The sequence below is a fragment of the Adiantum capillus-veneris genome, chromosome 16 (genome assembly GCF_014529385.1).
Source record: "Adiantum capillus-veneris isolate H3 chromosome 16, ASM1452938v2, whole genome shotgun sequence".
In the NCBI taxonomy this organism is placed as follows: domain Eukaryota; kingdom Viridiplantae; phylum Streptophyta; class Polypodiopsida; order Polypodiales; family Pteridaceae; genus Adiantum; species Adiantum capillus-veneris.
In genome coordinates this window covers 152,020,841-152,092,929 of record NC_140946.1, presented here as the reverse complement: position 1 = coordinate 152,092,929, position 72,089 = coordinate 152,020,841, and the positions used below count along the sequence as shown (strand labels likewise).

General features: G+C 40.5%; 2 protein-coding genes across 2 annotated transcripts; one reads left to right on the top strand and one right to left on the bottom strand.

Annotated features, from left to right (window-relative positions):
- Positions 1–15,669: 15,669 nt before the first annotated feature.
- LOC147440079 (uncharacterized) lies at positions 15,670–17,956 on the top strand. Its single transcript, XM_086484473.1, has 6 exons — positions 15,670–16,045; positions 16,444–16,708; positions 16,812–16,914; positions 17,142–17,385; positions 17,467–17,524; positions 17,614–17,956. The coding sequence occupies exons 1-6, from the start codon at positions 15,685–15,687 to the stop codon at positions 17,636–17,638; spliced, it is 1,056 nt and encodes a 351-aa protein (XP_086340599.1). The 5' UTR covers positions 15,670–15,684; the 3' UTR covers positions 17,639–17,956.
- A 1,306-nt stretch (positions 17,957–19,262) lies between these two features.
- On the bottom strand, positions 19,263–41,582 carry LOC147440078 (uncharacterized). Its single transcript, XM_086484472.1, has 3 exons — positions 41,332–41,582; positions 19,564–19,707; positions 19,263–19,472 (listed from the first exon to the last, which is right to left on the bottom strand). Exons 1-3 carry the CDS (start codon positions 41,470–41,472, stop codon positions 19,431–19,433), a joined length of 327 nt encoding a protein of 108 aa, XP_086340598.1. The 5' UTR covers positions 41,473–41,582; the 3' UTR covers positions 19,263–19,430.
- Positions 41,583–72,089: the final 30,507 nt, after the last annotated feature.

The window sequence follows — 72,089 nt, the reverse complement described above, 5'->3', positions numbered from 1 at the left end:
TTTTGTCAAAGAGTCTCTAAAAGATACTAATGTTTCATCAAATGTAAATGGTAGGAATCAAGAAGAGTTAGACTTGTCTAATTTTCTAAAAGGATTTCAAGATGTGTTCATCGATGATATCCCTATGGACTTACCTCCAAAATGAGGGGATGATGACCATCGCATTGAGCTCCTTCCTGGAAGCTCACCACCTAACAAGCCTCCTTATCGAGTCTCACAAGCTCAACAAGAGGAGATCATGAGGCAAGTACAAGAGCTGGTAGACAAAGGGATGGTGAGGCCTAGTTCCTCTCCCTTTTGTTCTCCAGTCTTTTTAGTGCAAAAGAAAGATGGTACATACCGTATGTGTGTGGACTATCGAGCACTAAACCATATCACTATCAAAAACAGATTTCCCGTGCCTCGGGTAGAAGATCTGTTTGATAAGCTACAAGGCTCTACCTACTTCAGTAGGATTGACCTTAAGAGTGACTATCATCAAATAAGGATAGTGGATGAAGATATCCTAAAGACCGCGTTTCGCACAACATTTGGTCTTTATGAATATCTAGTCATGCCTTTTGGCTTGACTAATGCACCAGCTACTTTCAATCGTCTCATGGAGAAAATTTTTAGACCATATCGTAAATTCACTGGAGTGTTCTTTGATGATATCATCATCTACTCCAAATCTTTGGAGGAACATAAGCAACATCTCCAAGTGATTTTTCAAGCCTTGAGGGAAAACAAACTTTTTCTCAACCAAAAGAAAAGTGAATTCTTCCTTCAAGAGATTCAATATCTAGGTCATATTATCTCTCACGATGGTATTCGTATGGATCCATCAAAGTTAGAGGTAATAAAATCATGGCCTAACCCAAGGAATCTACATGAGCTAAGAAGCTTTATTGGTATGTGTGCAAACTATAGACACTTCATAGAAAAATTCTCTCAAGTAGCAGGACCAAAACACGACTTAACAAAGAAGAACGTTAAGTTTGTATGGACTGCTAAGGAGCAAAATTCTTTTGAAAAACTCAAAGAGAATCTTACTTCCCAACCAGTCCTCGTGCTTCCGGATCTCTCAAAACCATTTGAGGTCCAATGTGATGCTTGTGGTGATTGCCTTGGAGCGGTTTTGCTTCAAGAAGGGCATGCCATAGCATATGAGAGCCGAAGGCTCAATAGTGATGAACGAGTCTTGGGCATTTATGAGAAAGAGCTTTTAGTTGTTCTACATGCCCTAGATACATGGAAGCACTACCTATTGGGGACTCCATTTATCCTACGAACCGACCACCAAAGTCTCAAGTATTTCATGACACAAACCAAACTTTCCGACATACAAATGAGGTGGGCAAATTTTCTTTCGCAATTTAAATTCCATATTGCTCACATAGCTGGTAAGCACAATCAAGTTGCCGATGCACTTTCACGACGACCAAAAGTTAATGCGGTGTCTATAGCTACTCACAATGATCTATCCTCTATGATAGATGAGTATGCTACTGACCCTGACTTTAGAGACATAATGTCAACCCTTGCTTTGGGGAAGAAAGAGGAACCATTCACCTTGCAGGATGGTTATCTTCTCCACGGCAATAGGCTATGTGTTACCCATTCCCTTCGTGAGAAGGTTATGTATGAATCCCATGCTCCTCCATATGCAGGGCATAGAGGTATTCAACCTACTCTCCGAGGAGTAGAGACGTATTTCTATTGGCCTACCATGAAAGTGGACATACAAGAGTATGTTTCAAAATGTGTAGTATGCCAAAAGACCAAGTATGATAGAGGGAAGCAACCTGGATTACTCCAGCCATTGCCTATTCCAAATTCACCATGGGAGAGTATATCCATGGATTTCATCTTTGGATTACCCAAGTCTATCCATGGGAATACAGGAATATGGACAATAGTTGACAGGTTTAGCAAGCAAGCACATTTTATTCCTGTCAAAAAGACTATTAAGGCACATCAAATGGCAACTCTCTTCATATCTCAGATTTTCAAGCACCATGGATTACCCACATCCATCGTGTCAGATAGAGATCCTAGAATGACCAGTAATTTCTGGAAAGGTCTCTTTGAAAATCTAGGAACAAGATTGAATTTCTCTTCGGCCTATCACCCACAAACGGATGGCCAAAGTGAGATAGCCAATCTTACGATACTCGATCTACTCAAGACTTATGTTACCGAAGTAGATCAACGCTCACAATGGGAAAAGTATTTACCTCTAGTAGAGTATGCCTACAATAATACTATACATACTTTTACGAGGAAATCACCTTTCGAGATCATAGAGGGAAGACCTAAAAGTCCCTTGCTACTCAAAGTACATGGGAAGATCTTCGCCGCCGATGAGTATAGCCGTGACCTACAAGAATCTTTTCAAAAGATTAGGGAGGCTATAGCCATCTCTCAACAAAGGCAAAAAGCTGCTGCTGATAAGCACAGAAGAGCCTTAATGTTCAAAGAAAATGATTGGGTCTTACTCAAGTTTCCTAAGGCTCGATTAAGGCAAACGACGGGCAAAAATCCTACGGGCCATCAAAAGTATTATGCTAAACTAGCAAAAAGATACTATGGTCCTTTCCAAATCTTGAAGCCCATCAATGAGACGGCTTATCAACTCAAGTTGCCCAACCATTGGCTTATACACAATGCCTTTCATGTAAGCCTACTTAAGCCCTACAAAGGAGAGCCACCAGCTGAACCAATTATTGAAGACCTTCCCGAAGTTGAAGACCAAGAAGAGGTGCTACAACCCGAAGCTGTCCTTCGGCATGAAGACAAGGTACTACGACATGGTAAGATAATCCGACGGTATCTTATTAAGTTCAAAAATTATCCTTTTGAAGATGCTAAATGGATGCAAGGAGTACAACTTAAGGATAGTATGAACCTTGTCAATGCTTACAATGCTACATTAGAGTAAGCAAATGTACATTTCTCTTTTAAATGACTCATGTTTTTGTCTTATAAGACTAATCCTCTTTTTAATTGTGCACAAATTTAACTAGTATGCATGCTTAGAATCATGTTTGTGATGAGACGTCTCTCAAACACCAAGTAGAATTTGTCACTCTACTTTGGGAGAATGAAATGGACTAAAGAGCAGACATGCTTACGGCAGCTATGTCTCCCAAGCACCAAATGGATTAGTCATCCATCTTGGAAAGATGTCGTAGGGTAAAAAAGGGATCCTCTACCCGCTAAGTACGATTGACTAATGACTAAGGCTTTATCTCTTCTACCTCATAGTCGAGGACGACTATGATTTCAAGAGAGAGGAAATGTCATAAAATCTAATATCTAACCAACCCAAATGATTTTCTCATATAAAATTGATCACTTAATGTGGGAGAATAAATGGGAACAAGTGTTAAGATATAGATATGTGCTTATAGATCTATCTCAACACGGGGCCAATAGTAAAGGGTCCCAAATGGGAGATGGTCTATCAAGAGCAAGGCTAACCAATGGAGCATAAGACCTTAGGGTTAGCTTCATTGAAGAACTCCAATAATGTGTGTAAAAGTCCTTTGACCTTAGGTAATCTAGGGTTGAGCTTGAGGTGGGAACCCGACCCAAGCTCGAGGTGCTTGTTGTGCTTGAGGTGCTTGTCCTGCTTGAGGTGCTTGTCATGATTGAGGTGCTTGATTAAGATTCTTGAGGTGCTTGACTGGCTCCATGCTTGAGGTGCTTGACTTGGTGCATGATTAAGGTGCTTGAGGTGCCTTGAGAAGCTTGTGGGAACACCCCCTACTTCAAGTGCTTAGTCATGCTTGATGACTAAGGGGCTTGCTCATCCAAAGTCAAAAATATCCCTACAAGAAGTGGGACGAGCCTACAAGGGGGGGGGATGAGAGAGAACACACACACACACACACACACACACACACACACACACACACACACACACACACACACACACACACACACACAAGGGAAGCCCCAGCTTGAAGAGGCAGCAAGGACACTTGTCAAGTTCCTCCCCATGTTGCCCTCATGGTGTACCTGAAGCCTATTGGTTGGCCACCCAAGGGGTCCAATGATATTTTAGGATATTTAATTAATTTATTTTGCATTTATCAAGTCCTCTCTCTCAAAGGGGAAAGGGGGTCACTTGTCCCAAGGCTACCCATGTTGCTTGTAATGGCTCTTTCTTGTGATTGGCTAGGCCTGGAGGGGTCCAATGAGCTTCAAGCATGAGCTACAAGGGGGGGTCGACCCAAGCAAGCTAGGGGGGTGCTTAGGGGGTATACTCACCCACACACACTCACAAACACTCTCATTGTGTACTATGCAAAGTGCAAGATCTCCCTCTCCTTCTCCAAGCAAGTAGAGGTTGAGAGCCTACACCAACACTCTTGGCTATGGAGTGCAAATCCATCCAAGAGCCATGCTTCAATGCTTGAGCTTGCCATCTATTTCTTCTTTATTACTATGCTATTATGTATGCTAGCACAAGAGTTATGATAAGTGAGGAACTAGCTCTTTCTCATATGAAATGTTTCTTCTTCCTCTTCCCTACCCTCATTCCCTGCTAGCTCTCTCCACCTTCGAAGGTGTTTGAGGTCTTGGGACTAAGGCTTGGTATAGTTTAAGCTTTCTTCAAGTTTAGGTTATGCTATGATGGTGATGCATGAAGCTTTCCATCTTCATTGCTTCACCTAGGTCACAAGGAACACAAAGAATGTATTGTAACAAGTCTCTCTTTATGGGAGAAATCATAATACAAATGCCTATTGGAGGGGGGACCGGCTCCACATAAATCCGGTCCTCAACTGTTGTCATGTTCTCTAAATTCTCTCTCTTGCAAAAGTATTGTCCATGCCAAGTTAACTAATTGCTATAATTATGTTGCTATCTTCAATTATGTCTACCCGCTATGCTCACAAAATCATTTCTTGAAAGTACTCTCATTAAATTCCGCTACTCTCAAATTGAATAGGCAAATTCCATTACACGATGTACTTTAAGTAGCAATGGACTTTTTGATCTTCCCTCAATTACCTTGAAAGGTGATTTTCCCGTGGAAGTATGTACAGTGTTATTGTAAGCATACTCCACTAAGGGTAAGTACCTCTCCCATTGGGATCTTTGATCTACTTCCATTACATAGGCTTTTAGTAGATCAAGAATGGTTAGGTTAGCTATTTCACTTTGGCCATCCGTTTGTGGATGATAGGCCGAAGAGAAGTTTAGCCTTGTCCCTAAATTCTCAAAGAGACCCTTCTAGAAATTACTGGTCATTCTAGGATCTCTATCCGACACTATGGACATTGGCAAGCCGTGGTACTTGAAGATTTGTGAAATGAAGAGGGTTGCCATTTGATGGGCTTTGATAGTCTTTTTGACAGGTATAACATGAGCTTGTTTACTCAACTTGTCTACTATCGTCCATATTCCCGTATTCCCATGGATAGACTTAGGCAACCCAAAGATAAATTCCATGGATATGCTCTCCCATGGTGAATTAGGGATTGGCAAAGGTTGAAGCAATCCAAGCTGCTTCCCTCTATCAAATTTTGTCTTTTGGCATACCACACATTTAGAAACATACTCTTGTATGTTCACTTTCATGGTAGGCCAATGGAAATATGTTTCAATTCCCTTTAAGGTAGACCGAATCACTCTATGCCCCGCATAAGGTGGAGCATGAGATTCATACATTACTTTCTCACGTAGTGAGTTAGTAACGCATAGTCTATTGCCATAGAGAAGATAATCATCTTGTAAGGTAAATGGTTCTTCTTTCTTCCCTAATTCAAGGGTTGAAATCACATCTCTAAAATCGGGATCAATAGCGTACTCATCTATCATTGAAGATAGATCATTGTGAGTTTCTATGGAAACCACATTCACTCTCGGCCGTCTTGAGAGTGCATCAGCTACTTGATTATGCTTGCCAGCAATGTGAGCAATATGAAAATGAAATTGCGAAAGGAAATTTGCCCTCCTCATTTGTTTGTCGGAGAGCTTGGTCTGCGTCATGAAGTACTTAAGACTTTGGTGATCCGTTCGCAGAATGAAAGGAGTCCCCAATAAATAGTGCTTCCATGAGTCTAAGGCATGTAGAACTGCAAGGAGTTCCTTTCCCTATATGCATAGAGCTTGCTCAACAGGGTCGTGTCTTCGACTCTCATAGCCTATGGCGTGCCCTTCTTGGAGCAAAACAGCTCCAAGGCAATCACCACAAGCATCACATTGGACCTCAAATGGTTTTGAGGGATCCGGTAGTGTAAGCACAGGTTGAGAAATAAGCTTTTCTTTAAGCTTTTCAAAAGCATTGTTCTCTTTAGCAGACCATGTATACCTAACGCTTTTCTTTGTTAGGTCATGTAATGGTCCCGCAATTTGTGAGAACTTTTCTATGAAGTGTCTATAGTATGCACACATACCTATAAAGCTTCTTAGTTCATGAAGATTCCTTGGTTTAGGCCATCCTTTTATTACCTCTAACTTAGATGGATCCATTTGGATTCCATCTTGAGAAATAATATGACCTAAATACTGAATCTCTTGCAAGAAAAATTCACTTTTCTTTCAATTAACATAAAGTTTATTCTCTCTTAAAACTTGAAATATTACCTGGAGATGTTGCTTGTGTTCCTCCAATGAATTAGAGTAGATGATAATATCATCAAAGAACACTCCAGTGAAGGTTCGATGAGACCTGAACAGCTTCTCCATCAAGCGGTTGAATGTGGCTGGTGCATTGGTCAAGCCAAAAGGCATGACAATGTATTCGTAAAGACCAAATGTAGTACGAAATGCGGTCTTTACAATGTCTTGATCAACTATCCTTATTTGATGATAGCCACTTTTTAGGTCAATCCTACTGAAGTAGGTCGATCCTTGTAGCTTATCAAATAGGTCTTCTACCCGTGGAACGAGAAACCTATTTTTGATAGTGATCCTATTTAGTGCTCTATAGTCGACACACATACGATATGTGCCGTCTTTCTTTTGCACTAGTAGCATAGGTGAGCAAAATGGAGATGAGCTTGGCCTAGCCATACCCTTCTCAACTAACTCATGCACTTGCCGCATAATCTCCTCTTGTTGAGCTTGAGAAACTCTATAAGGAGGTTTGTTAGGCGGTGAACTTCCTGGAAGAAGTTCAATTGCATGGTCATCATTACCTCGTTTAGGAGGTAGCTCACAAGGGATGTCGTCAATAAAAACATCTTGAAACCCCTTGAGAAAATTGGATAACTCTAATTCCTTTTGGTTGCTTTTATTTTCTTTTGCTAAAGCATTAGGTTCATGTTGAGAATCTTTAACAAAAATCATGTACACGGAAATAGAGCTCTTTATTGACTTCTTGAAAGCTGGTGTATGTACAATGGGAATAGTGTTACCCATTTCCTTAGCATCTATATACATGTCTTTTTCCCTGAACTTAAAGGAGATTCTCCTTTCAAGAAATTTAACATCAGCAGCCAGGCGGTCAAACCATGGTGCCCCTAGGATTACATCCTCATGCTTGAGATGAGAGATAAAGAAGTCCTCTTTGTCCACATAGCCTTGGACATGAAGCCTCAATTTCCCGATTAAGGGAGTGACTGAAGATTCTTGCCCCTTGAAGGCACAGTCTGTGGGTAGGACATCTCCCATCTCGTAGGATTGTATGCCTAGCTTGGTGGATAAGTCCATAGATATAAAATTGTGAGTAGAACCACGGTCAAAGAGAATAAAAGCATCATGTTCTCTTACCTTTCCCCAAGCATGGCATAGAGGAGATCCTTTGTGGTGAGTTTGGTGAGTCTCCTCCTCTTGGATTTCAACCAAGGAAGCTCTAGGAGGATCTTGGCGGTTGTTCTTTCGGGGACAAGCGCGGTACGCATGCCCATGTTCGCCGCACTTGAAACACCGGTTATCCTTACGATAACCCTCAAGCTCTTCAGGAGAGAGTTTATTCTTACCTTTGTAAACTCCCTTCTCTTTAGCTTTGTTGGAGTTGCCCTTAGGAGAATTTTGGACATTGTCCTTCCCCTTAGGCTCATTGGAACCCTTGTTTTCCGGGGGCTTATTATTTCTTTTAGCCCCCGTTTGGAAATTGATTCGAGAGGCCACCATAGTATGGTGTATTACCGCTGATATGGTACGTGGCCTTTGGGAGTTGACATACTCCGCCATTTCTTCGGTTAAGCCCGCACAAAATTGTTTCTTTTGCTCTCCAAAATCCAACTTTTTGAAGATAGTGGCTTTGAGTTGTAGGTCCCAAAACTTGTCTACATATTTATGGATGGATTCATTGGGAGAGAGCTTTAAGCTTCGCCATTCGGTGAGTACCTTGTCTTTGGCATCGGTGGCCAAAAACTGCTTCATAATGGAAGCTCTTAAAGCTTTCCATGTTCGTGGAGCTTCACCGTTGGCTCGTAGACTAGACCACCATTGTCTGGCGGACTTTTGAAAGTGCATAGCTACATTGCGTAGCTTAGAGGACTCCGTGAAGCCCTCATCTCCAAACGCCGCATTGAATTGCTGGATAAAGGCCAAGACTTTGTCCGTAGCACCAAAGGTGCCATCATAGGTAAGGAAAGAGATGCTCTTCCCTCCCTCTTTGAATTTCTTCAGCTTGGACGACCTCTTCCATGCGGCATAGGATTTCCTATGGCCTCTTCTTTTTGATGGTTCAAAAGTTGCACCATCACTTTCTTCAAAAGGTGAAGAATTTGAAGAAGGTGGAGAAGAGGGTGACCTCTTTCTTGCCTTTTTCTTGTCTTGATCTTTGTCATCTTCACCATAGCTTTCATAAGAGGAAGAGGATGAAGAAGATGGAGAAGAGGGTGTCCTCTTTCTCACCTTTTTCTTCTCTTGCTTTTTATCATCCCTCTTTGAATTATGGCGTGGAGAACAGTATGATGGTCTTCTCCGCTTTGGTGGTGATGGAGAGCGTTTAGCCCGCCATCTTCGTGGAGCCATCTCCGCCGAGGTGGCGGGAGACTCGCTTCTTTCTCGTTCCTTCGGTGGAGGCTCTTGAGTTCTCCTTTGGGAAGGAGATGCATCGTCAAGAAGTAAATTCTTGAGCCCTTCGTATGGATTCTCTTCTTCTTCCCGAATCGGAGAGAGACCTCTTTTGGTAGTCTCACAAGGAGGCTTCCTAGGTGTTCTCTCGTCATGGTGATGAGCTTGGAGAATCCCATGAGCACGGAGCTGCCGTTGCACTTCACTTTGGATAGATGGATTGCCCATGGCTTGTTGAAGCCTAGAAACAAGATAGTTAACAAGCATTGAAGCATCATCAGTAGCTTGCTCATGAGCAAAATCAAAGTTATCAACATTAATTTCACTCTCTTTACTATTGTTAGCCATTCTAACAACTTTTAGGTGTAAACTTTTTAGGTGTACTTTGGCACTTCAAGCCCTAGTTGCTACTCCTCTTTACCCCTTTAGAAAAAGCACTCAAGCTACTGTACCCGCGGCTCAAATACCATTAATTGCAAGGAATAGAAGAGAGGGTCTTTCGACACCAAATCAGCACCGGCTCCTGTCAAGCTTCTCATAGCTCAATAGTGGTTAAACCATAGGCAAGCCCCGTAGGGCTCCACTATTAAGACCATAGCTCTCGACGGTGATGCCCCGTTAACTGCACAAAGGCAGGCGCACTGCAAGGCTAAAAAATCCCTATTCTACTTACTCACAGGCAATTAATAATACCAACCATTTGTAGCTAGCTTGAGGACCTCCCTTCTTGAGCAAGAAAAGAGAAACCTTGAGCTCTGATACCAATGTAACATTTAATGGCCTAATAACTTGTGTGTAGCGGAAATGAGCATGAACATAGTGGGCATTTCATTAGAATAGATTCCTAATGAGAATTACAAGAGTGCTTGGGTGGAGAGAGCAACAAAAAGCATAACACCTAGTTAGATAGCATCGACAATACTTTCAAAAGAGAGAGAAATTAAGCTAATGACAACAGTTGAGGACCGGATTTGCATGGAGCCGGTCCCCCCTCCAAAAGGCTTTGTATTATGGTTTCTCCCATCAAGAGAGACATTGTACAATACAATTCTTTGTGTTCCTTCAAGACTAGCTAGTGCAATGAAGATGAAAGCTTCATGCACTAAGCAAAACACTTAGCAAACACAACTTGAATAATCCCCGTTCTCAGACCTCAGCCTCATTGGCCCTCCCCAAGTCAAGCCAATCACAATTAAGCAGCATAAGTGATAGCCTTCTGACATGTGTCCCCCTTTCCCCTTTTGTGAGAGCTTTAGGTAATTAAATAATTGAACTAAACTCTCATTGGACCCCTTTGCCTCCTGGCCAATAGGAATCAGGCAAGCCATGGGGCTCCTGAATGCTCATTGGACCCCTTGGGAGACTGCCCAATAGTCTTCTAGGAGACTTAATTCTCATTGGTTTCTGTTATTAAATGTTTTTAAATTAATTAAACTAGATTTACTCTAGCTTAATTCTCATTGGTCCACTTCAAGGGTCATCCAATAGAAATTGGCACACCTTGTGGGCATCTGGGCTAGGGAGCTGACATGTGTCCCTCATTCCCTTTGTGTAAAGGGAGCCTGTGTGTGTGTGTGTGTGTGGCTTTCTCTCTCATCCCCTAGAAGAAGGGATCGCCCCCTCCCATGTAGGGATGTGCAAAGACTTTTAGGGCACACACAAAGCATCCAATTTTCCCTAGGGTTGACCTTTGGACACAACTTTTGAATTTTGGAACCTTAGCATTTTGGAAGTCTTAATGGGCTGAACCTTAGGGTCTTTTTAGCCCATTGTTGCACATGGCTCTTTTGCCGATGGCCCCCCCTTTGGATCCCTATTTTCCCTCCTTTGGATCCCTACTGTGGCTGGTCTGCTAGCTTAACCAATATTCTAGCTTTTTCTCCCCTGGCACTTCCCCACATTAAATGATCAGTTTAATATGAGAAAATCATTTAGGAGAATTAGATATTGATTATTATGACATGCACTATGTGTGAGCTCTCAATCATCACATCACTCCCAAGGGGGTTCAATCACCACATCACTATGTGTTAGTGAAGTGTCTAAAACACACCTAGGACCACCGGGGCACATTTTCCCTCACTAGGAGGTTTTTCCCCTGTGCATTGTATATACACCCATCACTCTAGGGCTAGCTTATCTTTCTATTTGCACATTAAGCAATACACTCTCTGTGTTGTGCCTTGAGCTTCTTCCTCTTCTCCAAGGTGTGTGTGGATCCGTGCAACCCTAACTCCAACATGATTGTGGTAGCACACACTCTTTAGTTTATCGACTCCAAGGCTAGTACTCAAACAAACTAGCTTAAATAATTCTTCGATAGATTTTCACAAAATCTCAAGGATCTACCTCCACCTAGGGGTATAGGCCATGAATTTGAAATTATTCCTGGCTGTGAAGTGTTTCAAAAATACTCTATCAGATGCCCCTTCCCAAAGCCGTATAATTTAAAGAGCTTTTCAAATCATAGAACAAGGGAGCATTTGAACAAGAATCTCCCTATGTGGGTGCCTTGAGAATTGGCGATTGATTGAGTAGGACATAACCATGCTAAGTAACATCAAGAGGGTCTTTCGTGGTTGCAAGTTGAACTTGCAACCAAAGTGTGTGCATGAGCAAAAGTCTTGTCCGCATGTTGCCAAAAGGTCAACGGGTGCAGATACAAGTTACATGGATTTGTCCAATCAACTTCTCATGATTGGGTGAAAATAACACATCCCTACAACTGCAACAACATGGCAATGCAAAGAAGTTTTGCATTTTTTCCATTCAACAAACCAAGACAAAGGACTACCCTTTTTTTGGGCAGTGCCAACAAAAAGTTGTAGAGAAATGAAGGGACCCATTTACAAATTGAAAATAGGATTTAAAAATTTGTACTCCTTTTCTACAAAATTCTCTTCACTTTGGCTTTGTCCTTTACTAAATATCGACTTTGACTTGTTAGAAGTATTTGCTCTTTCTCCTTGTTCTCTAGGGCATGTTTTAACATGGAATAAAGGAAGGTCCATTTACGATAACATCTTGACAGCAATGGTGGACATCGAGTACGCAACTACCACAAATCAAGAGTGTGTAGTACTACAATTGGACCTGGATAAGGCTTATGACAGAATAACATGGCCATATATAGAAGCCGTCATGGAAGCTCTGGGCTTTGGGCCGCGCCTATGTCGCCTGGTAAGTGTACTAGGAGCTAGAAGCCAATCAGAGCTCCTTTTCAACGATAGAATTGTGGGCTCTTTTGAGGTCAAAAGGTCTATTAAGCAGGGATGCCCTCTGGCCCCCCTGCTGTTCGCCATAGGATCACATCCTTTAATCACAACGCTCGAAGCTAGTGCACAACAAGGGGAGTTGCAAGGCCTGGCTTTTCCAGGAAATAGCCAACTCCTAGCAAAACTTTTTGCAGACGATTCTCTCCTCTTCTTGAAGGCGTGGTCCCCAGGTCATCAGGAAAGCTTTGGAAATTGTACAAATATTCTCATTAGGTTCGGGGTCCCAGTGTAATATAGAGAAGTCAAGGCTGATCTCCCTATCGAAAAATGACTCATTTTACCCTTCTGACTGGTCGGGGGAGATTGTCACAAAAGGGAATATCTTCAGACATCTGGGAGCCCCCTTGGGGGTGGACGTAACTCACAAGCAAATATTTGAGTGGGTGCATGAAAAAATCAAAACAAAAATGAGTAGGTGGGAGTATGCTCTTCTCCCGTTCCCAAGTCGGATAAAAGTGATAAATGCCTTTATGATTCCTTATATTGCCTTCACTAGCCCGCTTCTCAAGATAGCTAAGTGTCACTAGAAAGAGTTCTTAAAACCAGTGAAAAGGTTTTTATGGAAAAACAACACAAAATCATCCAGGCCATGGCAATGGCCCCATTGGGAATGATTTGCTGAGCCGGGGAATCAAGGAGGCCTCCGAATTCTGAACCCTGTGGCCCATGCATAAGCTTGTTGCGCCAAATTTGTTGTTTCCTTGGCTAAACAGGATCAAATTTGGGCTGTCATGATCAAAGATATGATAGAAGCAGCTAAACTTGGCTCGAAAGGTGGGAAGTGGAGAGGGGTGGAGGTTCATGACAAGCTGTTAGCCCCGACGTGGACTACCCTAAAACTGGGGGGCAGCTCAGGAGAATTGGTGAGAAAATGCAATAGAGCAGCAGGAATCTTAAAGTGGGGGGAAAAAACCAGATACTTCAAGAACTCCATTTTGCATTGGTCCCCCTGGCTTTCCAAAGTTGTAGATCTACCACAAATTCCCTATTGGATGGAGACAGCCAAGAAGCTGAATAATAAGAGTCTGAATCGACTAGGGCACTTCTGGGATAGTGACAACAAGAGTTGGTGTCGACCTTCTGGTTACCCAATACCAACTGAATAGCTTGGAGGTCTTGCTGGTCCACAAAGTGAGGAAAGATCTTAACAACATAGTGATGCCTATTTGTGATTCGGAATTTGACTGGAACGCTTGGAAATGGCCCGGAAGCAGTCTCTTATGGAAACCCCATCCTAAAGACATTTACCATAATATGATGCATAAGAAGAATTGGTCTAGCCCCCTTAACAAGATATGGAAAAAACAATGGCTGGAGGAAAGGTGGGAGCAAGTAATGGAGAACATCTGGAAGCCAAAGGTGCCCTAGCACATGAAGGTATTTTTATGGAAGGTAATTTGGGGTGCTCTACCGACGAGGGTGAAGATTCAGGAAACAGGGATTGGGTCAAATCGATGCTTGGGGTGTAGGTTGGCTAGTGAAGATCTGGCCCACCTCTTCATGGATTGCCCAACTATCAAAGGCCTCGTAGGGAAAATATGCAAGTGGGTCCAAAGAACATGGAGAATTGCTTTTTACAAGATTGATCTATTCCTTGGAGGGAAGAATTTAGGTGGTCCTGCCATTCTCATCAGCACACAAATTGTCAAGTACTTCTTCTTACATAATGTATGGCAGACAAGGAACCCACGTGTGTTTGAAGGAGGTCTTGAGGTGGAAAACTTCGCAGAAATTATACAAGAAAGCAAAGTGCTAATATGGACGCTCGGACGCAAGCAACACTCGGAGGATTGGTCTAGGACTACTTGTGCCTTGTGGTCAGCAGAGGGTATGCCTAGGATGGGGGGAAATCTTGGCTTTCGGTAATTAAAAAATCTTAGAAGAACATGATAACGGACCTTATGTATCAAGGATAAGGGGGCGAGTTGGTTGGGATGGCTGCCCTGATAGCCGGTGTAATTTTGGTCCCTGGATGATGTCATGGATCAACACGAGCATGATAAGACCTTGTAATTATTTGGGTTGTTTAATATAATTCACTCACAATTGTGAGTTTTGCTATAAAAAAAACATGGCATAAAGGAATTGTGTATGGTTCAGGAATGGATTTTTCCTCGTGAGGTTATTAACTTAGGTACATTTCGCACACTGAGGAGAGAGTGTTATCGTGGCACAACTCATTTGGGTTCATGTGCTGGTCAACAAAGGGTGCAACAGCTAGTTTTGCTCTTTGTGTTCTTGAAAATGAAGCTCTTTTGTAGGCTAGTGATCTACCAAAAATGGTGGACTTGGGCTGGAAGGGTAGCAATTTGGACATATTTGGTGAGGTGAGAGAAACGACGGATGCTCTTGCATGTGAAAGCTCTCTTATGTATTTCGGGTGGAACAGGGGCCGCTCCTCAGCACTATATGGCACGGGCCCCTTCAAATAGGATCAAGGGTGGAGGTGAGAATGGTGAAGCGCGCGCATTGTAGGCGTGCGATCAGGTGGCTCAAATTTACAAGATTGTGCGACCCGAACTTACAAAACTGTTCCGAAGTTACAAATTAGCTCGCAATTACATATGTGGCATTATTGAAATGCCACATACTTCGATGAACGCATGCGGACGTGGTGGTTAGAGTCGCAGCACGGGGGAGGTCGTGGGCTCGAAGCTCAGAGTGCGTACCTGAATGTACGTGTTGGCCCGAATTTACTTTTCGCTCCGAATCTACAAATCGGCCCGAATTTACAAAAGGGAAAACTACCAAAATACCCCTTTAATTTTTGGAAATTCCCAAAATACCCTTCAAATTTCAAAAATTCCCAATATACCCCTCATATTTTGTCAAAAATTCCCAAAACGCCCTTCAAATTTTCCAAAATTCCCAAAATACCTCTAGTTGTGAGAGTAAATTTATCCAAAATTCAAAAAAATTGTAGCTTTTCATAAGAAGACTGATTGTTTATGAATACAAGATACTAAAATCAGAATTTGAGTTGATTATGCAGGCTTTGAAGATGAATTGCTTCATTATTTTTAGAGATAAATGTCTTTTTTTGGGAGGTAATTTGTGACAAATTACATGCTAAGCACTAAAAAACGGATATACATTGTCAAAAAAGAATAAAGAAAGAACTCGTGAACAATCCAGCTAAAATAGATACAAGGGTATTTTGAGAAATTTTGGAAATTTGAGGGGTATTTTGGGAATTTTCACAAATTAGAGGGATTATTTGGTAATTTTCCCTTACAAAAAATAAGCCGACGGAAAAATGACCCTCACCGAGTCACCATTTGAAAACCCCTGCGCCAAATAGTGCGCACTGCGGAGAGGGACTGATGGATTGAGTAAGTGTCCGGGGGGTGTACTGCTTTGTCTTGTTTCGGTCCGTATTAGCCACTTGTAGTAAAGCTACCCTACTGCTGTGGCAGTGCTGTCGTGACTCGTGCTGAATCGTGTGCGCATGCAGGCTCAGCCCCCATCAACGTCGTCCTGCCGGCACCTTCACTTTATACCTGTCATCATCGGTATTCAACCGGACATTGTATCATTTGGAAGGGAGCGTTTTGGAGGGATCAGCGCAAGTACTTCGTTTACTTTGATGGAGCTTCAGCACAGAGATTTCAAGCAGGGTTTTCTCTTCATAAGCAGAGACAGTACAAGTCCTACTACTCCCTCCGCAAGCCCAAATCTCGTGAATGTCAATTCCAACCTCGCCGTCGATGATGTTTTGAAGCTTTCCGCTGCCCCTTTCCGCTGGCTCTACAGCGGCAACTCGTATAATCCATTGCAGATTGGCCCCAATTATATCAAGGCTTTTGCAGGTCGGTGCCTGTGATTCATCCACTGCATTTCTCTCAAGAACCCATGCATGAAGCTGGTTGCCATGGCATTTCAGCTTTAGCTAGCGTGAAATGCGTGCGTGTATTATACAAAATACAGGTCGCATGTCATTATACAGTTCATCGTTCTAGTAGCGGGTGCCTGATGAGATCCTGATGCAACTGGCATCAATTTGAGGAAAATAAGGTGTAATTCAAGCAGCATGAGAGTTTTTTCAATTGCTACACACTAATTCACATGTTGTCACTTATGTAATCTTGTGAAAGGGTTATATTGTAGCAAACTATTTCACATGTCATCTACAGCATATTCATTATTTCAATGATAATCAAGTCTAGGATTTCTGTTTTACGCTCTTCTTAGTGGAGGGATGATGCAGCTGGCAGGCAGCAAACTCTTCATTTGAGTGACTCACAGCCCCGAACACTCGAGAAGCTCGGTGAAATCTACAGGTCTATAAATGGGCATGCATGTCCCAAATATGGTGCTACACAAGGCAAAGCTTTGGCATTGAAAATGTCTCCCTTTCTGGCTCCACTTGTTTATCATGAGCCAGGAGTAACCACGAGTAATCAACAAAAAGCAGTCAAAGAAGTCGGCAACTTTCCCAAACGTATACCGCACTCTACTTTAAATTTATCAAGGTTTGTTCTTCTCCTTCTGCAAATTTGATTTGTGTCATCATGGAGCTGTGCTTCTGGAGTGTCACAATCAGTTTTCACGACAAATGTATACTTCTTGTCACAGGGATATAATGTCGTCGGCCTCTCGCACAAGATCAAGCACTGGGCAGCTTAGTATTTTCTATAAAGGCCAAGTGAATGTGTACAGCAATGTGTCATCGGCCAAGGTAAGTTTCATTACTACTTTTGAGCGATGATTGGGTTGGTAGTGCTGTAGTACAGATGGTTACAGTCTAAATAGAAATAGAATACAGTTGCATCTTAAGTTTAGAAAAAGAATCAAAATTTTCTTCCAGTCTATGCAATAATTTGTGGTTATTTACTGAGGCATTAGGTTGCACGTCAGGTAAGAAAACGATGAGAAGTTTGATGTCAACGTCTTCATTGTTCACAGGTTCAGGATATAATGCTCCTTGCAGCCACAGGTAATCCTTCAGCACAGTGTCTAGAATTGATCACAAAGAAAACATGCAGGTCACATGCCAATTCAGGGAACGAGAACACTTTGAACATCATCAACCTCAACAGGAGTGCCGAACCGCCCTATCACCAGCGGCTGTTCCATGAAGATCAAGAAGACAGCCCCATTCCAAGGCATAGTGACACAGTTTTGAAGGAAGAACCGATTGTCCCACGATGTAAGAATCGACAATTTTTTCTGTTTGTTATTAATCCGATTTGTTCGAGAATTTTTCAGATTTTCTACTTTTCTCCTTTAGATTTGCCACAGGCCCAAAAGGCATCGTTAGCTCGCTTCCTTAAGAGGCGCAAAGAAAGGTTGGACTCTGCAATAATATAGTTGTTTGCCCTATGCTACCCGTTGTCTTTTTGAGATTGGTCAAGTTCTCTAGATGCATTAATTTCAGGTTGATGGCAAGATGTCCATATTAATTTCACGTTGATGGCAAGATCAACGTATTGTTCAACGACATGTATGGACTTTGGAGAAAGGACATCAGAAGGGCATTTAAGGTGATCCCAAAGCACAGCTGATGCCACTCTGTAAAACCTCCTTGTATTGCAGTTACATTGAAAAGAGGGATTGTGTAGCATTGTGATATGGAAGCATTGACCTTTTAAGCACTTCCTATCAAGCATTGTGTAAATTGTGGTCCTCAATGTTCTGTTGAGGAAAACTAATTTCTTCTTTGATATGATCTATTGAATGATGGATCTGCATATTGTGTTAATGATCATATTTCAAAAGCTTGTTCAAATTCCCCCTTTTTTTTTCAATGTTCATGAAGCTTAAACAAACGCTCTTGGTAAGCATTAGACCTTGTTATACCTCTTTCTGTGTCAACAAGACTATGATATTGGTTAATCATCAAAAAAACAAATTAAATGTACTTGCCTTCTGTGCACATAATATGGTTAGGAGGTGGCTAGCATCTTGCTCTCCAAAGAGATTAGATAGATGTTTTTGGATCAAGGCAAGCATAATGCAACATTATTTGTTGACAGAGGTAGAAAACAATTCAGGGGGAACTCCTTTGAGAGAAACAAGTACTGTGGCAAATGTAGTAAGTAGACTAGACAATAGAGAGATTAGAGCTATGATTGCAAGAAGGGCCACATAAAGAAAAAACGGGCAGCAGCGGAAAGAAGACAAAAAGAAGGAAAACCATGATGATGATATTAAACATGACAAGGATAAAGCAAAGATTGAAGAGGTCAATGTTTTCACAAGTTGTGATGATGGAGATATCATGTTCATCTCTTCATTCCCTACATGCTTCTCGAGGAGCAAAGAGAATCAAATACGGATGCTAGGAAATATGGATGGGGTGATGATTTTGCTTGTGACATAGTTTGTGTTGGTGAGATACACTTCAGACTTGCTTAACAGTGTGAGACGTGTGCTTCATCTCACTAAGCATATGCTTTTCGTTGTGTAGCCAAATGATTGTTGGTTTGACACATGCTTTGGGGCCGGCAATGGCTTGTGGAGAATCCAAAAGGAATCTTTGGTCTTTGTTAGCGGATATAAGTGTGAAACTCTTTATGTATTCCACGATTATTGCGACCATCATATTTAAAAAAGGTTGCATGTAAATCAACAACATTGAGCAAGATGCTTTATCTTTATCAAACTTTATGACGATTGAGCTTTGCAAGAGCTCACATTATAACATATGCGCGGTATTATCGCTCACATTACCGCACAAGAACAAAGAAATTTGTAATATGAAATTTTTCGTATGCGGAAAATATTGCGGCAACACTTGCGGTAATGGTCCAGCGGTAACATACGCGATAATGCTTGCGGCTATATTTTCGCGCCTATTACCGCGTTATTTACTGTAGAAATACCCGCGATAGGTATCGCGTAGTTTTTATTGCTAGCATTACCGTAGACGGGTTTATTATAAAAAAACAGATGACCATTTGGATTGTCCTTTACAGGACCATCCAAAAGGTCATCTATTTTTTTATTTATTTAAGATATTTTATAAAATTATTATTAATTACAACAAAATATCACAATTGGACAACACATTGAGCCAAAAAAAGATTGATAATTTCATTTACATAAGTGGAATTACAATTGGGGAAGGTATTGAGCCAAAAAATGATAGGTATTGCATTTACATAAAGGGCAAAAAAAGTCCGCGTGTACAAAATAGAGTATGGTCATGTGGGATAGGGCAAGCAGGGCTCGCGTATACAAAATAGAGGATGCTCATGGGAGAGATGGCGGCATTTCGCGTGGAATTCTTTGACTCTGCAAAACCAGAAAAAGAAACAATTAACACTGTTATTTAATATTTGATATAAAATCAACAATTTGATAATTTAAATAAGATTAAACTTACATGTTGCAGACTTCTGTATGCATTTTCGAACTCCTCTCGAGAGATCATTTGATTTTCAAACAACCAACACCAAGTTGGATACTCGGTATGGTTCTCGCTATATCTCTGCATATCTCTGGTAGGGCGACTCATGGTAATGTTATACTGACAAAAAATAGCAACCAATTAATTAAATGAAAAACATTAGATTTTTTACGATAATACTAATATTTTTACTTACATATTTGTCTTTCCAAATCGTTTTTCCTTCCGAACCATACCTCCCGAACCATAATGCGTAGGAGTCTGATGGGATATGGCCTCAACTTGACGCGTATACATCCTCGCACCCGTTGCCCTTTCGTCCTCTTTCTCTTCCATAGCTGTCTCCCACTCCACATCATGGATATTTCCTGGCCGATAGCTATGCTCTGGAGACTCCATTGTCTACTTTGCAGCTCTCCTCACATTAGATTTTTTGTTCTTGAGAAATGTTTTGATATGCTCTTGCAACCATTGCCTTGAGAATTGTTGTCCCTCAGGGTTGGGGAAACACATGTGCATGGTTGTCTCTATATATGTGAGGTTGTAGGGATCTTGCTGATCAAATTTGAGAAAACAATTGATATATGTGGAGTGGATTAATTGGTTGACGTGTGTGCGGAATCTCCTGCCCTGCACTGTCCCGAGATCCACCATACCTCCTCTATGAGCCTGGTAGTATAACCTGCGAGCATCTGGTGAAGACATGTCATGGTCCTCATCTTCTGTTGGAGAAGGGAGCGATGACTGTGGAGGAGAATCTGTAGTACTCCCCCCCCCCCCCCCCCCCAAAAAAAAAACAACTAGCTCCGCTCCCTCGTCGAGATCGACCTGCGCTAGCGCGCGAGCTGCCCTGGCGCTGATTGCCAAAAGAGCGCCAACGTGAATCTAGGGCAGAAGGTGGGATAGGTGATGGATAGATAGACGCCCGTGGCGTCGGACCTTGTGGCGTCGCACCCAACGGCGTCGGACCCTGGGGCGTTGGATCCTATGAAGGAAAAGATGAACCTGGAGCTGTAGCTGGAAAACTCTACAGGTACGGAGTGCCACCAGTCGGAGTAGAGACCTCTGATAATCCAAAAGCTGCTAGCTGCGCCGGTGAATAGCGCTGCATAAAGGTCTGCTGCGAACCTAACCACTCAGCCCGAAGACGCAATGCCCTCTCCACATCTCGATCGGTCACAGGCACGGCAACGAACCCACCAAGAGCATCCGAAACCAGCCGAACCCTGATGATGACTACTGAGGCGATGGCTGTGAATGATAGGTAGAGAGAGCGTCGGGATATGACATCCCATCTGCCATGAAATCCTCAATGCTGGGAAAGCGTGGTGTGGAAGAAGAAGACACGGTCTGCATTTATTACGACAAATATTAAACTAGGGTATAAAAATTCGAATATATGATTAAAAATTTACACATTGATTTTTTTCAAACATTTGATTTTTTAACATTGGATTCTCTATAGTATCCAATGTGGAAAGAATTCAAGGTGTGTCTACAACCTATAAAAGAGTCTTGCAAAGCCTTGAATGCTAATAAGATATTAGTGTGTGTATTGACTAATAAGAGATTATTATGTTTATGATTAGTGTGACCGATTGCGCGATCACTTGGACGGCCATTAGGGCCTAATACGTCACCTACGACTTAATCATGGAGGTATGTTATGTTTTTGTGTTGATTACTGTTTAATTTAACATAATTAGTGTTGGCTTGTGTAATTGTCTTGTGCACACACTAATTAGTGTGTGTTAACATACACTAATTAGTGTGTGCATTAGATTGTGCACACACTAATTAGTGTGTGTTAACATACACTAATTAGTGTGTGCATTAGATTGTGCACACACTAATTAGTGTGTGTTAACACACACTAATTAGTGTGTGTTTGTCTTGTGTAATTGGCTTGTGCACACACTAATTAGTGTGTGTTAACACACACTAATTAGTGTGTGCATTGGCTTGTGTAATTTTCTTGTGCACACACTAATTAGTGTGTGTTGTTAACACACACTAATTAGTGTGTGCATTGGCTTGTGCACACACTAATTAGTGTATGTTAACACACACTAATTAGTGTTGTGTGCATTGGCCAATCCCATTGGTCAATGCACACACTAAATAGTGTGTGTATTGGCCAATCCAATTGATCAATGCACACACTAATTAGTGTGCGCATTGGCCAATCACCAATTGACCAATGCACACACTAATCACACACTAAATAGTGTGTGTATTGGCCAATCCAATTGACCAATGCACACACTAAATAGTGTGTGTATTGGCCAATCCAATTGACCAATGCATACACTAATTACACACTAATTAGTGTGTGCATTAGCCAATCACCAATTGACCAATGCACACACTAATCACACACTAAATAGTGTGCACATTGTCCAATCACATTGGTTAATGCACACACTAATCACACAATAAATAGTGTGTGTTAAGACACTATAATTACACACTAATTAGTGTGCGCATTGGCCAATCACATTGGTCAATGCACACACTAATCACACAGTAAATAGTGACACTAATTAATGTGTGCATTGATCCCATTGACCAATGCACACACTAATTAGTGTGTACATTGACCAATCACATTGGCCAATGCACACACTAATCACACACTAATTAGTGTGTGCATTGACCAATCACATTGGTCAATGCACACTAATTAGTGTGGTGTGTGCATGGCCAATCCCAAATTTAACATATTAGGTTTTGCAAGTAATAAATTTGACAAATTTAACAAGTTTAGATTTTGCAAGTAACTAATAATTAACAAATTTAGGTTTTGGTGTGTCTTTACTTACACTAATTAGTGTGTGCATTAGAATAATGCACACACTAATTAGTGTGTGTAAAGAACACATGCACTAATTAGTGTGTGTGTGTATGCATGTGTGTGCATGCGTGTGTATGAGTGTATGTGTGTGTATGTATGAATGTGTGTGCATGCGTGTGTATGAGTGTATGCATGTGTGTATGCGTGTGTGTATGCGTGCGTGTGTGTATGCATGTGTGTGTGTGTGTGTGAAAAAATCAAAAAAAATAACAGCAAAATTTACATGGAATTGAAGAGCTTGTTGGAAGAGGGTAGGAGAGCGGAAGAGTAGAGATGGTGGAGAGTAGAAGAGTAGAGATGGAGGAAGAGCTCACGGTTGTGAGGTTCGCGCTCTCGGTTTCTGTGGAGAAGACGATGCAATTCGAATTTTAGGGTTTTGAATTTCGCGGGGCACGCGGGTGTCCCTATTTATAAAAAAAATTGAAAATTGAATTTCCGCACCTATTACCGCGTGCTTTACCGCCATTGTTACCGCGATATTTACCGCGACTATTACCGCGGCGCAATCTCGGCCCATCCACACAGATGGCCACGTTCTGACATTATTACTATTGATTTCCAAAATCTATTGGTACTACGTTTTTTATAAAATGTATATAAAATAAAAGTATTCCTAGTACTTTGAAAATGATATTTTTACCTAAAAGTTTTGATTACCATGCATGTTAAATTTATTTATTTTTACTTTTTACTGATATTTTATTAACATTTTTTGGTAATTTGATTTTAATTAGTGTATGTAATTTATTAATGTAGGTTGCTTGGGATGATTTTGGCTCGTCCACTGAACCGGATAGATCACGGTGGTTGGCCGAGTGATTACCATGCCCATGCGTGCGGTGCAAATGCGTCATTGCTCGACTTAGACGGATATACTTGAGCCATGTAGAAGATTATGGACTATGGGACGATCCTCGCAAGCGTGCACCGGTGGAAACAAACGATCCGCGAATTATAGCGGCTATTGACATCACACCTCATTGGCGTGTGGTTGGTGGAGGAGGGGAAAGGAGGGTGGAAGAGCGCATGCGCCAGGAATCCATTAGAGAGGGAGGAAGCATATCAAATCAGCCAATTGCTGCTCCCTCTACAAGTGACCACATCCCATCTCCTTACGTGGATGCAGAAGACGACCATTTGCATAGAATGGTTGAGGATCTCCTTGCACGAGAGGAGGAGCATGAACCAGAGTGTGCATGCGAAGAAGCTTCCGAAAGAACGAGGAGTGAGCTACTCGATTCGGCACACACCGCACTATATGATAGATGCTCTTACTCCATTTTAAGGGCATCTCTCGAAGTCCTTAACCTTCAGGCGATGTTTGGATTGAGCAATGCTAGTGTCGACACACTTTTGAGGTATGTATATAGATTGTGAAGGATGCTTGCAAAATTGCATAAATTAGCTTCTAATGTACTTTCTTCTTGTGATAGGTTGCTAGGAAAGATGCTGCCAGATGGCAATCACATACCAGAGAATAGACGAAAAGCACGTGAAGTGGTGACTGCATTAGGGATGGATTATGATCGCATTCATGCTTGCGTGAACGATTGTGTGCTCTTTCGTAATGAGCATGCCGATTGTGACACATGTCCATCGTGCGGGGAGCTTAGGTTCAAAGAAGGAATGCAGAGCAATAGAATTCCACGTAAAGTTTTGAGGCATTTTCCACTCATCCCTCGCATCCAACACATTTTTAGATCGAAGGGTACGAGCGAGCTTTTGAGTTGGCATGCAAAAAATCGCTCCACAGATGGTTTTATGAGAGTGCCAGCTGACTCACCAGCGTGGAAGCACATAGAGGACACATGGCCAGAGTTCAGGGATGAGTCTCGTCACTTGAGGATTGGGTTAGCTAGTGATGGAGTGGATCCATTTGGGCACCGCTATACTTCATGGAGCACTTGGCCGGTGGTGGTTGTAAACTACAATATTCCTCCTTGGGAGGCAACAAAAAAGAGAAACATTTTACTATCACTTTTCATTCCAGGAAAGCACAAGGTAAAAAACATGGATGTATATCTACAGCCTCTTATTGATGAGCTTCAAGAACTATGGAGAGGCATAGATGTCATTGACATTTCACGGCCACCACGAGACCGCAAAGCCATCATCAAGTGCATCCTCATGTGGACCATGCATGATTACCCAGGATTTGGAGAGGTATCTGGTAAGTATGCACATGTTAATTGTACTCTTTGCTTTAGGTTTAGCATCTCATGTGTAACGTTTGTTTACCTCTTGGCAGGATTGGCAACATCTGGACATAGTGCGTGTCCCACTTGTGGCCCTTCCCTTGTGACAGAGAGACCTCCTCTTCTTGGGAAGGTGATCTATCCCAACAACCATCGCTTCCTGCCTCCTTCACATCGTAGATATGCTCCCCCTATCAATGGAGTGCAACCACTCCATTGGAACATGGCTGATTGGGCAAAGCATTGGGAGGAGCATCATGGTACCTCATCGCCTCCCAATGGGTTGCCAAAGGGTATGTCGAGGTACTCAATCTTCTTGTCGCTCCCCTATTGGGCTTCGTTGAAAATTCAGCACTTATTGGACCCTATGCATGTATTCAAAAATATTGGGCAAGCTATATGGGATCACATAATTGGCAAGAAGGATTCATTGGGTGCTAGGGAAGATTTAAGAGCCATGAGACGTCTCCTCCCTTCAGCCACGCCCCGCATGGGGGAGTGGGGAAAGATGATTCTCCCAAAAGCACCGTGGATACTGTCAAAGGCAGACCAAGAGCGGACAAAGCAAGTTATTGCATCCATCAGAACTCCAACGGGATATATGCGGTCACTCAAAGGTGCTTTCACAAAAACCAAAAAGAGTGGCTCCACTCAATTGTATGGATTGAAATCCCATGATTGGCATAAAATCCTTCAAGTAAGAGTAGAACAGTTTGTGGTGTCTATGTGTCCTTATATATAGGTTGACATTCACTAAGATGTTTTATTGTTTGTAGTTTGTACTTCCCATAACTATTAGTGGTTATGGGGACACTAAGGTGAAGGCTGCAATATTCAAAGTGGGTGAGATTGTGAGGTAATGGGTTTTTTTCAAGTACTATATCATGTTGTGCATGCATGAACAATGGTTTTTTTTTTCATCTACTATATTATTTGTGCCCTGTAGATTTGTGAGCTCTAAGGAGATAGAAGTAGAAGCCATACCAGTAGCCCATCAGCTAGCAGTAGAGGCAGTGTGTGCTATTGAGGATGCATTCCCACGTACAATCCTTGTTAGCCAAATACACCTATTGCTTCACCTTGTTGAGGAGATTGCCATTTGTGGGGTGGTTCACTCTAGATGGATGTTCTTCTTGGAGAGATTCTTGAAGACTTTAAAGGAGTTTGTTAGATTGAGGTCACAACCGGAGGTATGCAAAATCAATACAATATAGATAGCATTTATACGCTATGGAGTTACTAATAGAAAATATGTGGTTTTAATGTTTTCAGGCGAGCATGGCAGAAGGTTGGGTGGTGCAAGAGGCATTGGTGTATGTCTCACAGTATCTCATCACAATGGATCCATCATTGCCTCGTCTGTGGAGTGAAGAAGAGGATCCTAGGAAGCACTCAACCATTCCCAGTGGAAAACGCTCACTCTTGGTCATGGATAGAGAGTTTCATGCCATAGTCAACAACTACTGTTTACTCAATGCCACTATCATGACCAAATGGATCAATATGTACTTGGAAGCCCGCGCAACTAGAGAAAGGGATAGAGATGCATGGAAGAGGTACCATGGAGGTAGACGTGCACCTCCTTTTCCTAAAGAGCTTGCAAAATATTTTGATTTGATTCAAGTAGAGTGGATCCATAATGCCATGACCAATGCCAAAGCACAAGGAGAACAAATAATCCCTAAAGAATGGGAGTATGCGCGAGGATGCTTGCGCAAGGTGAGTGTGTATATGTTATGTATGCATGTATGCAAATCACTTAATGAAATGCGATGTAACCTCTTATGCATTGTGATTGTAGGGTCTCATTTTCAACTCCATTTGGTCCGAAGGCCGACATTTTCGCACCCGCAAGATAGATGAGCGTCGGACCACTAATGATTGTGGCGTGATGGGAAACTTTGACACAACAACAGATGAGGTCAGATATTGTGGTACTATAGAGAGAATAATCAAAGTGGATTTCAGATCTTTTCACAAATTCCTCTTTGAGTGCCGATGGTTTGCGGGTGAGGTCAAAAGACATGAAAATGGACTCATTATGGTGGATTCCACCCAATTCCATCGGGAAAAAACTGACAACTTGGTGTATCCTAGTAGTTGCGAGCAGGTAATTTAGGCTATGTGCAATTAACTTAAATTAAAAATTTAATATATGTATATCAGATTATTCTTTGTGTGTGACGTACAGGTCTTTTATGTGCCATGTATATATCAAAGAAGACTTTGGTATGTCATTCCAGTCACGCCGCGGGGTAGATCTATCTTTGCAGAGACGGACATTGAGTCAGTAATTGATCCCATCATACCATCACCACAAGATGCAGAGGAAGATGTAGTAGAAGTTGAAGAAGGTCATCCAAGCCTTGCAAATAGTTATCTTGAGGAGGAGGAAGAGGGAGAAAGCGATGATGATTCTACAGGAGGTGATGGAGAGGAGGAAGAATCTCTAAACTTGTTTATTGATTTGAATACTATGGGTCTAAATATGGATCTTAGTGCTTGTAGAGATCTTATACAAGATGAGAATTAATAAAACTCTCCATTCTTTCACTTGGTGTAGTATATGATTAATTTGCAAATGTTTCGTTATGTGCTTATGAATAGTATTTGTAATGGTTTTGTTGTGAGTTCAATGATTTATGTATAGAACTTTTAGAGTGAAAGAGAGATTAAGTGAAGTGAGCAAGCATTCTGGAGAGTGTAGAAGCTGTAGTGTGTAAATACATTTTGAGTTGTATTGGATTTAAATGGTAACCCGTGGGGGGAGAGGGAGGGGAAAGGGGGTCTATGGCTTTAGCGGTAATGGGCGCTGCAATATTCGCGAAAATGCACGCGGTAATACAGGCGGTAAATGCCGCTTGAACAACAAAAGGATTTCTCTCTCCTCATTTTGAATTCCTCTCTCTTGTTTTGCGGTAATGGCCCGCGGTAAACACCACGATCTCTCATAGTGTCACTGTTGTCATATGAAACGTGCTTACAAAAAAATTCTTTCCATTTGCGTTCAAGTTATCGTTGTAAGCATAAACTAGCATCCTAATACTTCTTTGTGGCATATAGCTTCTTAGAGTGTTTGAGCCCAAATACAATGGAAGATTTCTCTCATTTGGATTATTTGCCTGTGTTTATTTTCAAATTTTTGAGCTATATGAACATAGCTCATACTAGGTACTAAGCAAGAAGAAGCTCGAGAAGTTAGCCCTAATGCATTTGGATGCGTGTGGGCCAATGCCTACCTTGTCACCAGGCATAGGCATGCTTCATTACTTTTGAGGACGATGCAACTTGTAAGATTTGAACATATGCTTTGAAGAATAAGGATGATACATTACAATAACTAAGAATTGAAGTATGGGGTACCAGCTGCAACAAAATCAAAAAATGACCTCATTAAGTTTAAACAGAAAAGGGAAGGGTGAGATTATGAGGGTTAATTAAAAGGAAATGGACTCGTTTCCGAAAGTGGATTCTCTATTTCTACTCACACGTAGGTAGCCATGCCACATCTCTCTCTCCACACGACGACGTCTCTAAGGCTCATCCTCCTTCCCCCTCTCTCTTCACACGATGTCTGCAGGGCAAAGATTTGATGAGGGTATAGGGGTTGGGTGGGATGGAAAGAGGGACGAGAAGGGGGGGGAGGGGAGAGGAGTAGGGCTTGTGTGTGTGTGTGTGTGTGTGTGTGTGTGTGTGTGTGTTTTCTGCGTTTTGGGTTATGTAGGCAACAGGCTGTAGAGGGAGGAGAGAAGGGTGAAGTGGTAAGAGCGCTACAATGAGTAGCAGGGCTCGAGGAGGAGGTTGAAAACGCCAGGTCGCGATGGCAAGAGGAGCAGAGGCGCAGGTCTAAGAAATCCCAACCTCGCAGGCTCGTCAAAAGTGCAAGGAATTTTTGAGTATTCAAGAATTATATTTTAAGGGATGCCAATAGGAGTTGGAATTATGTGTGTTCAAAATCAACCAAACAAGAAGTTCAAGCGCTTAAGGATTTGCGATGATGGAAAGTAAGTCTCCCATCAATTACAATGCTTTTATACTACATATGGAAAGCATTGAGAGTGACTGTTCCTCTCTAAGTCCAAGGGTCTTTGAAATGTCATCAAGGAAAAGAAATTGACGACCCGTCACCACCACTACATGCAAAATGATTAGAAGTTTGGAGCATCCCACATCTCACCATCATTTGATCTTTCTCTTCGTTAATGGAGCTAGTACCTTATAGAATCACAAGTGTCATGGATGCCTCCATATGTTCATTTAACTCTTCAACCTCTCATTTGCCCGGCCCCTCAACAAGGATTCCGGGGCACCTTCTTGCTTGATTTTTATTTGTTCCTTCCCTTCTCCCTGTCCTCAAGCATCGAAAATTCTAGCACCATGTCCTAATTGAGGAATTGGATGCATATACACCCCATGCCCAAGTCCATGAGATCTTCCTCATCCTCTTTCTTGGAGTCCCTCTTGATGAGGCCTTTGACAAATGTCAAAAGATGAAATCAAAAGTTCTTGTTGGATTTGTATAAGTGCTTTACATACCCAATCAAAAACCACATGATGTTGGATCCTTAAAAAACAATTATATATTTTGACATGTTCTTCTCGGCATACTCTAGAAAGTCTTTGAGTGCATCGGCGTCCAAGTTTACTGTGACCATGTCAATAGAGCCCTAACATACAGATACTAATTCATTTGTTCAATATGCAATTCCCACCTTACCAAGTTGCACATGGAGAGCATCATGTGATGTTGCCATAGGTGCGTGCATGAGGAAGTAGCAAATAAATCGTAGTTGGGAGGCCCTTGACTCTAATCTTGTTTCTCAAGATATTGTAGACCTTCAAATTATGCCTCCATCATGATGCAGTGCATGACATCTTTGTCAATGATGATTGACACCTTGGCTATCGTTGTGAATATCTCAACTTGGGCTTTTTTTTTTTGAAAAATACCTCTGTATCGTCAATGAAAACTTGTTCAGTCTAAAAAAGAAAAGGGATTTTTTTGTAAGGGCATCATGCTCCCATATGTATGACTATACAAGTTTGCAACTAAGGAAAACTTCTCCCTTACTTAATCAAAATACTGTGTTTTGTCTCTCATCACTATACATATTTTTCATTTTCAATTTTTTGTGAAGTTAAGTTTTTAATATAATTTTAATTGAATATTTTTTTTTCTATTAAGTTTCTGGGTTGTGAAATTTTGCAAAAGTGATTAATCGCTTAACAATATTGCATTTGAGCATCGCAAGACTGTGCAAGTGTCCAACTTGGGCAATTGTTTTCACATTTTTTTGTTTTGTTTCTAGGATTCAGAAAAAAAAGAGTTGTGCACTCATAGAAGCTGCTCTTTGTAAAAATATCACTTGCTCAACAAAGCACAACTGCGATAGCCCTTGAGAAATTCGCTCAAGAGCCCCATCATGCAATATATGTTGTTTAAACATGCATTGAGTTTCATTACATAATAGAGCCAATCAAGGCTATGAATAGACATACTTTTCTTACTTCTACACCTACACACATTGCTCAACAAGTGGTCATAGCATAGGAGGCGGGGGAGGCTTACCATACACCGAGCGACATTTTTCAAGCGAACCTAAATTCGAGCGAATATTTGTATGGCATGGGCCCATATTGTCCTATTTGGTACGGTGTACGCACTTTTTTCCATATGGCTCGTGCACGCCCTCCCACATCGCATACTCAGTCAAGACACAAACATGAGATTCAAGAGGGATCGGTGTCTTTTCACAATAATCAAGTGGGAACCTTGGTTGATTCTCCCTAATAATACTAGAAAAAAAACTTTTTTCACACCTACTCACTTTTTTTTTTCCAAACTCACATTATGTGACTGATTGTATAACAAATAAACAAACATACAAATACAACTACATGCCCATACCGAGCCATGGAGCACCATACAGTGAAGACCGTACATAGAACATGTCCATCTCTGAACCCTCGGCTAACAGGGGAGCAACCTTGAGACAAAAAGTAAATTATGACACAAGGAAATACCAACTAAACAGGGAGCCACCCTCGAAAGATACAAACTAACGTAGAAAGCTTTCAGGGATGCCACCAAGAAGGCCCTTGTCTGTTCAAGCAATCTGCCGCAAAACTCAAAAGAGTCAGGTGCACAAAGGGAGGAGCCCAAAGCTCCATCATCGACCACCCAAGGGCCACCCACCAAAATAGAAAATACCAGCATCCAGCCAGATATCATCTCTCCCTCACGCTTGGCTCAGAGAGCACAATCGCGAGCAATCTTGCACCATCAGGCCATTGACTTGCAAGAAGAAAGAACAAAACCTCCACCCACATCATCTCTCCTTGCCATAGATCAACCAGATAGCGCACAGGGGAGCAGTCCATCAACGGAAACGACCCTACTTCCACCAGGTAATTCTCCACCTCAATGTTGCATTGAGAAACTGAACCTTCAAACAACTGCCCAAGTCTCACTGTGAACCACATCCGGCCGTCCAAGTAACTGCCAAAAGAACCTACAGTTGCAGATAACATGTGCATGCTCTGCATCCCTCCTGTCACACTGAACAACATCCCAAACAACCCAGTGTTTCCATCACCCTCCGAGAGGTTTGCATGCCATCGCAAAACAAGGTATAACCCGGAGGCAACAAATAGACCAGCCTTCGAACCGCCTTTGCACACCCGTTGCGACCACAACCTTCAACACATGAAGCTATGGCAAATCACCACACTCTGTGACGCTCGAACTCAAATCAATGACCTGCATCCAAAGGAAGGCACCGATCCTCACAACCAAGCCTCACAGTCAAACTTCCACCCCAAGCATGCACCGCACAACCCCTCCCTCTATAGAGACAATGCACAGCGGTCCCCGAAATTCCCTCCAAGTCAGGAGGCGGAAGGGACGACCTCCTCCCGCTGGCAAAAAAATGGCATGCGAGGGTGCGAGCACCACCCACCCTCCACCCTTCCACAACGCCCCCTATGGCCCCCCAACCCTTGGGGCCGCGCAAGTTGTAGAGCAACGAGAAGCCTCGCAATCCTCACCTTGCACAACCCCTTGTCTCGATAATTCTTCCATTCACACCTCACTTTCTTTTCACTACAAAAAGTTTGAGTTGAAACCAAAAAAGCCAAGCCTCCTAAAGGATCTGCACCCACATCCGATTGTCCAAGTAACTGCCAAAAGAACCTACAGTTGCAGATAACATGTGCATGCTCTGCATCCCTCATATTGCATAGCAACATCCCAAACAAATCAGTGTTTCCATCACCCTCCGAGAGGCCTGCATGCCATCGCAAAACAAGGTATAACCCGGAGGCAACAAATAGACCAGCCTTTGAACCGCCTCTACAGACCTCTTGCGACGGCAAACTTCAACTCACGAACCTGTGGCAAATTACCACACTCTGTGAAGCTCGAGCTCAAATATGTGACCTGCATCCAAAGGAAGGTATCGATCCTCGCAACCAAGCCTCACAGGCAAACTTCCAACCCAAGCATGCACCACACAACCCCTCCCTCTATAGAGACAATGCACAGTGGCCCCCAAAATTCCCTCCAAGTTAGGAGGCGGAAGGGGCGACCTCCTCCCCACAGGTCAAAAAAAAGAGTGGCATCCGAGGGCGTGAGCACCACCCACCCTCCACTCTTCCACAATGCCCCCTATGGGCCCCCAACCCTTGGGTCCGTGCAAGTTGCAAAGCGACGAGCAGCCTCGCAGTCCTCACCTTGCACAACCCCTTGTCTCGATAATTCTTCCATTCACACCTCACTTTCTATTCACTACAACAAGTTTGAGTTGAAACCATAAAAGTCAAGCCTCCTAAAGGATCAAAAGTTTGAGTTCAAACATAAAATTAAAAAAAATAGCCAAGCCTCATAAAGGATCTGTGCCACATTCGATTGTCCAAGTGATTGCCAAAAGAACCTATAGTTGCAGATAACATGTGCATGCTCTACATCCCTCCTATCGCATATCAACATCCCAAACAACTCAGTTTTTCCATCACCCTCCGAGAGGCCTACATGCCATCGCAAAACAAGGTATAACCGGGAGGCAACAAATAGACTAGCCTCCAAACTGCCTCTACAGACCTCTTGCGACCACAAACTTCAGCCCACAAACCTGTGGAAAATCACCACACTCTATGAAGCTCGAACTCAAATCAGTGACCTGCATCCAAAGGAAGGTACTGATCCTTGCAACTAAGCCTCATAGTCAAACTTCCACCCCAAGCATACACCACACAACCCCTCCCTCTATAGAGACAATGCACAATGGTCCCCGAAATTCCTCCAAGTTAGGAGGCGAAAGGGGCAACCTCCTCCCACCACAGGAAAAAGAATAGAGTGGCATGCGAGGACGCGAGCACCACCCACCCTCCACCCTTCCAAAATGCCCCCTTATAGGCCCCCCAAACCCTTGGGGTCGTGCAAGTTATAGAGCGACGAGCAGCCTCGCAATCCTGACCGTGCATAACCCCTCGTCTCAATAATTCTTCCGTTCACACCTCAATTTTTATTCACTACAAAAAGTTTGACTTGAAACAAAAAAAGCCAAGCCTCCTAAAGGATCAAAAGTTTGAATTAAAAAAAAAATTTCAAAAATAGCCAAGCTTTGTAAAGGATATGCACAAGCGAGTTCCAAGCCTCCTAAAGGATCTCCACCTGAGCAGACGCACAGATCCTTTAGGAGGCTTGGCTATTTTTAAATTTATTTTTTTCCAACTCAAACTTTTGATTCTTTAGGAGGCTTTGATTTTTTGGTTTCAACTCAAACTTTTTGTAGTGATGAATAGAAAGTGAGGTGAATATTCAAGAGGGTTTGCGAGACCTGTGTAGGGTGTATTTTCTATGTCTACGAGAGTGCTCAAGCTCGGGTGGCTCAAGGAGCCTCTCTGATAAGCAATGGAACCCACACTACTGTAGCAGCTTAGCTAATGGCGACGCCATGGAGATTGCTTAGTCGGATGATTAGGAGATCGAACCAGAGGGGGACGTCCATCTGCTCCTCCCTCGGTTGCGCCTGTTTGGCACCTCTCCACTCAATATTTTCCCAGGGAGTGGTCATCCTTTCCCACTCTCTTCGGAGAGAAGATTGATGGCCCAGAATCTTTGCAATGCTCCTCGGGTGGGAGTCGGCTCGTGGTAGGGGTGGCCCTCATTGTGGCAACATAGAGCCACGCACGTTCGAAGGGGAGAGGCCCCTCTTTGATGCACTGCTGTCTTTGGTTTTGACTTCAGAGATTTCCTACAGCTTGCGTAGTCTATTGAGGCATATGAGGCTCTCCTTGAGGATGGGTTGGTTGGTGTTGGATCTTGGTTTGTGCTTTTGGTTGGAGGTGGAGTGGTTTCTGAGTGGTACCTGACAACCCCTCTAGTGGCATCTCCGACCAGGTGATGGTTATCTTCCTATGTTTTTTATGTACTACAAGTTGTCTTGGACTCCTTCCGCTCAGTGTGAGAGGGTCGGTGGTGGTAGTCTGGCTTGGATTAGTCCTTGTTGTTTACAAAGCTCTCAAGCTTATGATGTGACTAGATTTTCAACTTTGAAACCCTAAAAATGCATCAAAAAGAGCTATTTAGTGTCACGAAAATTGATTTCTAATCTTCTAAAGGTATTTTCCATCTTAATTTGTCCATTTAAGTCCGGAAAAAATAAAAGAGAACAATTGAAGTTGATTCAAGTGCTTATGGACTAGCTCGATCAAAGGCTTGGGAACAAAAAGAGAGAAGTACATAAAAGAGCAAGGAAAATTGCAATTTACTTATCTCAGTCCTAGGTACAAGTCAAGGAGGATGAATATATCTTGAGAAGCCAGATTCTTGTACCTTGATCAAAGTACAGGACAAAGGAGATGCCATAGAGTAATTGCAGAAGCCTAAAAATACAAAGTAGGAGATGACCTAGATTATTTAAACAATTCTAAAAATAGAAAGTAGCTATGTTAAGTTCAAGTCATTAATATAACTCTTTAGACTCCAAGTATGAATTTTGGGAAGACTTAGGATAAATTTCTAACTTGCCGTAAAAAGTCTAAAATTAGCAAGTTTCGGGAGTATCTTGGTGGCACCTCCAAAGCACTTTGCTAAGGTTTTACACACAAGAGGTGAAGTTTTAAATACCAAGGGTGAGTTTTCAATTTACCAAAGTCCATCCTAATTTACAGGGCCTAAATTAGCATGTAGCTTGTAGCCCGAGTCAGCTTTATAAAGCCTCCAAGTTTTGTGCAAAGGTCTTACATCCGAGCTAATTAACTAAAGGATAAGTTTATGGTTTTCAATAAGTGAAAGGAAAAATCTAAATTCTAAGTCTAGATGAGCATTTCCTATTTAGAAAATGGACTCTAGTCCTTCCTTTCTAAGCTTGGCTAAACCACAGGTCCAAACTAGCACCAACTTGCCTTATGTGAAGATAGCAATTATGTGTGAGTGTGTGTGGTGTGTACACTTTCCAAGAAGAGTCCAAGGAAGGAGGGGAAGTTTTTTTAAGTACAGAAAGCAAGGAAATATGTGTGAGCATGCATGAGTTGCATTATGGAGAGTTTACTTCTTATTGGTCAAGTTGTATGCATTCCATTTGAAGACTAGTAGTAAGTTTTTATGAGTATTAAAGCAAGAGCTCATTGGAATTTTGTCTCCCTTCTCCCTCATTCAAACACTCTAATAAGCTAAGTGTGTCCAAGAAAACTCACTCTCTCTCTCTCTCTCTCTCTCTCTCTCTCTCTCTCATGGAGATGGACTCTATACTCAAGAGCTTGGCTATGGATGAAAATCCAAGCAAGTGAAAGCTTTACCTTATTCTTCATCATCATATTTTAGTACTTTATTATGCTAAGCTATGCTAAGAGATTTCTCATGGAGTAATTACATACAAAGTGTGCTGTAATCAAAGCTCTCTTTGTGAGAGAATTATAAGAAAAAAATATTTTAGAGGGGGGACCGGCTTCAAGAAAATCTGAAAGTTGTATATCTTAATTATGGTATTCTCTTTATGATTATGTGCATGGTTTTCAATGTTCTAATCTATCAATGAAATCAGCCCCACACAACCTCTAGTCTCATGTAAAGGATTCTCTTAAAGAAAACTCTCTCCTTTCATAAGTTAAAATCTAAAGTAAGTATTAGATTCTCTTACATTAGTATCAGAGCTGAGGTTTCTCTTATGTTGCCTAATAAGAGATATCCATGAGTAATCTATGAAGGTTGGAGTTTATCATTGCAATAGGGTAAGTGAAGCTGTGATTTATTATCTCGGTTGGCATGCCTGTTTACAGGGTATGTGGGACACTATCATGAACTATGGTCTTAATAATGGAGTCTTTTGGGACTTGTCTATGGCTTCACCATTATTGATCTATTAGCAAGCACAATAGGAACCGATGCAAGCTTAGCACTATTAAACCCACTACTCTTTGCAACTAACTATATTCTAAACCCTGGGTGTAGTTACTTTTTTGAGGGATAAGAGAAGTAGTGGCTAAAGTTAAGGAAAGAGATGGCATACACATACTCAAAAAATTAACCATTGCACAACATAATCAAGAGAATGTAATTAATATTGACAACTTAGATTTGGCGCATGGTATAACATTTGATGATGTTCTTAGAGTGGTTAACTATCATGTTGACAAGTTACAAGAAGCAATGGGAAACCCTACTTTGCAAGCGGAGGTTCAAAGCCAAATTCAAGCCCTTCAAGATCCCCCAAGTGCCCAAGAAGAGAGAGTTCCTGCGAGGCCTCCAAAATAGAAATCTCTTTGGTTAATGAAGAGGAGATACCGGAAGGTCTTCCAAGGAAAACTGTTTGAGAAGAAGAAGTGTGTCCCGAACTTTCAAGGGAGAGGTATGAAAGTGACACAATTCCTACCTTTGAGAGTGATGCTACCCCAAGAAGACAATGGGCAAGGCAGTCACCTAGCCCTCCCAAAAGAAGAGGAAGTCATCAAGCACTCCCTCCCATGCATATCCAAAGAAGGAAAAAGAAATCCAAGCAAGAGGAGCCAAAGAATGAGGTCACTATCCTCACCTTCTTCTTCATTTTCCTCTTTGTCATCACCATCTTTTAAAACAAAGAGAATTGACTTGCCACCTAAGAGAAAAAAGAAAAGGAGTAAAAGGAAGAGTTATGTGGTTGGAAGAGGTCACGTAAGTTGAAAACATTCAAAGAGAGAGGAAATAACATCACTTTCCCTCCCTATGATGGGACCTTTGGAGAAATTGATAAAGTGTTGTTTTTATCCAACAATTTGATGCGGATTTTGGAGATGAAGATTTATTGGAATCTTCAAAGCTCCAAAACAGCTCCATGCATTTTCAAAAGTCAGTCTATCAATGGTGGCAAACCTACGTGCTCAAGGTGAAGATCCAAAGACATGGAAAGCTTTGATGATTACTATTATGAAGAAGTTCCTTGTGAGTGATGTCAAAGACAAAGTCCTCACGCAATGGTAAAGCTTGAAGATGGCCCCATATGAGTCGATATATTCAAAAGTATATGGATAGATTTTGAGAGTTACATCTCAAAGACACTCTCTAAAAGAACGTAGACTTTGCAAAATAGAAGCAACAATTTTGTGCTAGCCTATCTGAGAAGATGAGTGAGTATATCAACTCACAAAGACCTAATACTATCTCGGCATCCATACATCACACTATGGTCACCTCAAGGATTCATTTCCAACAAGGGAGTGAGAGGGGATCTAAGCCAATGGAAGCTAAGGAGCCAGTTGAGCCAAAGGGTAAGAACAATGTGACGCAAAATTCTCCCAAGGCTAATAACAATAGTAGAGGAAAGGCAAAGGAAAAATGCTACAAAGGTAAAAACAAAATTTCACCTGAAGAGATTGAGGATTATTGTAAAGATAACAAGTGTTTTAAGTGTGGGGAGTAGGGTCATGTTTCTCGGGCATGTCCAAAGAGAAGCAAATGTAATGACCCTCCTAAAGCCACCATGGTGGAAGATCTAAAAGAGAAAGGCCATTGCAAAGGAGAACCACTCTCTTATTCTTGGGAAAAAGTAAGAGAGCATGATGCTTTCATACTTGGCTCTATCCAGAACTTTTTTTCTATTGAGCCAGCTACTAAGCTAGGAACTCATGACTTCGAGATGGGGGATGTGGTGAAAGCAGATGGAGCTTTCAAAGGGCAAGAGGCCTCAGTCACTCCAGATTGGGGAGCTAAGGCTCCATGTGCAAAGCTATGTCAGAAAAGAAGATTTCTTCATCTCTCCACTCGAGCATGAAGATGTTATCCTAGGGGCACCATGGTTTTATCTCATGGTGGCCACTATGAAGTTTTATGAGAGAAAAGTCACCTTTTCCTATAGAGGCAAGGATGTTGAACTTGATATAAATAGTGTTAGCAACACTATACCACTTGTACAGACTCAAGCTTTAGACAAAGTGATGAAAAGTTATCTTTCTGGTTACATGGTCTTTGTCAAGGAGTCTAAGGAAGATGCATGTGTTTCTACTGATCCCAAAAGAGGACAAGATGATCATTCCATAGAGATTATAGGCTAGTAGTTCCCCTTCTAATAAATCTTATTATTGAGTCTCTTGGGCTCAACAAGAGGAGATGATGAGGCAAGTGAACGAGCTTATGAGAAAAAGGAATGGTCAAGCCTAGTTCATCTCCATTTTGTTCACCAATTCTACTAGTATAAAAGAAAGATGGTACTTATAGAATGTGTGTGGATTATCGGTCGCTTAATCAAAGAGCCATAAAGAGTAGTTTCCTATTTCCAGGATAGAAGACCTATTTGATAAGTTACAATGGTTTACCTACTTTAGTAGAATAGATCTCAAATTTGGTTATTATCAGCTAAAGGATTGTGCCTCAAGATATTCATAAGACGGACTTTCATACAACTTTTGGCCTACATAAATTCTTGCTACTTACTTTTGGACTTAGCAGTGCACCAACTACCTTTAATCAAGTGATGGATAGGCTCTTTAGACCTCATTGAAGCTTCAGGGGGGTGTTCTTTGACGGCATTACCATTTAATCCAAGTCTATTGAGGAACATAAGCAGGACCTTCAGGTAATATTTCAAGTTTTGAGAGATAATAAGCTTTATAATAATCACAAGAAAAGTGAAGGAGATTCAATATCTAGGTTACATTGTCTCCCAAGAAAGGATCCGAATGGACCACAAAAAGCTAGAAGCAATAAAAGGATGGCCTATACGAATGAATCTACATGAAATGAGAAACTTTATAGGAATGCGTGCATATTGTAGATGCTTTTATATAAAAATTCTTCTCCGTAATAGGGCCATTGTATGATTTGACTAGAAATAATTTTACATCCATATGGACTACAAAAGAGAATGAATCTTTTGAAAATCTCAAAGCAAAGCTTACCTGTCACAATCAGTGTTAAATTGCCAGACCTTTCAAAGCCTAGTGTGATGCTTGTGGAAAATGCCTTGGAGCTATTTTTCTTCAAGAAGGGCATGCCATGTAGCATATGAAAATAGGAGATTGGATAACCAAGAAAAGAGTCTAGGCATTTATGAAAAAGAGCTACTAGCTATTTGACATGCCCTACATGCATGGAAGCATTATCTCCTAGGCAGTCCATTTATTTTGTACACAAATTCTCAAAATCTTAAATATTTTTTTTGACGCAAAAGAAATAATGTGATAAAAAATGAGATGCACAAACACTCTTTCACATTTTAATCTTTATATTGCTCACATAGTTGGTAAGCACAACCAAGTGGTTGCCTCTTTCATGAAGACCAACAGGTGAATGTTGTGTCAATAGCTACTCACAATACTCATCTTATCCTCTATGATAGATGAGTATGCTATGGATAAATAGACTTCAGAGATGTAATTTTATCTATTGCATTGCGAAAGAAAGAGGAACCATACAATGTACAAGATAGTTATCTTCTCTATTTAAAAGAGGTTATGCGTTACACATAGTTTATCTGAAAAGGTTATGTAAGAATCTCATGTTTCACCTTATGTGGGACATAGAGAGATTCAAGCTACTCTCAAGAGAGTAGAGATGTACTTTTATCAGCAAACAATTTTAAAGGGTAATATACTGGACTGTGTTGCCAAACGCATTGTATGCCAAAGACAAAATTTGATAGAGAAAAGTAGTCTCGCTTGCTTCACATATTTCCTATACCTCATTCCCCGTAGAAGTTATATCCATGGATTTCATCTTTGGATTTCCAAGATCCATTCATGGGAATACAGGAATATAGCTCCTCTTCCAGCTTTTGTTGATCTACTTGCAGCTGATTATTCACCACATTGCAAGCTTGAGCCTCTTCATAGTAGTAAGCTGCATCTTGCTTTTCTTTCTCCAACTCTTCCTTTAAGTGAATCTAGCTCTCTTTTAAATCTTCAAATTATTGTTGGGAGCCTCTGATTTTCTTATTTCTATGCCTAAGCTTTAGATTTTGCATCTCTCACATCTAGCTCACTTAGGCTGGTGATGGCTCTTTGACATTGAAATTGCAACTTGTTGTGCTCTAAGTGTTTGTCCAGGTTGAGTTCTTGGAAAAGATTTGCACCATCCTCGATTATAGCTCTAGGTACGGAGATATTGGTCCTCTTTCTGATGTAATCCGTTATTGAGAGGTGTCAGCATCTGGCTCTTTCTCTTTCGGTAACTCCTTTGGTTTATCTTGCTCCTCTTCAAGTCTTATCGTACCTCGAGTGATATTTTCCAAGTGAACCCTAAACTCGAGCTTCCTTTGTAAACATCACATGGCCCATTGGACTCTATCACATCAAGATTTCAAAAAATTGACTTGAAAAATCAAAAAAGGAATTACATATCTATATTTTATATCTAATACATCGAAACACTTGCTAGAAACTCTCTAGACTTTATGAAAGGTCATATTTGTCATCAAGAAAAACATTGCATGTATGATGCCTCTTATAGATCTGAGATTTATAATGGCACATACTAGCTTGCCCTTAGGTTTATTCGTTTGTTCCAAGATTCCCCTGAATCCAACCTTTGGAACTCATACCCCTCAACAGAGGGTCACCATCTCAAATGGAAGAGAGAGTCGAACGCATGCGCGTGCTATAGATCGATGCTATTTGATCTATTGTAGAGCACAAGCACCACATCGTTTGCGTGCTGAGAAACTTGCCTATTACATATAAAAAATAACATTTTAATCTGCCCTACCCCCCCACACCTTGCCCCCCTTTCCATCACCGATGTCTGTCCCTCCCGCCTTCCCTTACGCGATTTTCTCCCATGGCTTCTCTCCATCCAGCTAGTGTGCATATACTCTACCAATGAATGGTTTTTGGAATTTCCCCCAGTTGGTATCCCCTACTACAAGTCCATTGCCATCCTCTTAGGTGTCGATTGTGCATAGATCGGTAAGACACTTCCACAAACAAGCAAAAATGTAAATAATAAATACATATAAGAGGATATCATTGAACATCATCCCTTGTAGAACCATAGAAGAAACTAGTACTCATTGTTTTCAAGCTGGCGTCTCTCTCTCTCTCTCTCTCTCTCTCTCTCTCTCTTTCTCTAAAAAAAAAAAGCAAAAAGAGCAACCTCGATCCAAACAAGAAGACTCAAGTTCCAGATTTTTCATCTAACAAGATTTAGAAAAAACTGGGGTCTATGTATTTTAACCGTCTGAAATTGTTAAAAACTCGGAAATTTTACATAGGTTTTAGTGTAATTACCGGCAAAAGCTGCGGTGCTAGTGGGAACAAAACGCAGTCCGTGTTGTCCTCGCCCTTGAAAACCTCTGGCGTATGCAGCTGTGGTCCACAGCTCTTGATGCCTTGATTTAGTCGTTCCACTCCATGTGCCAAGCCATGCATTCGACACCTTTGGATAGCCTCGAGCTACAAAACAACGCCACAACGGGTGGAGCAGAGCTGTTAGATCAGCTTATGGAAGAGAGAGAGAGAGAGAGAGAGAGAGAGAGAGAGAGAGAGAGAGCGCTCTTCACTACATCACCTAATAAGAGCTCGCCACAAGCTTTCTTACTGTAGGGGTGCACGGTGCCGTGTGGGTGATGGGGTAGGTGGTCTTCGTGCTATAGTATTTTATGGAAAATCACCAAAATATGTGTGCTATAGTATATTATGGAAAATCACCAGATTATGTGGAAATCCCCACACCATGTGCCAAGCCATACATTTGATGCCTTCAAACAACCTTGAGCTGCAACACCGCCAACAAAGGAGAAGGGCGCACAAGCGGAGGAGCAAGGCTGGTAGATCAACTTATGGAAGAAAAGGTGGGAAGGTGAGAGAGCTAGATAAAGGCGCTTCACCTGCATCACCTGATAAGAGATCGCGACAGGATTTCCTGTTATAAGGGTGCACGGTGCCGTGTGATGATGGGGCAGGTGGCCTTCGTGCTCTATTATTCTTTGGAAAACTACCAAAATATGTAGAAATCCCCAAAATACCCCCAATGTACTCCTTACATACGGCCAAAAATTCCCAAAATTTCCTTCAATTTTGATAAATTTCAAAATGCTCTTAATTAACCTCGCAAAGATCTCTGAAAGTAATAATTTTTGCAACTCTTCATAAGAAGATTGGTTCTCCTCAATTGAAGATAATAGAACTAAGATTTTAGAGGTTATTGAGGGCTTTGCAGATGAAATCGTTCATCATTTCTTGAACACATATGTCTCTATTGTGAGCTCGTTGGTGAATAATTTGGTTTAAGATCGCAAAAGATAGATTTCCATTGTCATAAACATTAGACTATGCATCTACCATAGCTTGTAAGACATCCCTCTGAATTTGATTGTCTTTTGAGGTGTCTTCTATATTGAAACTTCATTGGGTCACTAGATCACTATCTATGTTCTAGTCAGTGTTGGTCAGGAGCTTTTGTTGCTCTTTGATAACATATTCTATGTGTTTCCCTTGAGGTTAGTGAGAGAGAATTTTGGCTTGAAGCATTAGGGAAAGTTTGAACTCTCAAAGGTGCCCTATAAGGAGGTTTAACTTTGCCTCTCTTGTCCAAAACTAGCAACCCGGTGAAGTACATAAATGCTTTGTCAAAACCTTATCAACAACATATCGTTAGAAAGAACTTAGAAAGTAGGTTCTAAATCCCCAAACTCCGTCAAATTTGAAGTTGATTTGTAGAGGTTATGGTTCCCAACAGAAGCTGAAATGTGGGGAGAGATTCCATTTATAAGATAGAGTTGTCACATCAAAAAAATAGAATCTTCTAGAATATAAGGAATCTAATGGCATTCTATATGTCAATGGATAGATCTCGATGAGTACATTCTAAGTTTAAAAGGTCCGACAAGTTTTGATTTCATTTGTAAAATTTTTACCATGTGCCCGTATTGGACAAGAGGGAGAAATTCAAAGACCTTACAGGGCCCATTTGAGAGTCCAAAATTCCCCTAATGGGATTGGAGGCTATCCTTGATCTCAAGAGCAGGTTTAGGTATCTATTCATTCAGAGAGCTAGTTTTCCTAGACAACTAGGAGACTCAAAATAGCCATATGATGTGTTCAAAATATCAATCAAGGGTTCACGTAGTGGAGTTGACTTGGATAGTAGGATGCATCCAAGAGGAAACTTACAACACATGGGGGTCCACTTCAATCATGTGCACCATGTGCAAGGATGGCCTACTATGTCGGCTCATGTATATGACCCATTTGTGCATGAAGTAATGACACTTGCCGCTTGTGATTTCAAAATAAACATGCTCAGATAGAGTTTTGAAAAATGTTGAATAATGTCGTGCAAGACCAAGGGTTTGAAAAGCCAAAATTTAGAGAATTCATGGTGACAGATGAAGCAAATGCAAACTGGATTGATGTGCGCACTGTTTGCTTTGGTGGAGCCAAGAAAAAATACCTTCCAAGGAATGATCATGTGGTTTTATTAGTTGTGTAGTCCATGAATTGACACAAGATGAAGTGTATTCATCCAACTATCAACTACTGGCCTAGGAGTTTACAAGATGTAGTTCTGACATTTCTGAATTTGATTAAGGTGGGAGACACGCTACTTTTTCAAGTACTTACTATATGGAAACCGTTTTTTGTTGGCATTTGGATTTATGAGAAACTTTCTTCCTAGGAATTTGCAGTTTTGAATCTTTTGGCCTTGATTAAATTTGTTTTCTTGGAAACTATTGGTCATCAACAACAATGAGTCTATTTGTTTGTTTTTTGTATTTGTTTGCTCGGTTTAGAGCTTTCTCGGATCTCCTCGCTTGGAGTTGGGGATTCCTCCTCCCCTTCCTTCGGTGAGGTCTGCTCCATCTTTTCATGTTCTTTGTTTTCTTGATCCTCTTTTTGCTTGTCAGACTTTTGATGCTCTAGAGAGTCTATTGTTGAGTGGCTTCTTGCTTTAAGGACTCTTCATTATCTATAAAGCCTTGTTGATCTAGAGGTTGGTGCTCTTCAATTTTGCCCTACTTCTAAGGTTCGTCTTTTTTTCTTTAGCAGGAGGTGGTGTGGTTGTCTTGGGAGAGAGGGATGGCACTATTTATGTGTGGATTTCTAAAGGTTCCACACCCGTTTTTTTCCCTTGGTGGTTCTTCATCATATTTCTCTTTGCTCTTGGGGGAGGTAGCCGGTGATTCCAGATCATCAATTTTTTGCTTTTTGGACTTGTCCTAAGCTCTCTGTTTATCCTTTCTCTTTAGTACCTTGTGGATATGTTGTTGCATGGACGATCAAGCTCCACCTCATCAGGAAAATACTCCTCTTGTTATATTTTTCTTGATTTTCTCAATCCTTTTAGCATTTCTTTGCTCAAGGGACTTGTCTACGTTGTTCTCCTTGTTATCCACACCAGCTCCCTCTACTTATGTTTTCTTCTTTTCTTTAGTCAATTTTTGCCTTCATCCCTCTTTGAAGGCTATGGGCCTATTCCATTGACCTTTGAGTCTTGGAGATAGGGATTTTTTCCTTTTGTTTTGTTGGCCGGTGCTTGAATTGAAACTAGAGGTACGGTGATATTCTCTTCTTCATCCTTGTCCTCTTCATCAACGGTGGTTCAAAACTCAAATGGTGTATCTTTTGGACTCTATTTCACCACCAGGTTCTATGTCTGTTTACGTCCCCTCGCTGTCTGATGCCTTTTTCTTAGAGACTTGGCCTCTTTTCTTTCTATGTGCAAGGTGCCGATAAAGGACCTCCTACCGCCCGGACCGCATGTTTAGACTTGTGCAAAAGATCAATCTGAAATTTGGCCAATGATAGTTGATCAATCATTCCTAGTGCTTGGTAGGCTATTTTGGTCAGCACCGGGCCCCCTTTCAAGTAGGTTTTATTCATGTCACTACTCTTGAGATTGGCCTCAAAAAGGTTTTCAAGAATGTAGTTGCCCATATCATGGAGGAAAAATCTCTTCTTAGTAAGCCCCATCTTGATAACGATTGCAATGTGCACATTTGGCTCCATGTATCTTGGTGGCTTCTATACCATTAGGTGTTGGAAGATCAGCCACAATGGAAACTATGTCTATGAATACACCAAATCTTTTTATATGAATTTGTGGCCTTGTTGCTTGACAAATGCTTTGTCATTGTCGATAACTTTTTTCTTCAGCTAGATTATGATTGCTAGGAGGTGGACAAAGTGATTGATTAATAAGGTGGGTGGTCACTGTTCTTTCGCTGTCTTAGTCGCCTCTCCATTATACTGTATAGAGCTCATTAGCTCATGGGCTCTCTGGAAGTCTGTGCCCCATGGAGATAGGGTAGCATCTAAACATGCTCTCTAAGATTTGGTACATTCTTTCTTGAACTTGGGTCAGTTTTTCCAACTGTGGGTCAAAATGACCATTTGGTGACTGAATTCTAAATTTTACTTGTTTTTTTTGTGGTTCCAATGTCCATTTTACACCAAATTTGGAGGGCACATTCCCCAAGGCATGTACAAATTGAGTGAACAATTTTTTATTTTTTTGACATGTTGGAGGTCATGGATTGCGGTCCATGTCGAATAACATCTTGGATCTATGATTGTAGTAGTTTGAAGGCACTTTCACTAGCATTATTCTGCACCACTTACTTAAATTGCAAAATGAGGTCAAGGGTCATGGATCACGATCCATGTTCCTTCCCATTTTCAAATTGTAATGGCATGGTCTGATTTTGCTAAAAATTCAAAACGTTCCTATGATCTTGTTTTTGAATTTGGACTTTATTAGCCCTTCCAAAATTGCATTGATAATTTCCAAAAATCCCTTACCATATTTGATTAATTTTGTTGTTGTGACTGTATTTGTGTGTATTGGACCATACACAACTGTTCATGCACTAATAAGGAGCATAATTGTAAACTTTGGTGTGGCATGAGGGTCTTGTGTGGCTGTGGCAAGCTAAAACCCAGCTAGGAGCTCTAGATCAGAAAGCTCTCTCTCACTCTTTCTATGAAAATAATATTCGACTGCCAATGAGGTTTACCTTGCCCTATTGCCTATATGTCCCTGGCTTGTCCCGATTGCACTGTGCATACTTACCTTACTTGCCCACATTTCTCATGTCATACCACTTGCGGCTCAGACAACTCATCAATTTGACACCTAGTCATTCATTGCCCTTGATTTTACAGTTCTAGTCCGTTATAAGTTGGCCCAAATTTTGAAATGTGCCAATTCCTTCCATATTTGACATGCTTGAAGTTCTTGCTTTGCAGATGTTGTTTTTGCTTTCAAAACTTGAATCCGAATTTCTTGGCTCTGTCTATTAAATTTTTATCATTATTGGACTAAAAAGGAAAGAAAAGTACTGAAAATTATTATTGATTGGCTAAAAAAAAAATCCAAAATTATTCCTCACATTTATATGTACATACTCTCACTCTAGGCATCTTGCCTGTTAAATTTGTCAATATGGCTCAATACTATGTCCGATAAAAGTTGCATTGGGTAACACTATGTTGTGCAAGATGTGGGTACTGAACAGATGGTTCAGTGGTTTTTGCTGGGGAGGTTTCATCTAGACTATATTTTTGAACAAAAGTCTATGAAGATTGACTGTCCATTCTTTGATGGTTGTTTGGTGAGTACAATGGGTTGGTTGTTCATACGCGTATGATATCTTTTGTGGCAACATGAAGTGAATTTTGTCTCAATGACTCTTTATCACTCAACCAACTCTCAGCTACTTCCAGAATTTAATTTGAAAACCTTTTGTGCAAGTTATGATTACTATAAGCATAAACCTTGTTCAATTTCTGTCTTAGAGAGTACAAGCTAAGATTTTTTTTTTAAAGGTCTAACCTCTATCCAAAGCTGCAATTTTTTCAAAGTTGAAGCCATGACAGCCACTGACATACCTTGTTCATCATGTATATGAGTTGTGGGGACAAATGGACCATGATAGCTCATAGATGGGCATCTATCACGAATGATGTTAGATAAAGCCCATTTGATGCAAGCTAGTAACTTAATTCCCCAAGTTTTCTAGGATTTAATTAATTCATGTATCAAGTAAAATCAGCATAATGATCTACACAGGACACAAAAGCTAACAATGGCAAATGCAACTTTGATCACCTTGATGAATGAACAAAAGAGTCACTTTGATCACCTTGATGAATGAACAAAAGAGTCACCAAAGAAGAAGAGCAAACAAAAATGGTAGAAAAACCAACATTCACAGGGTTACATATCTTGTCCTTGATAAAGAGAATCGAATGTTGGACATGGGTCTTGAACCTCAAAAGAATTACCTCCCAGATTTGGCCTGATAGACAGACGTGGTATTGAAGTACAACTTGTCCTAAAGAAGTTGAAGGTTTAGCAAGACAATTTCTACAGAATCCTTACAAAGTTTTCATTGGCTCACAAGACCTGAAAGCCAATCTTTCAATTCTACAGATTGTAGAAGTTGTTTCTGAGAATACTCATAATTGACAGATTTGTTGGAGCAAGTAATGGATGGAAATTTCTCTATCCATGATGATAAGAGTCAAGCTAAACGAGATTGGATTCATTCTGATTTTAGATATGGCAATAGACCTATAATGACAGAAACATATGTTGCAGCTCAAGTGTGGATGGGAACAACAAAAGTTTGTCATCAATTTTGATTTTCATGGATCATAGTTCTTGTGTGGTTCGACAAAAGGACAGGCAATGGAGCACAAGACAGCAAGAATGACAACAAAGACTGCACCGACATTGCCAACTAGGTCATGTCAGGGATCACATGAACTCGGAGAGGGGGAGTGTTGACCCATGGGTCAACACTATGACATAAGTCAGCAAAGCCTTATTCTCTGAGATTTATGATTTCCTACGGATTATGGTTAAGAACATCATTTGTAATGAGTAGTTAGTCTAGTTGCAGAAGCCAGGGTGCAATGGCACTTCCAGATTGTAAATACAAATCCATTTGAACCTTTGAACTCTATTTTAGGTTTAACATATGGTAGCCTTAGTATATAAGGTACCTAGGTCATTTTGTAAAGAAAACTTTATCATAATCAAGTTTTAAGCTGCCATTGATTGTGTGTGAGAGAGGAAGAGAGAGGGTGTGAGCATCATCCTCGCGCTACTCCCTGCTCGTTCATCACATTGCAAATCCGACTACACCATTGTCATATGCTCAGTGAGGGCTACGCATCAATGCCAAGCATTCCTTGCAGAACGGAGCACGTGCATTGACGCATCTACGAGCTATTTGTGGCCGTAAGTGTATCAAACAATGTCTATTGTTTGCATGAAAGTAGTCATTAGAATCATGGAGATATAAGCTATGCATAGGTAGTCATAAACTTCAGTTTTGTGCACTTCAAAAATTTGGCTATGTCTTCGTACGTGTTTTCTGCAAATGGGTCTAGAGTGAGGGTTTTGAGTGTAGAGGCTTTGGGACAGATGTATCCTAGTGAGGGGATGGTGTTCCTTAAGTTTTGTAAAATTTTGGTATGGTTTAGTGAGTTTCCTTCCGTTTTTGTGTATGTGGGTTGAGTGGTGTAGTTGAGCGCAATGAGATTCTAGATTGTGGTTTAGTTAGCCTTCCAGAGTGTTGTATGCATGGGATAGTCTCAGTCTGACAAGATAAATAGATTTCCTCTGTTCTCCTCTCGTGTCATTTGTGTCCTCGATTGACATTATGTTGATCTAGGTTGTGTTTCATACACTTTATAGGTGTTGTGATTCGCTCCCGCAACATATATTGAGAATTGTATAAAAAAGTAAATTGTGTAGTTTGTGCATATATACCCCTAGGGAGGGGTATCTCTCATTTAATTAGGTGTGTGTCTCCTTGTGTGCGTGGAGGGAACTTGGGAGCATTGGAATTCATTAAAGTTGAGGGTGAAGGTTGAATTTTAACTTCTAAATTTACATGCGACAGCAATCATAGCATGCGGCCCACTTGTTGCTAGACATCATTGACATCACCCACATTCCCGCCTGGCCCACTCTGAATTAGTACATTGATTATTTAGCTACCTTGATAGCTCACAATTGCGGCTTCACTTTTTCATACATTTCACATGTTGAGAGAGAGAGAGAGAGAGAGAGAGAGAGAGAGAGAGAGAGAGAGAGAGAGAGAGAGAGAGAGAGAGAGAGAGCTTGAGCTCTTGCAAGCGCACACACTTCTTCACTAACTCAAGGTAGGAAGTCTACAAAGCATAAAGGGAAAGTGCATCATAAGGGAAAATTAGTACAAGGGTCTAGTGTGAGCCACTAGTGAATGAGGTGGATGGATAAGTGTGACATCGTTCTAGTAGGTAGACCAAGTTGGTGTAGTCTAATAGTAGTTTCACTAGAAAAGATATTTGTATGCACGCCAATGATGATGATTGTCAATGATATCTAGGAGTAGGACATGTTGAGCTTGATTTATCAACACTCCCCCTCAAGCTCAATGCCATCTCTCGTATGCCAAGCATCATTCAAAAATATCACAACTTCTATGCTCCAAGGGCCTTTGTGAAGATATCTGGCTCATCTGTTGTCGCTTATTGAAGGTCAATCTTCCCTTCCAAGCAGGGATTTTAATTACGCCATGACGCATTTTGTTAAATGTTAATTATTGTTGTCATTATCACTATTTTTTTCATGTTAATAACATATCTAATGTCATGACCTACGAAAACCGGTAGAAAACATAGAACCTGCGGGACAACCAACAATCCCGGCAAGCCCGACGGGCTTATTATGTATCTCGGTGGGCCCGGCGGGACAAGCAAGAATCCCGTCGGACCCGTCATGATCCCCCTCCATATTTGGCGGCTCTATATAACCCTGTAGTAGACATCACATCACATCACCTCTTCCTCTAAATTTGGTCATCCTTTAAAATTTAGAAGAAAAACTAAAGGTAAAAAGATGAATAGTCTTTAAAAAAAATTAAAACTTAATGTAACTCTGATCATGGATCATTAGTTCTTTTTGAGACTGAACTGATTCTTGAAAGGAGGTAGAAAGGTGAATCTTTGGGTCGGTATCTCTACATTTGGGATGGACTAATCTCATGTTTGGTTCACCGTTATATTTGCTAAATTGATTGCTATATTGATTAGAACTTCTATCATGGGTCATTAGTTCTTTTTTGGAATGAACTGATTCTTGAAAAGAGATAGAAAGGTGAATCTTTGGGTCCATATCTCTACTTTTGGGATAGACTGATCACATGTTTGATTCACCGTTGTATTTGCTTGCTATTCCGATTAGAGCTCCAATCATGGTTCATTAGTTCTTTTTTGGACTGGACTGATTCATGAAAGGAGGTAGAAAGGTGAATCTTTGGGGTCGATATCTCTACTTTTGGGATGGACTGATCACATGTTTGATTCACCGCCGTATTTGGTTGCTATTCCGATTAGAGCTCCAATCATGGGTCATTAGTTCTTTTTTGAATTGGACTGATTCATGAAAGGAGGTAGGAAGGTGAATCTTTGGGTCGATATCTCTACTTTTGGGATGGACTGATCACATGTTTGATTCACCGTTGTATTTGCTTGCTATTTCGATTAAAGCTCCAGTCATGGGTCATTAGTTCTTTTTTGGACTGGGCTGATTCATGAAAGGGGTATGAAGGTGAATCTTTGGGTCGATATCTCTACTTTTGGGATGGACTGATCACATATTTGATTCACCATTGTATTTTCTTGCTCATGTTTGAGTATATTGAGGTTTATTCCCTTCAGGCTTCACTACTACGCTTGTGTGTGATATTGATTATAACACTAATGTTTGGTTTGAATAATACTTGAAAGAAGAGATAGCATACTGAGCTATTTTTATTGGTATTGCAGGCATCCAATAAGTATGTATTCCACCGGGAATGTGAGTGGTGATGTTGGTGTCTCAAGCATGGCTTCCTTGAGGAGACCTACCTCGATGCCAGGTCCTGCTTCGCAGGGCACCACTTCGCAGGGCAAGCGAAAGGTGGGTGGAAAAAGTCCAGGACCCGAGTGGAATTTTTCCACAAATTTAAATAAGTATCAAGATTGGAAATGTAACTTTTGTGGCGAAGAGAAATCTGGAGGAGCACCAAGAATAAGGGATCATTTGCTAGGTGGAAATACCAGAATCCAAGGAGGAAAGTGCAAGGGCTTAGGTGCAGAAGAAGCAGCTATGTGCTTAAAAGATTTAATTGGTAAGCTAATTTCCACGAGCAAAAGATCAAAACTCTCTACTTTCGACCATCACACCCCGGTATCGATAAGATCAAACCAGTATGAGGGATCATTGGGTGTAACGCCCACCAATGGAAGCACTCAAAGCAGGGAACCAACTTCTCATATCGATGGAACTACACCTCCAAACCATGGAGCTCCTGACTTTCAGGTAGGATCGTCAAAAAGTAGACAGGTTAGCTTACAGACGAGCTTCAAAACGCTTGCCTTAGAATAAGCACAACTTGCACCAATGGAAGCACTCAACCAACTTCTCATATCGATGGAACTACACCTCCAAACCATGGATCTCCTGACTTTCAGGTAGGATCCTCAAAAATTAGACAGGTTAGCTTACAGACGAGCTTCAAAACGCTTGCCTTAGAAGAAGCACAACGCTTTCAGGTAGGATCGTCAAAAAGTAGACAGGTTAGCTTACAGACGACCTTCAAAACGCTTGCCTTAGAAGAAGCACAACTTGCACAGCTAAAGCCGTCTATTTCACTGGGAGATCATTGGCCATTGTCACCCGTGATGCATGGAAGTCAGCTTGGAAACGCATTGGGGAGTATGGTGCTGGATTTACCCCTCCAACATATCACCATATGAGAAACCAACTGTTGGATAAATGTTACACAAGCACACAACAGGATATTCAAAGGGTAATATTAAATGCAACAGAACAATCTGGATACACCATAGTTAGTGATGGTTGGTCCAACGTTCAAAGGCGGCCATTGATCAACATCATGCTTGTATGTCCTTGTGGTGAATGTTTTATCAAAGATGTGGATAGCTCTAGTCAAATAAAGTCTGGCAGTTTTATAGCTGACATCATTGGCGACGCAGTTGAGGAACTTGGAAAAGAAAATGTTGTCCAAGTAATCATGGACAATGCCAAAAATTGCAGGGCTGCAGGTAGGATACTTGAAAGTCGCTTCTCTCACCTATATAGTGCAGTGATCGCCACTTTTGGGATGATGTGGTGGATGTGCACAATGTCATGATGCCGATTATGCTCGCATTACGCCAACTGGATTCTGCCTTGCCTAACATAGGTAAGGTGTGGATGGCTTGGTGGAATGTTCAAGAAAGCCTTGCAAACCCAGAGGAGCCCCAGGAGCCAATTGTGAAGCCTTGGAAGACACCATTCACTCAAAAGAGGAGAGAAATTTTGAGAAAGTATGTGCATGGTCGATGGATTGGAGCACATAGTCCACTACACAGCGTAGCTTTCTTATTGGATCCAGATTATTGGGCAATGGAAATAGACAAACTTGAGATTATTGATTATGTTGTTTTGTCTGGATATAACAACAACATTTTGCGGGCAGTCTCACTATATAATGATTGCAATCTAGACTCATCTGCAACAATCTGTGCTATATCGTCGGGATCTAGTGCACTGACGATTGTAATCAACAATTGTCTAATTTTCTTTTTGAACTCTATCATTGAAGTAGCAGAAGGATCCATTTTGCCTGCAATGGTATTATTGCAAACAACACATTGTGAAATATAACTATGTGCCACTACATTTGGATCTTTTCTATGTGAAAGAAAAAGTACAGTATAGACCATAGATCTCGTACGCTTTTGCAGTGACACACCTAATCGCAATTGCAACCATGTGCCAATGCCTCACTGTACGACAACTTACAAACAGATGCTCCTGTCATTCTAGCAGAAACACACCTAGTCGCAATTGCAACCATGTGCCGAAGCATGAATGACTGGGAGCAACATAAAACATAGTCACCCTACGCTTTTACAATGACACACCTAGCCGCAATTGCAACCATGTTCCAATGCATCCACGCACGTTGAATTCTTTCAAACAGATGCTCCTGTCATTCTAGCAGCAACACACCTAGTCGCAATTGCAACCATGTGCCGAAGCATGCATGACTGGGAGCAACATAAAACATAGTCACCCTACACTTTTGCAATGACACACCTAGCCACAATTGCAACCATGTGCCGAAGTGCATCCACGCACGGTGACTTCTTTCAAACAGATGCTCCTGTCATTCTAGCAACAACACACCTAGTCGCAATTGCAACCATGTGCCGAAGCATGAATGACTGGGAGCAACATAAAACATAGTTACCCTACGCTTTTGCAATGACACACCTAGCCGCAATTGCAACCATGTGCCAGTGCATCCATGCACGGTGACTTCTTTCAAACAGATGCTCCTGTCATTCTAGCAGCAACACACCTAGTCGCAATTGCAACCATGTGCCGAAGCATGAATGACTGGGAGCAACATAAAACATAGTTATCCTACGCTTTTGCAATGACACACCTAGTCGCAATTGCAACCATGTGCCAGTGCATCCACGCATGATGTCTTCTTTCAAGATGCAAGCATATGAAGCATTATGAAATTATTTGAGCACACATTCATGCATTAGATGCTATCGTCAATCTAGCAGCAACACACCTAGTCGCAATTGCAACCATGTGCCGAAGCATGAATGACGGGAAGCAACATAAAACATCGTCATCTTGCGTTTTTGCAATGACACACCTAGCCACAATTGTAACCATGTGCCAGTGCATCCACGCACGTTGACTTCTTTCAAACAGATGCTCCTATCATTCTAGCAGCAACACATCTAGTCGCAATTGCAACCATGTGCCAAAGCATGAATGACTGGGAGCAACATAAAACATAATCACCCTACGCTTTTGCAATGACACACCTAGCCGCAATTGCAACCATGTGCCAGTGCATTCACGCACGGTTACTTCTTTCAAAAAAATGCTCCTGTCATTTTAGCAGCAACACACCTAGTCGCAATTGCAACCATGTGCCTAAGCATGAATGACTGGGAGCAATATAAAATATAATCATCGTACGCTTTTGCAATGACACACCTAGCCGCAACTGCAACCATGTGCCAATGCATCCACGTACGATGATTTGATAAAAGAAATTTTATACCTTTAAGTTTTAACGCAAAAAAATCAAAAAAACATTGGTGTCCCCACTGAGAAACTGACTTTGTGCTTATTGTTGTTGTATTGCATGCATGCTTGAATTTTAGCATAATCAAGTAGATTATATGAATCATGAAAACTTGTATGGCCGAGTTGAATTTCAAGGCAACAAAAATTGATCTAGAATATGGTTTGGATTAGCATAACATAAGAAAGGAAAAAACATTTTCACATAAGAATCTAGAATTCATGTTGAAAGACCTTTCAAAACTTTGTGTAGTTAGTTGATGTCATGAGAGAAAATGATTGTTTGGAACTAATCTTTGTGTGGTTCTAGCATTGAGAGACTATGACACGCTATACCTTTGATGATATCCCAATCTTCTTCGGAAATCTAGAAGAAGATGTTGATGATTTTCTTGTTGATTTTAGAATGGTTTGTCGTATCCTTGGTAAAAGGGATGACATTGAAAAAGGGGATTTTCTATTGCTATGCCTTAGAGGAAACGCTGAGCAATGGTTTTGGAGTATGTCTTCTTAGATTGAAGATGGATATACCCAAAGCTTTGAAGACCAGATTCTCTAAATTTCCCACAACAGAGAAAGCATGGGCTTCATTAGGGAGACTTCAACAACATGGTGAAGACTACTATGCTTATGAGGATATTTTTTCTCGTCAATGGGGAGGACGTGGGTTTAGTTCTACATTTCCAGATTATGTAAAAAGGGAGCAATTTATTTCGGGTTTGTCTCCTTTCCTAAAGACTAAGGTCTTGTAGTGGACCCTCTACCTTTGAAGAAGCGGTCACTATTGCCCGAAGGAAGTTTCACAAGTACTTCTACATCAAAAATGGTTTCCATCATGCTAGAAGAACCAACCATCATGAAAGTGTTTCTATCAAGGAGTCATCTCCTTTGCCATACTTGTCTCCTTCTACTCCGACAAATGTTGAAGAAGTTACTTACATGCCAACTGATTATTCAAGTGCTAAAGTGTGTGGCCAAGATTCAAATGTGGAATCTCTTTCTTCTACCTTTATCACAAGCATGCAAAAATCGACACAAGATATCTCAAATGGCATTCATGATTCAATAATGGATACATCCAACCTTTTGGCGGAGGATCAATTTCTAGTCCGAGCAGACGAAGCTTTTGTGCAACATGACTCTATGGAGAATGAAGACCTTGAAGGTAACCTTGATCTTATGGAATGTTCTGAGAGTGTATCTTGTCTAAAAGAAGAGAGTGAAGAAGAAGATGAAATCATAGGTGGGGAGATCATAGACCACATTGATCATAAAGTGATGATTGTGTACATGGAATACCAACTCCAAAACAAAGTAGAAGAGTGTGAGTTGAATCCATGTGAGGATAATCTTCAAGAAGTGTTTGAGGATGTTGAAAAGCATTGGTATGACCCATGTATGTTAAGCATGGAGGAACCTATCATGCAAGAAGCCAAAGTTTTCACAAAATCAAACAGTAATCCATCAACCTTTGAGGTGGTACAATGTGAGGAGTTACAACCTTGTCAAAGGGGGGGCTTAGAAGGGGATGAAGAACATGGGAGAGTAGTAAAAAATAAAATCATAAAAGGAAATTGTCAGAAGGGTATCATTCTCTCCAATGGTGTTTTAGTGGGTGGCTCTTCATTCATGGGACAATCTCTTAGCACGAAAATCCAAACTTTTGAAGCCCCAATCATCTTCACATTGGGTTTCACCTCTTCAAAGTCAACTTCTCCTCTCTTCACATATACCTTTCATCGGGGGCACCATACCTTCTTAAGTGGAAGAGGACATGAATACTTGGTGATGAACAGATGTTTCCAAACCTTCTACATTTGGTTCTTTGGTGTATGGAGGTCACACATTGTGATGCTTCTGGTCTTCATCATAGATGAAAAACTTGTTGATTGCTACATGTGGATATTTCATCAATCAGTACCAAAATCTATTCTCTTCCAATGTGTTGGAAACAATAGAAACCTTCGTCTATTATCTGCTTATGTGGTAAACTATTTGCAATATCTTCCAATAGCGGTTGCAAGTATGAATCAAGATTTCATAAATCATGAAAATCATAGAATTTTTGACTTGATGAGCTTACCCAGGTTGAATGAATTTTATGAGCTACAGTTCAGGAATGTGCTCATACAAGCTCTTGAAGATCGTAGCAGATACATCAACTTTACACAGGAGGAAGAGCAACCAATCTTTTATATCACATTCATAGTGATAGATGCAATGATGGACAACAATAAAATCTACAAGTTTCTTCAACCAAAATCAGTAAGTGATTCCATACCATACATCTCTCTTTGGGAAAGATATTTCAAGATCTTTGATCCTGGGGATGCTTACGGAAACTTTCTCAATGGAGGAGGTTTACTCAGTCACTTCATTACATCCTGTTATTGGCTCTGAGAACCTTTCATATCACGCAAGGTTTTTTAATCATACAACAAAGGTTCTTCAAAGATGAGAGCAGACAAAGACAGACGTTACACAATCTACATGTTGTATGGTCGGATAAATGGTACATGAATGTACCATTATCTAAGGGGGGGCTAATGATAGCCGTTTTTCGGCTTTCCATAATTGCCATAGTAAGCTACCTCACCCTACCAAATCACTCAAACATTTTGGTTATCCCTACCATTTCACTGTACATAGGCGTGTGTGAGTTAGGGGACTTTCTCCATATTTTCTTAAAAACCCTCAATTAGCTAGTCACTGGGCTAGTTGAGCCAAAAAACTAAATAAAATCAAAAAAATAAAATATATTATGGCCCATTTGTATATAGGGCCTAATTAAAAGTATTTTTCATAATTATTTTGGTATTTATTTAAATATTTCTACCTATGGTGTGTTATTTATGCTATGTACATTGACTCACCATTACCATATTTTTTCTTACCATTTTGCATACTCTTTATTCCATATAAAAATAATTTCATGTAAGCTTCTCTTATTTTTGGTGTAACTCCATCCCAACAAAAATCCAAAAAAACTAGTTCTATTTATATGTATATTTTTTCCTTATTGTGATTTTTTCCTTCTTGCATCTATTCTCTATTACTCTCATAAATTAGACCACCAAAAATATCTATCTTTTTATGGTAGACTTATAATGAGAGAGATTTATTTTGATCCCTTTATATTTTTTCCACCTATATTATTTATATTTGACATGTACATATTTTTTTAGACCCCTCAATATTTGATTTTCTTAGTTGTACTATTCACTTATATCATGATCTCAACAATAACTTCAATTATAGACCTACCAAATAAGGTCAAGGGTATGTGGCATGCATGCATGCACCATGGGGGTCTCACACTTGGAGGTATTCAAAAGAATCTTCCAAAGAAGGACCTCACAAGGACTTTTTGCAATGGATTTTGCTGAATTTTTAAAGATCACATGCTCCCCGAATTTGAAAAGGTGATACAAACAAACATTGTAGCTCGTAGGCTGAACTTTTACCTCAAATTTTTTCATATTTTTTTGAGCTACGAGCTGTGAGCTATGATTTTATTGGTGGACCCTAGTTTGCCCATGCTATGCAGCCACACTCCCTCTTCCACTTTATCATTTTCCTCTTTCACACACACTTCTCCACTCATCATCCCCACCTCTCTCACCACTCCTTTCTGCACCCTACTCACCTTCTTCTCAACCTTGAAGAATAAGAGAAATCATGGTGAACTCATGTCTCCTACACACACTTCGATTCCAAAATTAACCACCTAGTCTCATTTTTCCTCATCCATATTACCCATATCTATCAAAAAAACCACAAAATTCAGCCTCTTCTCTTGAAAGACAGCATCATGGTGATTGATTACTCATGTTTACTTACCTTGGCTTCCAAGGAAGGTCAAGAGTGGAGAAAAAACGTACCGTCAAAGCTAGTGGACCGTCAACAAGCGTCAAAATTGACCCTACTCAAGACACTTGGAGCATCAACATTGTAAGAAATCCATGTTTTCTTACCTATTAAGAGTTTTTTCTTCCTTATTTGTATCCTACATGGATACTCCCATTGTAAATATCCAATTCCATTTGTAAATCGATAAAAATACTAACTCTACTAATTTACAAACACTAACCTACTATGAAAAGTCCTATCACCTCCACTTCTCTCCTCTCTCTCTTCTTCATCTATCCACACCAACTTCTTGATAATTCCAAGCAAAAGAAATTAGATAAGTGCTGAAAATATAACCCAACCATGGTTAGAGGAGTAACCCTAGCCTTCAAAATTGCTATAAAAGGAGGGTGTAGCTAGCACAAATGGGGAAGCCATAAGCAAGAGCACTATGCTATAGCTTGAGAAGCCAAGCTCAACCTCTCTAGAAGGAGCTCTTGAGTGGAAGCTCATTGGCTTATGCATATGTATGTGTTGTATGAGGGTTGATTAGCAAGGGAACTCTATGCCATTGTAAGAGAGAGTGATCATTCAATTGAGAGTAGGAAATCTATCATTGTAAGAGAGAGTGATCATTCAATTGAGAGTAGGAAATCTATCATTTCTCCTACTAGTGTAAGCCCAACATTTACTGAATCAAGGAGGGTGGATTTGGACTAAGCTTGGATACTTTGCCTCTCTTCCAACGTAAAGTAATGGACAACAATGATGTGTAAGTGTCTTGGTGTTTTTTAAGTTCTTGATAGCTTGTCTCTGGGTGTTGTCATCAATTCAGCCATAAATTCCACATATTGTAAGAGGGCAACAGGGTGGAGAGGACTCCCCTGGCCTTAAGACAGTGATTGGGGTGGCTTTTCTTGTGATGTTTTGTGGTGTAATTTACTCAAGCTATGTTGAACAAATACTAATCTCACTTTGATTGGTCATGACAGATTTGTAAGAAGGTATTAATGCAACAAGCATCCCCTCCCCCTTCTCTCTCTTTCTTACATATATAATTGTGTTTGCTTGATCACGGCCAATACATTTCAAAGCAGCCCGAGCACTATTTCTCTCTCTCTCTCTCTCTCTCTCTCTCTCTCTCTCTCTCTCTCTCTCTCTCTCTCTCTCTCTCTCTCTCTCTCTCTCTACGCGTCCTAGTTCGCATCCAAAACTAGGTGGTGCCCCAAATTTGTGTAGGGTTAGGTTGTGGGTTTGTGTGTGTGTTTGTTGTTTTTTTCCAACCCCAACCCAATTGAGCAGCACGGGAGCCTAGAAGGGTGCTTAGAGGCCACTCTTCTTGTTGCCCGCCCCGGACCACCTTCAACATCAATAAAATAAGGAAGGGTTTAAAAAATTACTGCTACATTGCTTTGAGAATGTGGAAAGCTGCCAAAAAGTTTGGTGAAGACTTTTCAATGTACCTCTTTTGTGAAAAAGACAAGCACCGGCGTCGCCTTTATATAGCCATGGCGGGCCCGGCGGGGAAATAGCTTTACTCGGCGGGCCAACTAACTTGCCCGGCGGGCTACGAGCCGTCTCCCGGTCTCCCTGGAGGTCAAAAAAGATGAATGTCAATTAACATAATATTTGTTATTTTGCATTTCTATTTTTATTAACCTGAAATTATAGTGTGATCACGTCATTTTGAAATCCTTGCTTCCAAGACCCTCTCTCTAATGAAGTGGTAATTCACCTCAATGTGCTTTTTCCTTGCATGAAACATTGGGTTCCAAGCCAAATATATGATGTTGAGGTTGTCACAGTACATGACAACCAGCCTTTGTAGCTGTACTCTAAAGTCTTGAAGTAGCAATCATGCTACCTCACATGCCGCCATTGCAACACCCTTATAATCTGCATCTTTACTCAATAGAGCAACCATAGGTTGCTTCTTCTTGATCCAACTGATAGAAACACTTCCAAGCAAAAACGTGAAATCACTAGTAGGCCTATAATCATTTGTGTTCTATCTCTAACAACTGATGTACTTGGTGGTTTCTTCTAACTCTATCACCTCCATGAATTGTACTGCATTCTCTTCCTTTTCCTCTATTGTTGAAGAGGATCTGTTCAGAATCATTTTTTCCTTGCATAGAAAAGGTGTCCTAGAGCTTCTTCTCTTCCACAATTGGTAAGGACGCCAAATCTATACACATGGAAATGGTCTTTGAAAGATGGATACTAGTACTAAACTGTTTGTATTCTCGACCCAAATATTGTGGACATACTTTCAACTTATCATCATCATCAACTATAACACCAAATATGTTCTTCATCTTTAAAAAATATTCATTAAAAGACAATTTTTTCTTCCACACTGTATTCAACTCAGTCTTCAAGTACATCTTCCTTGCTTCTGTGTTGGTCATATCCAAAGCCTCCTTAGGGGTGTGGGAGTCCTGTATCTTCCCAATCATAGCGCCTTGCACATACAAAAAGCTAGTACATGAACTTTTGAGCTCCTTGGTTCCAATCTCTAAATACCTTTATCTGCACAACAACTGCACCATCCTCTGATAGCATTGGTATTGTCTCATATTCTCCATCAATCTACCCCCAGTATTATTTACCCATAAGGAAATTGGTCACTCTAAACTTCCAAGCATGGAAGTTGTTCTTGTCCAGCTTCTCCTAACAATCTGGTTAAGTCCATCATTCTTGAATGACATGTTTTCCACACTTCACGAAGCCTCTAAGAAGCCTATTAAAAATATAATCAGTTATCACCTATAACCATACTATGCATACATATATATGTTACACAATGCTAAAGAGTACCTCTGAATACTACATCTTAAACAAAACTTTTTGCTCCACCAAAATGTATATCTATAGAATCTCAACCCTTAACATCTCTACATGCAAATGCACTATAGCTCCAAAATGTGGGTCACAACGTGTCCAGAATGGAAATTTGGCTACACCGTGTACTCCAAAGGAATGTACACAAATCCAAGACACATAATTTTAAAAAAGAAGCAGCTCAATTGGAGATTGTTTGATGATGTCTCCTAGGAAGCTTGAGACCACTTCTTTTGCTACTCTTAAAAGACAAATTCAATTACAAATTATAATAAACAAATTCTAAATATACAATTAATGACTAATTTTATTAACCTATATCTATATTGTTTTATTCTTTTTTTAATTGAAAGATAGAAAGAACTACTTTTTCAAAATAAAATGATATTTGTTTGTGTCAAATGGTCCCAGGAGAGAATGGTAGCATGCTATATACTAATAATCATTGGATTGAAGTTTTCTTTGATCGAAGAATTTCTTCCATCGAAGTGCAGAGAAATAACTCGGTGGACCAATTTCAATGACTTGTGCTCGTATAATACGACCATTTTATTTCGTCAAACATATTATACGCCCATTAAACGTGTATAATACATTTAACATTTTATGTATAATGAAACTTGGAGAGATAGAGAGAAGAAGATAGCTTTAGCTCTTGCAAGTGCACACATACATACACACATGGATGGAGGAAAACCTTCTACTACTTCTTCTTCACTAAATTGAGATAAGAAGTCTATAAAGAATAAAAGGGAAAGTACAACATAAAGGAAAACTAGTAAAATAATCTAGTGTAAACCACTAGTGAGTGAGCTAGATGGATAAGTGTACCATCACTCTGGCAGGTAGACCAAGTTAGTGTAGTTTAGGTGTAGTGTCACTAGCAAGGATGTATGTATCCACCAAAGCATGCTAGTGATGATTATTTTCGATGATAGTTGTCCAAAAATAGTACATGTTGAGCTTGACACCTTAACATCATGTTGTTTGCAATGACCCTAGCTCTGGAGGACTCCAATTGTAACATATGCTATCCCATCATCATAACCTTTCAAATGCTACTTGTCTACATGCTACCAATTTCTAACCTTGCTATGCTAAAGGCCTGAGCTTATAATAGACATCTTTCCCAACCCGATTGGTGCCCCACTCTCAATGTATTTTCCCTCTGTAGAATCTACAGACTATATCATCATCAGCCCCAACATCTCTTGCCTATGATTCTCTCATCACATAGTCACCACAGCCTGCTCGGCTATTTACCTATTTCCTTTCACAATGTTCCCTACCTGTTGTTGGATCAATCATTGATTTGGTCCCATCACCTAGCTACACTCAGGTCCAATTGGTTGTGCAAGCTCATGATGACATGTTGTACCATAACTGCTATCTTAGGCATCTTACTCAACTCATTTTTGGCTAGATGGAAAATTTAAATTATTGTTTAATAGGAATTCTATTTTTAAAGAGTTCAACCAGCTAAGAAGGCGGTCACACACAATTCTCACATCATTATGAAAATCTTAAATCATTTACTACGCTCATTTATCGTGTTTTGTAGAGAGAGAGAGAGAGAGAGAGAGAGAGAGAGAGAGAGAGAGAGAGAGAGAGAGAGAGAGAGAGAGAGTCCAAAATGGGCTAGGCAGGGAAGAGAGAGGAGGGCGGGGGAAAATTTTTGTATCTCAAATATTACTATGATTATATCTGTAGTTATTATTGCATTTATTACCATTGTTGTTACCGCTATTATTACCGTGTTTATTACCGATCCCAGATTAGGCGCTTGAACATTCAAATTTTGGTGTTTTCCCCTATTTTTCTTGTGAAAAAAATTAGAAATAATTATCTAAAATTTCAAAAAAAATGATTTTAAAGCATGAAACAATAGCTATGTGGATAAACATGAAACTACAAAGAGCGTGGTCCATTCTAAAGTTATGCAGGTGCCTCCATGTAAAGCAATCAAAGATGAGAAGTTGAACATGGACGACATCTTTTGCCAAGGCATAGGGACGATAAAGTGAAGTGTGCCCACATTTTACCAGATGGTAGCACTTATGTTAGTTTCTTGAGCACTAACTTGCAGTAACATCCTTGAAGAGAAACATGGATGGCATCTTTTGTCGAGGCATGGGGATGATAGAGTGAAGTGTGCCCACATTTTACCAGATGGTAGCACCTGTGATAGTTTCTTGAAGCTCTGATTCATAGCACTCTCCCACTGCACACAACTCAAAATGATTGCACCATAATGATTTATTTCATAAATAATTTATGGGAATGGATTGTGCTAGCTAGGGTGGATGAAAGAGAAACATCATGCACACAAGTGTGTGTGTTGGCTAGATTATCACTCAGTGAACTAGGTTCCAAGATTAATTAACTTGGGCTCGTAAGCACGACCTTGAGTTGTTGTTAAGCCATCACAAGCTCACCATAAACAAGAGAGATGTAATGCAAAATAGACTTGTTTTATTCATTCATGAAATGAGCTTTAAGTAGCTCTACAGCCTTGCACCACTGCATGTGGGATAATTCCACCTTTCCTCTCCTTGACTCATACTCTAGGATAGTAGGACAAAGCTCACTTTTTACAATCCTTCCCTTGAGATTTGGACTAGGAAGAAACTGAAGAAATTGACATCTCTAGCAGAGTCCAATCCAGGAGAAAAAATAACATCTCCAATCTAGGAGACCATCCCAAATCCAAGAGACAAACTATCTCTAATCCAAGAGATACTCAAAACCTCCCCTTGAACAAATAGATAAAACTGAGACCAAGCTAGTCCAATATATCTCCAAATAAATACGATTGAAGGGGATATGCCAAAACAAAAAGCTAGAGAATGTCGTCGTAGACTGAAGGCTATTGTCGCCTTCTTTTTCATAGTACTCGTCTGTGTCTTCTTCTACCAAATAAACTTTGGGCCTTGGATTTCTGCTGGTTTTTCCTTTGTCCCCTTTGAAACACTTGGAAGGAAGGTGACCCTTCTTCTCGCAAATGTTGCAAGTCTTTGGTGCTAGGTAGTCCTTTGCTATGTGCCTTTCTTTGCCACACTTGAAACAAGTTTTCTAACTAGAGATAACTGCAAAAGCTCCTTGTCCTGAAGTAGCATTCCTCCCTTGTTTCTACTTATCGAACATTAAAGAGTTCATTACATCTTGGAAATCTGGTGTTGGATCCTTCTCCTCAATGATGGTCATTATCTGGTCAAAGTTGGGTGGTAAGGCTGCTAGAAGAACTGTGATTTTTTCCTACTCTACTACTGCACTGTTTACATAAGCTAATTGTGTGTTCATGCTTTTGAGGCGATTGACCAAGATTGCAATATCTTTGTTATGTTTCATTTGCATTTTTTATAGATCTTTCTTTAAGCTCACTTTAGGCAATACCTGTTGCAAGTGGGAACAAGCCCTACTTGTGAAAGTTTGGTAATCTTTGCTGCTTTTTGTCATGGGAATGGTTCCTTGCTTTCTATGGCCTAGGGCTCTAGGGGTCACTACACAAGTGCCGTGGACGTGTAAGGTTTCCAGTTTTCGAAACCTTAAAAATTGTACAAAGCTTGTAAAATTAAGTGAAAACCACTGTTGAAGGATTCAAACACGGCTAATATTGATATTTTTGAAATCATAAGTAGAGCTTTACTATGGTTAGCAATTTTCAGAATCAGAATCCGATAAAAACTGGAAAAGTTACAGACCCTGGAAGGTTACAATAGGAATTCAATTAGTTAATAAAAACTGGATGGTTTCAGTAATAATTATTAACAAAGACTTCTTAACCTAAGGTTCTAGAATTAACTGATATTTCAAATTTTCATCATTAGAAATCTGCAAAATCAACCAAAATCGGTTCTAGAAGGTATGGGGGTTGTGTGGAGCTGGGGGTAAGCTGTCAGAGACAGTTTTAGCAGCAGATGGCGCCATTTGCAAGTTGGGGGCCTGCTTGGGGTGTCAAAACCTGCCAGAAACTGCCCGATGCCCAGGAAAAGCTATAAAAAGACCCCCTTCCCTTCATAAAAATTTAGACTCGGAGCCTTGACACTCTCTCTCTCGTCTAGAGAGAATGCTATGCAGAAATCACTAGAGATTAAGCTCTAGTCGATTAACCTAAACGGTAATTAGTCTAATCCTTCTTAATTAGCAAGGCTAGATTAATCTATTTTGTTAATAAATTAAAGATTAGGCCTATGTATACTCATAAATCCTCTCTTAATTAAATATTCTTTGCCGATTGTTATAATTAAGCTTGGAAATGTTAAGCTAATTAATTATCCTATCATATTAGGGCTGAAATTAGCTAAATTAACCATAAATTAATGGGAAATAAATTAATTATGCTTGGATTAAGTTGAGGTAATTATCAAAGTTGCATTACATAGTCATTAAGCTAGGAAAATTATCCTATAATTTTTTGAGTAATTTTCTTAATTAATTAGGCAGAATTACACTATTTTTTAGAGAAAATTAAAGGGAAAAATAATCAAATTGATTCAAAATACTTTGAGTTATTTACCAATGGTTAATTATATGTTAGAGAACCCGTGATAATTATATCAAGCTCAGATCATTAATTTAACTAATTACTTTAGTAAAAATACTATGTTTTTAAGACAAATTCAATTGGGGAAATTAGTAAATTGATTTCAAATGATTTGAGTTATTTATCAGTGGTTATTTATATGTTAGTAATCCCGTGATAATTAGGAGAAGCTCAGATAATTAATGTACCTAATTACTTTAGTAGAAATACTATTTTTTAAGACAAATTAAATAGGTGAAATTAGTAAATTGATTTCAAATGCTTTGAGTTATTTATCAGTGGTTATTTATATGTTAGTTATCCCGTGATAATTTAGAAGAAGCTCAGATAATTAATGTACCTAATTACTTTAGCAGAAATACTATTTTTTAAGACAAATTAAATAGGTGAAATTAGTAAATTGATTTCAAATGCTTTGAGTTATTTATCAGTGGTTTATTATATGGTAGGAAACCCGTGATAATTAGGAGAAGCTCAAATAATTACTTTACCTAATTACTTGAGAAGAAATACTCTGGTTTTAACACAAATTAAATAGGAGAAATTAGTAAATTGATTTCAAATGCATTGAGTTATTTATGAGTGGTTAAATATATATTTGGGAACTTGTAATAATCAGGAGAAGCTCAGATAATTAGTTTACCTAATTACTTTAGCACAAATACTCTGTTTTTAGGACAAATTAAATAGGGGAAACTAGCAAATAGACTCAAAATGACTTGAGTTATTTATCAAAGGTTAATTATACCTTATGAAACTCGTGATAATTATGTGAAGCTCAGATAATTAATTTATCTAATTATACTAATAAAATTATTTTATTTTTAGACAAAAATAAAAAGGGGAATATAGTAGATTAATCCAAAAACCTTTGATATAAATATCAGAGGTAGAACACACCTTGAGGAATCTACGATAAATATCCCAACCTTAGATAAATAGTTTAGGTATTTATCTTCAATAAAAGTAACCAATCTTGCGTATACAATAGACAAGGAAAATAAGTAAATAAATTTATCTAATTACCAAATAAATACCTGAGGTCCAAAATCACTATGGAAGGGTGGGAAAATTACCTCAGCATAAATGGATGGTATAACAAGTTACTATCAGTAAAATCTTACCTAATTTAGACCGTAAGTATAGGAGGGAAAGGTTATAAATCAAATTTATGAAAATTACTAAAGATAGAACATATTCAATTACAATTTAGGGAGAGTAATCCATTAGCCGATAGAGATTTATAATTTACTAAGGTTAAAATGGAAGATAGACTAAGGAGAAACCTAGTTAAAGGACTTCCCAAATTTAAATGGTAATTATGGGAAATTACTTATAGCATAAATAAGTTACAAAAGGAATATATTATCAAATTAACTATTAAAGATAGCTACTTACTCCAAAAATCCTTATTTTTGTGTAAACAAGAAAAAAAGAAGATTATTCAATTAAAATTCTAATAGATTAAGTCTTTTTATAAGGCTATCGACATGGCCCCAAAGTGAATCGGGGGAAATCCTCTTATTGAGGAAGAGGATGTTAGCAACAAGTGAAACAAAGCCACAAATGACCATGAGGTTGGCCCTAGCCATAGGCCAATAGAGGAGAGTCTACGGGCACCCGTCCCACAGCACATGGACGAGTAGTCCCAGGTGGATTTCTATTTTGTTCATTTAAAATCTTTTAAAGTTCCTTTTTAAGTTAACATTGCATACGTAAGGTTAGGAAGGATAAACTGGTTGTAAATGGAAGGTAACTTCCACGAAACCAACGAGCAATGATTGTAAATAGGAAAGAAATGATTTGGTTATGACTGATTGACCTAGGAAAGAAATGTTTGACCATCCTTAAGACAGCTTGTCTCAAGACATCTCTGATTCCTTGGAAATATTTTACTCCAGGTAATGAGTAATGATGGAGATACCATCATGGAAGAGTCGGTTTCCTCAGCACGTGTGGAGTCTTTACCTTGTGCTTGTTTATGTTTGTAGATAGTACTTTCACATTTATCCTAGACAACCGCCCGGCTGTATGGGCAACTGGTTTTGGCGTATGGGCGCCCGAACTTTGGGTGATGGATTTTTCCACCTCGATTTTTATAAATAAGGAATGGGTGTCGTTTTTCACCCCTGTATAAGTGATCTTGAGACAAGCCAGTACTGGTCAGAGATACTTCAGAATGACAGTACCTTGTCTTAAGTCTAAAGATGTTTGTTTGCTGAAAGAATGTCTTCAATACTGTTTTCAAAAGTTTTCTTAATGAAATACAGTTTTAAAGTTTAAAAGGAATCGTTGTTTTAATTATGAAAAGAATGTGGTAGTAATTAAACAACACAGAAATCATGTGTGAGTGCGAGGTGGTAAGCGGGGATTGACTAAGGTTGTCAATCATGGATGGGTGGACCTGATGAGTTAGGTAACTATCCATTCCCGTGCACTAAAACGTTTAGAAACTTCTTCACTTGGAAGAGGAATCCACCAATGGCTGTGGCATCACATATGTTAGGGGGAAAAATGCGTTGGCTAAGGAAACCTTAATCTAAAGGATGAAGATATAGGGCCGGAAATTTTTTTTTATGGTTCCGTTTCCACTATGAGACAAGACTAGGTCTCTTCTAGGTCTATAAACCTAAACCATTGTCAATGGTAAGGGTGAATTCCCTGGAATTTTTATTGTTTAAGGACTCTGACTTTAGTAGGCCTAGAGACCAGTCAATGGTACCATCCCGTTTTTGGTGTCGGCGGGATTGGGGACCTTACAAGTGGTATCAGAGCATGGTTTAATAAGGTCCTGACCTTAGGAGGGTAAAAGTTGAAAAATAGGCACAAGTTGTATTGCATTTTTAATTATGGTATATTGTGAATGAGAATTTCCCTATCAATACAGGAAAATATTTGCCAAGCTTACCAAGTTTGTGATTTTCAACATCATGTTCAAAGCTTCTTGCAGCTCCAACAACTTTGTACTTCGCAAGAGCATCATGCAATTGTTAGATTTAATGTTTTCCCCTCCTTCTACATGGGGAATCAGCTAGTCACAATTTGGCGGAATTTTCCTGATTGATGCGGGACAGTTAGAAGGATTGACACTCAATCTGAAAAGACTCAAGTGGGTAGAAACACTTCGGACCATCGAAGTTTTCTTTTTCAGTGGGACTGAAGATCTAGATCAGACCATTATTATAGATGGATAGAAATATCACAAAATCAGTGGGTATATGATCAGGTAGCCACAATAATATACCCAGGTAGGATCAGGTGTTAAGTATGGAACCTGATTTACCCTTGTAATTTTTTGTGGTAAAAGTGCACATTTGTAAGGCCCCCATTATGAGGAGAAGCCATCGTGCGTGAAGGAAAATCACTCACCGGAAACCAAAATTTTCACGGACAAGAATCAGGGGCAACTTTAAAGGCCTTGGGGGCGGAGGCTCCCGAGAATTTCTTTTTCGCCGGAATATTATGGCCGGACGGCGGCCGGAAAGTGGTCAGAAAACAACCGGTCGGTTGGCCGGTGGCCGGTAGTCAATGGCCGATGACCGGTGACCGAAAGTCAATGGCCAGTGGCCGGTGGTCACAAGTCAATGGCCGGTGGCCGAATTCAATGGCGGGTGGCCGAATTCAAAAGCGGACTTGTCTTCTCAAGGGCGGCCACACATGGGCGTCTCTCATAAGAGAGGGCAGCCCTTTTGGCCTATAAAAGGAATCCATTTCTACACACATTTCATAGTGTGAAGTTGATGCAACAAGGTGAGTGTGAGGTGGTGAGAGTGAAGCAAGGCGGGAGCTCCATTAAGGGTATAATCCCTTTGTAAACTACTTCTTGTTTTGAAGTACTAAAGCCATTGAGTGGATGCTTTCCCGTGGACGTAGCCCACATTGGGTGAACCACGTATATCGTGTGTACTCTCTCTCTCTCTCTCTACTCTATAATCTCGTGTATATAAATATGTCTCTCTCCATTAAGTAATCTACTCAATTATCTATTTAGCTACGTCTTATTTCCTAACAACTGGTATCAGAGCAAGGTTTGCTCGTAGCTAAATTATCTCAAGGAAAGGATTCCTTGAATTGAGTGGGAGTTATGGCGGAGGAAGGGAAGCTCAAGATTGAGAAGTTCAACGGCAAAAACTACCAACATTGGAAGATGCAGATTGAAGACTATCTCTACTAGAAGGACCTCTATTTTCCACTAGGCGGTCTTGCGAAGAAGCCCGCAACAATGGCAGATGAAGCATGGATTGTCCTTGATCGAAAGGCACTGGAAACAATCCGGTTAAGCTTGGCGTCAACGGTGGCCTTCAATGTTTCGGAGATGAAGACCACAGAGGACTTGATGAAGTCACTTGACGACTTCTACGAGAAACCATCGGCATCCAATAAGGTATTTCTTATAAAGCGCTTATTCAATCTAAAGATGGCAGAGAATGGTTCAGTTGCTGAACACCTAAATGACTTTAACACAAACATAAGTCAACTTCGATCAGTGAAAATCAATTTCGATGACGAAGTGCGAGCTCTCCTTATACTATCATCTCTACCGGATAGTTGGGACAGCCTTGTGATGGCTGTAAGTAATTCTATCTCTGGCACAAATACTCTTAAGTTTGATGATGTTGTGGGTGTTCTCCTAAGCGAGGAAATGCGAAGGAGAAGCACAAGAGAATCATCAAGTGCTGCACTATCAGTGGAAACAAGAGGAAGGCTTAAGGAGAGGTTCAAAAACCAAAAGGGTCGTGATCGCTCAAGGCGGAGCAAGTCACGCACAAAGTCAGTTCTTGAATGTTGGAACTGTGGCAAGAAGGGCCACGTCAAGAAGGATTGTTGGTCCAAGAAGAAGAACGAGACAGAGTCTCAAGACAACAAGCCAACATCAGAGGCCAATGTGGCAGGTAAAGTAGAGCAAGATGCTCTAATTCTCTCATTAGAGAATGTGTCTAATTCCTAGATAGTAGATTCCGGGGCTTCATTCCATGCAACACCACACAAGCAACATTTCCAAAACTACACCAAAGGTAATTTTGGGTATGTATACTTGGGAGATGATGAAGCTTGTGAGATTGTCGGAAAAGGTACAGTTTCTGTCAAAACTGCTAACGGAAATGAATGGAAGCTTAAAGATGTTAGGCATGTTCCTTCTCTTCGCAAAAATTTGATCTCTACAGGACAATTGGACGATGAAGGTCACAACATTGCATTCGGAAACAAACGGTGGAAGATCTCAAAGGGATCTTTGGTGGTTGCCAAGGGTGAAAAAGTCGGTACACTTTACGTGTGTACTGTTAGCACGCAACCTTCAGCTTGTGCAACAACTACAGAAGTTGACACTGCGGTGTGGCACTACCGACTTGGGCATATGAGTGCCAAAGGAATGCAAATCCTTCAAACAAAGAAGCTTCTACTAGGTTTGAAAGAAGTGGACTTAGAGTTCTGTGAAGATTTTGTTTATGGTAAACAAAAGAGGGTAAAATTTCAAAAATCAGGAAATGAAATAAACAATAAAAAACTTGAGTTTGTTCATTCTGATGTTTGGGGTCCTGCAAGTACACCATCACTTGGTGGCTCATTGTACTATGTAACATTCATAGACGATGCGACTAGAAAAACATGGGTTTATGTCATGAAGAATAAATCCGATGTATTTTCCATATTTCAAAGGTGGAAAGCCTTTGTGGAGAATGAAACAGGTACCAAGGTTAAATGCCTCAGATCCGACAATGGAGGCGAATATTGCAGCCAAGCTTTTGAAAGATTTTTTGCTAGCAATGGCATTCGGAGGCAAAGGACAACCCCAAGGACACCTCAACAAAATGGGATTTCGGAAAGGATGAACAGGACAATCATGGAACGAGCACGAAGCATGCGGCTACCTGCAGGCCTATCGCTTGAGCTTTGGGCGGAAGCTGTAAGTACGTCTGTGTAATTAATCAATCGGTCACCCTCAACGGCATTGGTTGGGGGAGTTTCAGAAGAGGCATGGACAGGTAAACCGGTGAATTATGCATTTCTCAAAGTGTTTGGGTGTGAGGCTTTCATGCACATAGATAGAAGCCTAAGATCAAAGTTAGATGCAAAGTCCAAAAAGTGTTTCTTCATTGTCTATGGAGAAGGAGACTTTGGGTATCGCCTATGGAATCCTGAAGATGGTAAAATATTAAGGAGTAGGGATGTAATTTTTAACGAACAAAATATGTACAAAGATTACTTGGAAAGAAAACAAACAAAAGAAACCAGTAATGAGTACATGGCGCTTGAGGACGGTGAAGACTCAAGGACTGCAAACGGTGACAATGTGCAACAACGTCAACCAAATGAGGAGACTCAACCTATTCCCCGAAGATCTACAAGAGCAAGTAGACCTCCAGAAAGGTTTGTTCCTTCCTTCAACCATCTCTTGATCTCAGATTCTGGAGAGCCAGAATCATATGAAGAAGCTATGCAACATGAATCCAAAGAAGAATGGACGAAGAGCATGCAAGTGGAGATGGACTCACTACATTGCAACCAAACATGGGAGTTGGTTGACTTGCCTAAAGGTAAGCCGGCACTTCAAAACAAATGGGTGTACAAGCTAAAGGAAGAAGAAGGTGGGAAGAAAAGGTACAAGTTTAGGCTTGTGGTAAAAGGTTTTTCTCAAAAGAAAGGTATTGA

What these genes read in the sequence shown, in the direction of transcription:
- LOC147440078 (XM_086484472.1), bottom strand. Translation starts at nt 41,472, where the DNA reads ATGCATGGCTTGGCACATGGAGTGGAACGACTAAATCAAGGCATCAAG. An exon ending in TAGCACCGCAGCTTTTGCCG is followed by an intron (nt 19,708 to 41,331) that starts GTAATTACACTA and finishes ATTTTTTGTCAG; the next exon opens with TATAACATTACCATGAGTCG. An exon ending in CATACAGAAGTCTGCAACAT is followed by an intron (nt 19,473 to 19,563) that starts GTAAGTTTAATC and finishes CTGGTTTTGCAG; the next exon opens with AGTCAAAGAATTCCACGCGA.
- LOC147440079 (XM_086484473.1), top strand. Translation starts at nt 15,685, where the DNA reads ATGCAGGCTCAGCCCCCATCAACGTCGTCCTGCCGGCACCTTCACTTT. An exon ending in TCTACTTTAAATTTATCAAG is followed by an intron (nt 16,709 to 16,811) that starts GTTTGTTCTTCT and finishes TTCTTGTCACAG; the next exon opens with GGATATAATGTCGTCGGCCT. An exon ending in GCAATGTGTCATCGGCCAAG is followed by an intron (nt 16,915 to 17,141) that starts GTAAGTTTCATT and finishes CATTGTTCACAG; the next exon opens with GTTCAGGATATAATGCTCCT.